Below are 72,089 nucleotides of genomic sequence, written 5' to 3' on the forward strand. Positions count from 1 at the left end.
TCCTGTCTCCAGCTATATTATCTTCATAATCAAGTCTGAACACAGGTTCACTTTCTTAAAAATTCCCATTTTTTTATCTTTCTAAAGATAAGTGATACATCTCTGGGTCTGTGCAGCAGACTTTGAGCATAATAAAAGATCATCCTAGCTCAGAAACAAACAGAAGACAAAATAAACTGGTTTCTTAAATTAGCTTAAAATTTGTTCAGATACACAAGTGACTGGAAGTTATGCATTGGTAGTTCATAGACTGAAGGACATTTATAAGACTAAAGATTCAGAGGTTATCCAAAACAAGGATAGCACATGTACCATATACTCACACTCACACAATTATATAACATACAAAGAAACCCAAATAGCATATAAAACAAAAACATACATAAACACCCAAACCACACGCACAGAGATTCACAAAACATATATACACAGCAAACAAAAACACAGACATACTAATAAACACACATACCACATACAACAAATACACAAAAAGATACAACACATACACTCATAAACATACACACACATACAAACACACACACACACACACACACACACACACAACCACACACCCACGACTGGCCAGAGATAAAGTAAGAGGTTCTTTAGCAATTAATAAGTGAACTCATGCTTTAGTAATTTTGACATGTCAAATAATTCTCAGGAATAACTTGTATCTAAAATTTCTGCTAACACAAGTCAAAAATTTGAAAGTCTTATTTCTACCTTAAATTATGATTTCTAACTGCCAGCGCCTTTCTAAATCTTCCCATAGAAGGACTTTCAAATTGGAGTTACTTTAGCACATTGGTGTATGTGAGCATCCCAAATACACATTTTCAAATCTTAAATGTTAAGATATACAAACTATTTTTTTCCATTTTTAAAAGATTTGAAAATAACATCAATAGTGTTATAATAAATGCTAATGAATTAATTTACTGTGAAATCAGTAGGCGTCTTTGTAACAGATGCATGTTATATTACTTAGCATGTACAGATTTTTATTATGTCTTCTAATGTTGGCCAATGTGAAGGATGTTTCAATATTTGCTGAGTATACACTTCTGATTTACATTTCCCAAAGTAAAATAAAGCAGTGTTATTTTCGTGCAGAGATTCAACCTATGTTATTAAGTACTTTTATATGAAACAGGCACACTGGCTATTCTGTTTTATGTCCTTTCAGTGACTGCAAGGAAATGAACTTGAGAGTACGCCAAGATCTTACCGGTATAATGTTTAAAAAGCCAATACTTTTGAGTAACGGGCATGTGGCCATGAAACTAAACCCAATTAAAGCATTGTCAGTTACAACAAATTCTGGCTTGTTCTGCAGACTCAGATAATACCAAATTTGGAGCCCTCAACAATGTCAAGCAGGTGTTAAACCCTGACAGGATTGACAAAGATTTACTGAGTGCTAAATCATCATCTCTGAAATGCTTGTTTACTCCTTTATTGCTTGAAAGTGTCCATCACTTTGGAAAAATATGCTTTCTGTCATATGGCTTAAAAATGTACATATCTATCATAATTTCATAAATTAAAGCTCGAGGCTTGGGGATGTACTTCAGCTGTAACTAAGACTTAAGCGAAACTAACAGTGTTTATTCAGAGGGAATTTTTTGTTTGTTGTGATTATTAAGTTTAAAATCTCTACAATACAAATGTAAAATCTCTCTACATTGTTTGTGAGTTTATTTGTAAGCAAAAATTTCACAAGAATCTTTATTTTAAAAATAACTTGATGTCCAGTGTTTTAGACATTTTAACTTCATTACATCTTACACATGTAACACAATGTGTTACTACTTTTGTAAAAGTGGCAATGTTTTAAAATGTCATACACACACACACACACACACACATACACACACACACACACACACACACACACACACACACGTGCACACACAAAGTAGGCCATCTTTACATGGCTTGTTCTCAGGTTTCTGGAGAGTCCATGGTATGAAATAAGAAACACATAATGCCAAATTTCTTTGCTTTCATTACAATCCTTAATTTGATAATTTTTATTTATTTAATCTCTCTCTCTCTCTCTCTCTCTCTCTCTCTCTCTCTCTCTCTCTCTCTCCTCCCTTCTTATTATTTTGCAGTATATCCTGTAATTGAAGTTGTATTCAACCATAGTATATCTTAGAGGATCAATATTAATTAATAAAGTCAACATATAGCATGGGTTGTAAAGGTACTTGCTTTTTGTTACTCATGTTTCTAGATCACTTTACTTTTAGCTTCAAAATGTACCTTGTTTCTCATTTATAATGAAAAAAATAGGTCAAGAGAACAAACCTCTGAGACTAAGATATATTTACAAGACTCTTTTCTCTCTCTTTTTTATTTTTCCTACTCTTTGGAAAAGAAGTCAGTCAAATGAATGGCCCTTTGTAGACACCTATATTAAAATACCAATGTCTACATCTAACACATAATCACTTCTAGTGGCCAACATCTCAACAGCATTATTCCTGATGTCGCAGTAGTATGACAAAAACATTTCCTCTTAGTTTTACTGTTACAGTCTTTCAATTTGTGAATTCCAAGATTTCCTTTTGAAATTTTCAAAGTCTCCGATTAGAGACTTTTGTACTTTCTGCTACAAATGTTTAATTTAAAATTTTATGTAAGTATTATCTAACTTCCTGTTTAACATATCAAAATTGACAGTATAAATAATGATTTAAAGTTGAATAATAATTTTTATTAAATTGATATACTTTTAAATTTGTTAATATGTAATATACAAATATTTCAGGATTTTCCAGATATCTTGTTTTCAAATTTATTATTGTTGACATTAGAAATTATATGGGTACATTATGGAAAACATACACAATGCATATACTTGACACATGGTCTAGCTTAGTGAATAGAAGAAATAGTGGAGCCAATTCTTGTTTGTCAGGTCCACCTGGGTCACAGTCAACAAAAGAGCAGGCATGGACATGACACAGGCCCCCTATACATATATAGCATATGCCCAGATTGATTTGCATGTGTTCACCAACAACTGCGGCAGGAGGTGTCTGGACTCTGTTGTCTCCCTTTGAATCCAGTTCCCCTATGTCTGCTCCCTTGTCTAACCTGCCTTGGAGAGGATATGCTTAGCCCTGATTGAGAATTTTTGTGCCAGGGTGGGTTGGTATACAGGGGAGAGGAGAATGGGAGAAGGGGTTGTGAAGGTGAGACTCAGAGGAGAGGAGGGAGCTGCTCTGCTATTAAGCAGTAATGAGAATAAATAAATTAATTAGTGAAAAAGATGGTTGTCTACAGATACAAATGGTCAGTTCGGTTAAAATGTTTCCTGATCATCAATTTATTTTTGTCAATTTTTTTTATGAAATGATGAAAGAAATCAATTTCTATTCATATTATAGACTTGGAAATTAATAATTTAACCCTATGGACTATTAGATTTTGGTGTATAGAATTTATAACTTTATTAATTAAAAAGTAAGTTTAGTTTGATACCATGCCTCATATTCAACAGTATATAGCTTTTCAACCATGCAAAATATAAGGATGCAATATGAATTTTATAAGTTGCTTCACAGATCTATGAGCCAACTTGTCAGACTGATACTAAGGATGGAGATAAAGAAATTTAAGGTGTGGTGATTTCAGGGCAAGATCCCACCCAGCTAAGATTTTTGTTTATGCTTATAAATATAGGCAGATTCCTGAGTTTGAGGTAAGCCAAGGACAGAAGGAGTTTAGGTCCAGGTTGAGGCTTGATAGGAATGGTGATTACAGTGTGAAATACCGCTCAGTTACCTTAATTGTTTGTGATTATGCTTGCTCTCTCTTTAAGAATCAGGTTCTGTGGTCATGGGATGCTGATTCATGGAATAATCAGGAGGACACCTGGGATAATGACTGAACTAATATGTAAATTCAGAGGGATTTTAAAATACCAAGAAAAGGTTTCTCTAGCAGAAGACACATACACAAACACACAGAGCAAGCAAGAGAGAGAGGGGGAAGGGAGGGAGGGAGGGAGGGAAGTGGGAAGGGAGGGAGGGAGGGAGGGAGGGAGGGAGGGAGGGAGGGAGGGAAGGAAGGAGAACTTGAAAGCTGTCTCCAGAAGAACATATACCATCAGCTACACCCAAAATTTGACTTCAAGAAATTTGTTTCACTGCTTCCAAACACTTTTTTCCCAGTATTCCTCTCCAAGCCAAGGCTGGTCCTTAGCAAGAAAACTTATCAAGAGATATGCATGACATATATCGCATGTATTTTTGTGCAAAAAAAAAAAAAAAAGTCGGTTAATTTAAAGTAAACTGATTCACTTAAGAGAGAACTAACACACATGCTTTCAAATAATTTTATTTATTGGCCAAAGAAAGAGATAAATTTTAAATGAAATATTCAAATTAAGTGCTGCCATATAGGAGATATTTCCATGAATGCATTTATGCACACTCTGGATACCTAGAAATATTTTAAGGTTATCAGATCATATATTTTATTGGATATTTTATTTAAATTTCAGATGTCATCCCCTTTCCCCGACCCCCCACCCCCAGAAAACCCCTATCCCATGCCCCCTTTTTCTTTTTACTTTTATACACTTTTTTAAAGATGTTAATCAAAGGCTTTATAAGTTCAGTAATGCTCAATCAGAAGTGTAACCTAATACCCAGCCTAGATATATCAACTATCTTTGACTGGTGGAGACACATGAACAACTGCCTCTATATCCCCCCTCTCTTTCTTTGTATTTCTCTCTCTCATTATATAGCTTCTCCTCGTCTCTCTCCTTCTTCTCCTCCACTCCTTACTCCTTCTCTTCATCTCAGTATCCCTCTCACCTTAGCTCCTCCTACATATCACCCTTCCTGTTAAAATAAAACTTTTCTCTCAAAATAAAATTAGAGTATAATTATGCCAATTTGTACCAGTGAGGTACAAGATAGTCCTAATACCCAGTCCCTCATTTTGTTGACTAACCAGAACCTCTGTCATCTCTCCTAACTAAAACACTTAGTTCTGGACCTGGCTTTTTTCTTGGCTTTAGAATGAATGCCAGATGAAAACCATCCACTCAGATCTTTTCTCTCAAGGTAAATAGCCAGGCTTGGCTATGAGACTATAGGTCTTCAACCCTGTCAGAAATCCAGAATGACTGAGTTAACTAAAATTATGGGAAGCACAAAGCATAGCTTCCAAAACTTAGCCAATTTATAGAGACCACTGAACACCTAGACACTCCCTATACTACAAAATGTTGGAGCATCTGATCCTCAGTCTTCTGGACCAGGATCATCTGATAGACCTAGTGATGCAGAATTATTAAGGGCTGATTACTCTGTCTAGGCAGATATAATCAGTCGACTATACTGCAAGTGTGTCCTTTTCTGGACAGTAATTTGTCTGTAGATGAAAAGAAGCAATTCTTGCCTAGTGGGTGTCGCACCACAACTGGAGTTAACTCCAAAGATGCTCAATTTCTTCTTAGAATCCAAGACAGGAAGCTATCAGGAGCAGACAGGTCTCTAATCAAAATGAACATTAATACAGAAATGTTTGTCACATCAATTCTGTGGAGTCCTGACATTTTGAAAACCAACTATCCATGTAAGGTAATCTGGACTGTTGTCTGTTAACTCCACTCAGCTATTTCTAAATAAAATATAGAAAACACCCTAGCAATAAACTCAAAGCCATGATTTTTCTATAGTCCCGTAACTCACAGGCTAACCATCTCAAATCAGTTGAAAAAGTTAAAGAACGACTGGGGCTAGGCCTTGTATTCCTAAATGTGTTACGCAGACACAATGCCTATGAGAGTATCAATATTCATCTCACTTTTATATCAATAAGAAGCTCATACCAATGAAAACCTTAAATTTGAAATCAAAGTAAATTTTGTACCATGTAATAAATTATAACTTCATCTTGATAATAATTATACAGATTTCTATAACAGGTTATGGCTATGCAATAAATCCTAGCTAATCCTTCCTATTCCCACAAAAGCTGCTACTTTTCCCTAGAAAGACAGCCCAATATTAACCACCTTAGTCCCTATGCCCAGGGAATAGGGGCGCTGACTCTTCATTAACTTCTTCAAGCTGATTATGCACATTGATATATTAGAAGAGGGATGGGGGAAAGAGTAAATTGATAAGCATCTGATGCTGTATCTTCACTACATCCAGTTGGAATTCCAGGACCTCAGAGGTTTGAGCAGGTCTGCATAGCTTGCTTGATGAGTAGATACACCAAGGCTGTGTATTCTGCAATGTACAATTCTCATAACAAATTTTAGTATCAAGATAGTTTTTTTTTTTTTTAGAGGGCTAACATTTTATTAAAGATGTTGGTTCTAACAGCTTTTCTTCCCCCCCCTTTTTTGAATATAATATTTACATTTAGAATTTTATCCCCTTGCCCCTTTCCCCCACCACCCAGGAACCCCTTATCCCATCCCCCCTCCTCTGTTTCTATGAGGCTCTGCCCCCACCTACCCCCCACTCCCACCTCCTCACCCTCAGATTTCCCCCTACTCAGTGTTCAGCCTTCATGTGACCAAAGATCTCCTCTGCCAACTATGCCCAACAATGCCTTCCTCCCCTACATATACAGCTGGAGTCGTGGGTCCCTCTCTATGTGCTCCTAGGCTGGTGGTTTCATCACTGATAAGAGGATATTAGCCCAAAAGTTTGAAACAACAAAGATTCAACTAACAGACCACATGAAGCTCATAAAGAAGGAAGAACAAGTGTGGATGCCTAGGTCTTACTTAGAAGGAGTAACAAAATACCCAAGGGAGCAAATATGGAGACAAAGTGTGGGACAGAAACTGAAGGAGAGGTTGTATGGAGACCATTCCACGTGGGTATTCATCCCATGTGCAGTCACCAAAAATAGACGCTGATATGGATGACAAAAAGTGCATGCTGACAGCAGCCTGATAAGGTTGTCTCCTTAGAGGTCCCCCAGAGTCTGACATACCCAGAGGCAGATACTCACAGCTAACCATTAATCAGATCAAGGGTTCCCAATGGAGCAGTTAGAGAGAAGACTGAAGGAGCAGAAAGTGTTGGTGGCCCCAAGAGGAGAGCAACAATACCAACCAACCAGAGCGCCTCCCCCCCACTCCCCAGGATCTAAACCTGAATCATATATTTTCCCACTGCCATGAGTATTAAGATGCAATGCCAAAAAGATTAGCTCATCAGCTGATGAAACATTTAAACATGAATAGTTCATTTAAAATAGTCAAATCGTTTTTCAACATAGAGGAAAATCATATATCCTAAACTTTTATTTTCTAATTTAGTATAGTTATGTTTTATATACGTAGGATAACAGATATTGTACATCTTTATTGTTATAAAACTAACATAAAATGATGTAAATTTAATTTATTAAAAGTATCTAGACCTAGAGAATTATAAAGAAGTCATGAACATTCATTAGGGTTGTTATTTTAAACAGTTATATTCATGTATTCATGAAGTAATTATACTTTTTTTTTTAATTTTACCATTCCCAGAAATTCTCTGTTTATTCTAGTCTCCATGTTGGGTCACACTGTTTTAAGCCTCTACTTTCTGAGTTTCTAGTGGATGACAAAGCATACACATCAAAGACCTTTGTTTTGGCTATCCTCATCAAATTTCCTATATGTCATTGTTGATGTGACTTCTAAGCTAATAATTATATCAAATCAAGCCCTATTTTGGATTTGATTGTATTAGCATACCATGTCTTCCTAAAATGTGCTTTATTGAAAAAAAATTATTTAGCTACAATTATGTCCTTTTCTCCCCTATGGACACAGGCAAAACATTGTATTTTCAAATGTGTGCTAAGAAAAAACAATAAAAGAAATAAGTCTCTGGGCTAGGAGCATGACTTATTTGGTAGCTGATATTTACCAAAAAGCATTGAGCTCTGCATTCAGGATCTGTATAAAGAGATTGCCATGGTGGCAAACACATACAAACCCAGAATTGGAGAAATGGGTGGAGACAAGCAAAACCATTCAGTTCCTTTGGCTATCTAGTCAGGCTGAGTTAATGAGTTTCAGGTTAAGTAATAGACCGCATCCCTAAAACTAAAGGTGAAAAACATGAACATTTATCCAAACAATAGTAGGTTTTTCCTGTAGAACCTAAAGTTTTCTAGCAGTGGCCTCCTGATCAGATATAGTACCAAGCATTTTGCCTGTGAATGTAACCACAAAGCAATTGGATATCCTTGTAAGTATAATATCCCGTTGTGCAATAGGGTACATCTTGCTTGGCATTTTGTTATTGAAAGTTACAGGATTTATAGCTAAGAAATATTATATTAAAGAATATTCATGACAAGTTTCAGCTCTATGAATGTTAACCAACTTACAGGAAGCTACCAGATCAGATTCACCTTGATACTTCTGTTTCCTGTGACTTGTGTTTGCATCTTCACCCATAGGATCGAAACATCACTTCTCAGTTTGGGGAACTAAAGAACAATTGAAAATAGCCCATATTACCTTGGTGACCTATGCATTCTCTCTGGCCAACAGATCATAGGGATATCAGAATTTATTCTAAGATTATCATTTAATTATCTATTGCTTCTGGGAAAGTATTATGTCAAAATGGAGAGCACCCTTTATTTAAATATTTTAAAATTATAGTTTTAATAAGTTTGGAATATAATAAATTTTATTTTTTCTTTTTCTTATGTTATTAATTTTAGTTGTACCTCCCACTACCATTCTTCAGTCCTACCCTCCTACTACTGATTTTTTGTGTAGACATTTCTACCATCACTGTCCTTTCCCCCTTCAGTTTCACTTCCTAGGTGTTCTACTACCCCTATAGAGAGATAAGGATAAGAAACCACCCAAAAATCTTTTAACACAACATATGCCTATCTATAAGAAATACAGTGACAAAGATGGAACAGAGATAAAAGGAACGGCCAAACAATCATTGGCCCAACTCAAAGTCCCATCTCATGGGCAAGTTATAATCCATGACACTATTAATGATACTCAGTTATACTTATATACAAGAGCCTAGAATAACTGTTCTCTGAGAGGCTCTATTCAGCAGCTAACTGATACAGATGCAAATATACATAGCCAATCATTGGACAAACATCTGGGATTCTTAATGAAAAGTTAATGATGGGAAATGATAGGTACCCCACAGGAAGACCAACAGAGGTAACTAAGCTGGACTCTTGGGAGCTCTCAGAGACTGAGCCACCACTAAACAAAGACCATACATGGGCTGGACCTAAGCTTCCAAACGTATGCAGCAGATACACAGCTTAGTTTCCATGTGGGTCTCCCAAAAACTAGAGTGAGTGCTGTCCCTAAAGGTGTTGCCTGACAGAGAAATCTGTTCTCAAACAGGTGTCCTTGTCTGACTTTAATGGGAGGTGATGCACCTAATCCTGCAGAGATATGATGCTGGGGGGGGAGGAGTGTACCCTCTTCAAGAAAGTGAATGGGAGGAGAAACTCTATGTACTGGTGAAACCAGGAGGAGGGGGAACAGTGACTGGAATTTAAATAAATAAATAAAAGAAAGAAAGAAAGAAAGAAAGAAAGAAAGAAAGAAAGAAAGAAAGAAAGAAAATTAATTAGTATTATTATTTGTGGATAAGTATAGTTATACATCAAATAAATTACTTTCAACTAACTAGTGTTTTGTTTATCCATGGTCATTTGTGTTCTCATAAAAATATTTGGACATTTTTCTTATTCAGACTGTCAGGCTTTTTATGGAAGTTTACTTTAATCTATACATTAGTTTTGTTAAATATACATTCTAGAATGTACTATAAATTCTGCCAATCCAGGACCATAGAAGTTGTTTCTATTAGGCAGTAATAGAATTTGAGGTGAAAAGACAGTCGTCTTTTTTTTTTTTTAAATACGGAACGTTTCATGAATTTGCGTGTCATCCTTGCACAGGGGCCATGCTAATCTTCTCTGTATCGTTCCAATTTTAGTATATGTGCTGCCGAAGCGAGCACAAAGACAGTTCTTAAAAGAGATTCTAATGGAATAAAAAAAGATTATTAGGAAATACTTTTAAAATATGTATTTCAAAAGATTAGAAAATGAAGAAATGCAAAAACTACTAAATGTGTATGACTAAAGAAAATCAAACTCAGAGGATGCAAATTCATTTTTTAAAATGAGTAAGAAAATTTAAGCTGTAATTACAGTCTCAAACAAAAATAAATTCAAAATCAAATAGTTCTTTGTTGAACTATAGAGATTCAATGCAACCCCAGTGGAAATGTCCACAACCTTCTTCAGAGAAACAAAAGAAAACTATAAATTTGATGTGAACTCAGAAGAGACTTCATAGGGCCAAAATAGATCTGAACTCTTAACAATAAATATTGGATATTTATTAATATCTTGCCTAACTATTTTAAAGATTTTTTATATTATAGTATAATTACATAATATCCTCTTTCCATTTCCTGCCTCTACCCCCTTTTCTTACTTTCAAAGTTGTCTTTTTTCATTAATTTTTGTTATACTATAGAAATCAATAACCAACTCAAATATGGTGATGCTGAAACCATTTACAATGGATATATCTACATTAATACTCCTGCAATGAAAGCTCAGGAATCATTGAAGAAGAGACAGTAGAAGATTGTAAGAACCAAAGGAACATGGAATTTTTTGCGAGCTTCTGTCTCCTCCAAATGACAAAAGCATTTTTCCATTAAGTCTTACTAATCTGAAAGTAATAATCTTCTCTTTTTCTCTATGGATGATTATTTCGGTATCAAAAATTGGTGGGATACTTATATTTGTGGTTGGGATTATTTTATTTATTTTAAAATAGTTAAGAGTTGTAAATACTTCATGGTTCATATGAACTTTGATATTCTTACTGTTGTATGCTGTTGATTAAAGTATATTTGGGACATTGATGCTTGACTCACCATTTATGTATTTTAGAAAACTAAATATTATTTATCTCTACCCACAAGGAGAAAAATGGATTTTTCACAATAAAATGGTTGACAATACCTGAAGTGAATTTGAAGTTGCTCTGAACGCCACACCACTGAGGCTGTTCCCTTTAAAGGAAAGTCAAAAGTGCAGAACTTCTATTACCAACATTGTCTCACTTGTTTGATTACAGTGATTTGGCTGAGAAAAGTAGGCCAGATGACTTTTCTTGATACTGTCTAAACAAAATTACAGAGGAATTCACTTTAGTGTCAGTTTATAAAAATGACCTTCTAGGAGATGAAATCAAATGTGCGAAAATGGATATTACCATGACCAGATACCTCGTGTTGTAGCAGGCAGGCACACATTGATACTCTTAGCCTCACAGGTGCAGTAATGCACATACTTAAGTTCTTTCCAGAAGAATGTCAGAGAAACTGGCCGAACTATTTCATTTTTCTCATAGTTAGACTTGATGAGAAGACAATTTTCTAGACCAGTTTTACAGTAGAAGTTATACTGATTATAAGCAAATCGAATTTTTATTAATGCCATAAGCATTCTTTAAATAGTAAATAACAATTGTCTACTGATTGCATTTTTCTTGTCTGTTAAAAACTTTTCCGAATGTACTGAACTATAAACACTGTATAACTCCGAGAACTTCTATGGCAGATATTCTTTGCACAAAATATTACTTGCTATCATTTGACAATTTTTATAAAACATAAATTGTTTTCTACTAAAATACATTCTTAAGGTTGCTATACACAAAAATATAAGAATTAAGAGTGTAACACACTAATATTTGATAGTAGTGATGTTTTGAAAGCAATAATACAGTAAAGTGTTTTACTAAGCACAGAGAAAACTATAGACTTCTGATATACTGTAACATAACAATTTTCAATGATCATTTTCTGGTCTTATGAACAAAGTGATCCCTTATTTTTGGATTAGACATAACATCTAAACATTAGATTTAACATAGTCAACTACATTTTCCTGAATATTGGTGAAAAATTTAGTCAGTTAATTGCTAAGACTTTTTTTTAAAGATTTATTTTTATGAGTATGGGGTAGCTGTCTTCAGACACACCAGAAGAGAGCATTGGATCTCATTACAGATGGTTGTGAGCCACCATGTGGTTGCTGGGAATTGAACTCAGGACCTCTGAAAGAGCAGTCAGTGCTCTTAACCACTGAGCCACCTCTCCAGCCCAATTGCTAAGACTTCTAACAATATTATCTGTTTTCTTCATTTTTGCTTTTGACAATAAAAGTGTTAACATCTTTAGGGGAATTAATCAATATAAAATCTTTATGTATAAGTTTTGTTGAAAAAAATGTAGTCATTATTTTTTCTGTTTATGTAATATCCATGCAGCTATTTTCCTGAGTTGCATCAGTCCCCAAAATAAAAATATGAATTGCAGAACTTGATATCTAATCAGATATGGCAATATAAACTTCAAGTGTATTTTATGGATCCCTACTTTATCAAAGGCATTCTACTCAAATTTTTGATAATTTAAAGAATGCATTTCTTCTATATATCATGTGGCTGTATTACATTTTGGATGAAATGAAATTTCTTTTTAGTCTTTTAAATAATAGCTTGTAATGCAGGCATCACCTCAGAAATCAGCTCTACCATAGCTCACGAAAAACATCCACACAGCATGTGGCAAATGAAAAAGGGATCCGTAGTTATGTTTGAAATGGTTTTATGATGCTTATTGTTTTATGACTTACTTGTGAATGCCACATAAAACAAAATAAGATTAAACAACAATAGAAAAATTACTCCTTTCAAAACCATTATTTATTTGAAAATATGAGGTCTTTTCTTTATTATTTATCTTTCTTTTAATATGTGCAGACAGTCATGTGGCAGCAGGTACCTTACAGTCCTGTGAAACATCACCATTCACTATTGAGCTCTGTCTTAGGTCAGACCTCTCTGAAGATCCCTCTTCTAATGAGTGTCTAACAACTAATCAATAACATTTTTATGATAGAAACAAATTTTATTGTGCTTATTATATTGAAGAATGGACATTAAGTGGAAAATATTCTCTGTTGAATGTTATCATACTACAGATTTAATAGAAGAAGGATGGATGCAAGTTACTATATAGTCTGAATAGTTTTATGTCAAATTGAACAAAGCTAGCTTCTTTTTAAAACTGGAAATATCATTTGAGAAAATGTCCCCACCATGACCAGTAGATTAATCTTTAGCACAACTTCTTTCTTTATGATGGTTGTGGGAAGGTGGTGGGGAGAGGGTCAGCTCACTGTTGTCAGAGCCACCCTGGGCTAATAGTTCTGGATATTATTGGAAAGCAGGCAGGGCAAGTCATGTTGTTCAAGTCATTAGGTATCACCCTTCCATGGCTTCTGCATCAGTCTAGGTCCCTGTTTTGAAATACTGCTTCAACTTGTTTTGGTGATGGATTGTGATGTGGAACTGTATAGGTTCAATAACCCCTTTCTCAAAAGTTTATTTGGTCATGGTATTTTCTCATATCTATAGAAGCTCTAAGACAGAATTTTTTTTTTTAACTAGAATCAGATATGTGACAGATTCAACTCAGTGTTAAGGGGAGTTTTGTAGTAGAGTTTGAACTTTGGACCTGAGGAACCATTAAATGTTTAGAGAATAATGATGTTGTGGGGACTTAGGAGATAATATTGAGAGAATTGTATAAGATTGGAGCCTGCATTATAAAGTTATAGGAAAAAGACAAAGCGTTCCTCAAAGGCAGTATCAGGGTCATTTGTGTGAACTTTTTGTTGAGAATCTGTGGTGTCTGGTCCAAAGATCAAAATAACTTGTGATTAACAAGGGACCAAGAACAGTAAAGTGAATTTTCTGCTTTACTAGGGTAATTGATACTGGTCATATGATGCTGACAAGCCAGCAAGAGCTATAAAGAGAAAAGTGTCATTGAGACAAAAATCTTTGGAAAATACCTTCTCAAGCTCAGCACCCAGAAGCTACAGTTCAGATGGAGCCAAGTCTCCATCTCTGACCAGTGGCCAAACATGATACTGCATAAGAGTCACCCAGGATGTATGGGGTTGAAAGCATGAAGGGGGAGTTAATGAAAGGCAACTGTATATCAGGGGAGAGACAGTAGAATTGTACACATCAGACATAATAAAATATGAAGGATGACATTTTTGAAATAAAGATAAGAAGCCATTTTAAGAAATGGCTAATCAATATTTCTAAATAGTAAGTTAAATTTAAAATAAGGTTTATATCATATTTACTCTTTCACTATAACAGTTCTTTGGAGACTTTTAGTGGAATAATTGTTCTGAGTTTTGGGGCAGATGGAATATTGCTGAGCTGAAAAGTCAATGTTACATTGGAGACCAGACACAGCAAATACAAAATGTTCAAAAAATAAGTCTCTAAAGGAAAATTTGATGATATGTGAGTCTTTCTCAGCATAAAGAAAATGTGTTGTTTCTGTTTTAAATTGGGTCAAATTTAAATCACTTATAGACAGAAAGATGGGAGATATTTACTAATTATTCCACTATTTCGTATAAAAAGCAGAGTATCATAGAATGTGATACAGAAATGAATAGCTTACTTTAATAAGAAAAAATAGACTTCCTTTTATTTCATAGCTTAAGGAGATTTTAATGAATTCACATAATGTAATATACTTTCACCATTTGAGTGCATCAGATGGCTGTAACCGGTTTGTTTCCACTAACTGTATCTACCCATCATACAGGAATATAAAGCTATAAAGAGTAGAGACCTATCCAGGTGGTTATATGATTTGGGGGTTGTGGTGTGGTAACATCCAATGGGGAAAGCATGTGATATAGAAATACACTTATCTTCTGGTGACTACAGAGCAAAATAAGAAAGAAAGTCTAGAACCTACTGACATCTATCAGGACATGGTCTCTGTGATCTAATTTCCACAAACTATGACCAAACTATTAAAGTTCATCACCCCTAATAATACCAAGGAATGAAAAACACTTAAGGCAGTCTTTGGACTAATTTAATATTAGATATATTTCCAGACATGTAGAGACTTAATAGAAGCAACATTTCACTGCCTGTTTATTTATATCAAGTTACCAAAGCTTTTGTCTCCCAGAGTATGAAGTGCTGATGATTTTGCTTGTTTGTGCTTTGTGTCAACTGTACTTCCCTGGGATTTAACTAATTTTGTATGGCTTTATAACAACAACAAGAATAACTGCATAACAATTTTAAACATAGTACATGAAAGAAATCATAATGTTAAAGAAAATGAATCAGGCTACCTTTTTCGATTAAAATTTCTGGATGATTCATTTTAAGAATAATCTCAGTAAGCCCTAGTATCATTCACAAGCTATAATATCAAAGATGTCTTGAATAACGGTTAGTGTCCCTCTGGTGGTCATCTGATTCATAAGTGTTTACAACTGTAGAATGAAGACCTATGAATAAAGTTTCAAAACTTATCTTAATTGTTTCAGTATTGTATATTATTTAAAAATTAACTACAATGTCAATGATAATTCAATTACTCTCACTCATGAAATATCTTGTGAAGTGATTAATTAGATTCAAATTTATATGATTATACATACTACAGGATTTACAATGCCATTTTGAAATATTGTATTTATTGAGATATTTTATTTACTTCCTTGTATGTACCTTGTATATGTGTGGTGTGTGTGTATGTGTGTGTGTGTGTGTGTGTGTGCTTACATTGTGTTCCATTGCTTGCATATGGATATCTGGGACAATGTACAGAAGTTAGTTCTCTCCTTTCATCACAAAGGCCCAAAGGTTTGAACTCAGTATATGAATTGATGGCAAGCCTGGCTACCCAAGGACACATCTCACCAAATGTAAAATCATATTGAAGGCATGTCATTATAAGCCTGGCACAGCATTGCAACATAATTAACAGATCATATCTTAAAATTCTTTTCAGTAAGTACATGGTAAATAAACAGTTGAGATTCACTAGGAAACTTTATTGTTTACCAATTTTCATGGTAGTTTCTTAGAAGTTGAGAACACTTGACAGTGATAGACATCTGCTTTTATTTTTCCTTTACAGAATGAGTTATATCTCAACATATTTTCTAAGACCATGGTCTAGAAACACAGAACAGATATACTGAGTCTCAAACTTATCAGAAGAAAAGAGAAAAACAAGTAAATTCAACAAAATTCATTTATGTGAAGAAAATAACTTAAAAGAATTGGCATAACATAGCAAGACTGGTTTTGTACATGTTGCTACCTAGCTGCTTGCACAAATTATTTAGGGAGACAGAGTACAATAATGAAAGACAGAGCCAGCCTTAAATCTTGAAGTTGGTATTAGCTAAATGACCATTTGACAACTTGTGAGGTCTGATTTTCTAATATAGAAGCTGAGCCTTAGTCATGCAGTTCAGGGTATCATTTTATGTGTTAGATTACACTCTAAAGTTACATAGGCTTACTGTACACAAAGGACAATTTAGACAAACCTGTCATATAACTAACAGAGGGTATTTTTCAGCCACATGTAAAGTTTTTCTTTATACCTAATTAAATAAAATGTCTTATTCTAAAACAAATACTGAAGCAAAATCAAAACCATTGTTGCATTATAAAAACAAATAAAAAATACAAAATGTCTTATTCTAAAACAGTAGAAGCTAGGGATGTGAAAATTCCTTTCAATATATAATTCCCCTGTAGCAAGAAATCGGAATGAAAGCCTCAAATAAGGTATATTGTTTGACAGTGTTTTTTTCAGACACTTATTTCTTTTTAGTCTATGATTGTGAGTGTTTGCCTATGTATATATGTATGCACTCTATGTGTGTTTGGTTCATGTAAAGACCAGAAGACTATGGGGCGTCTCCAAGAACTGTAGCTAGAAACTTCACACGGGTTCTGGAAACACAAACCAGGCACTCTGCAAGTCCTTTTAACTACCAACTCAATCTTTTTATCCTCAAGAAAAATAGTACTTGTAATATAAAATGGCCAGCATTTTTATATAAAAATCATAAATACCAAAGCAAAAGTTGAGTTTTCTGTGTCCTTTCATTAATTTCCTGTGATTCACCTTATAGGAAGCTAATTATAATAAATACACTGTCATAACTAATTTTGATAGCATTATGGAATAATTGTTATGAATGATAATTTCTCAGAAACAGTTAACCCAGTGATTCTCAACCTGTGGGTTGTGATCCATTTAGAGAGTCAAAAGACCCCTTCACAGGGTTTGCATATCAAATATCCTGCATATCAGATATTTTCATTATGATTTATAACTGTAGCTAAATTGCAGTTATGACATAGCAACAAACATAATTTTATGATTGGGAATCAGCACAACATGAAGTTGATAGCATGAAAAAGGTTGAGAGTCCCTGATATAAGCTATGTTAGTAATACTCTGACTTAATAGATTTTTCTAATAATTCAGTAGATTCCTCAGGTAAGAAATGTGATTTCATGGTATAAAAGCTAAACTGTCATTACACACATCTGATTAGAATGCATATATAAACTCACTTATACCGATATCTTAGTGCAAAATTCATGACTATATTTCATATGGTATAATACTAATAAGACATTAAAATACGAGGTAACTGTTAAAAATTAGGTGCTTGGCCAACATGCTTTTCAGCAACCTAGCATCAGCAGTTTTTGACATCACCTGCTGACACCAGGTATGGTGCCTAAAAGGCCGGCCTTTTCTGTCTGTCTGTCTGTCTGTCTGTCTGTCTCTCTCTCTCTCTCTCTCTCTCTCTCTCTCTCTCTCTCTTTCCCCCTCCCTCCCTCCCTCCCTCCCTCCCTCCCTCCCTCCCTCCCTCCTCTCTCTCTCTCTCTCTCCTCTCTCTCTCTCTCTCTCTCTCTCTCTCTCTCTCTCTCTCTCTCTCTCTCTCTCTCTCCCAGTCTCCTTGTCTCTCTTTCTCCCTTTCTGTCTTTCTTTGTGTCTATTTCACCTATTACCCTGATAAACCTCTTGCCTGAGATTTATTGCAGCCTGTGACTTTGCAGAATTTGTTGGTTCTAACCTGCCAAGGTACCTTTTTTGTTTGTTTGTTTGTTTGATTGGTTGGTTGTTTTTTTTTGTTTTGTTTTGTTTTGTTTTGTTTTGTTTTGTTTTATCCTAATAGTGACTGGGAGTTTTTTGTTAATATGTTGAAAAGCTGTAACCACAATTTAAAATAGATATAATTTCTATTGATGTCTCTTTAAATTCTTCTATTTTCAGGGTATAAAATATTATTGCCAAGGGAAGAAAATTCAAACAGGTACTTAGATAGCTCTATGTTCTCTCAAACATACATTAACATCACTGTGTATGGAACAGAGTAAAACTTATTTAGAGAAAACCCTTCATATTCCACATAATGTGAAAAAAATGTATCCCGTGTGAGAAAAAACTAATTATAAACAGAATTCCCCACAGGCCTTATTAGCTGGATTTGAGTCTGAATCTAACTCTTTGCTCTTCTGGCTCTCTATGGAGCTGCCTCAGTGGGGCGTTGCATTTACATAATCAAAGCTTCCTGTGGATCCTTTATAAACTGAAAGTAGCTCAGTGGGAATGAATAAAAGTACAGAACATATGAGCAGAGAAGCCAATAACAGAGAAAACAAAGCTAACCCCTCATACCTGACACAAAGAAACAAACAGACATGAGGTACAGTCTGAATCCACTTGTCTAAGTACATGGTTTTCCCAATAAACGTTTTTGTCTTTGATCCATAGAGGAATTCTACAACTATCACTCTAGTTTTTAATCGGAGAAAATTAACTTTTAAACACATATGCTATTCATCAAATAACGTGGCTAGTTATTAAACTTATTTCATCAATACGTTCTAGCAAAACAATTTTATGTATTTTTGTTTTTCTTTTCTGTGTTTTATTTCGATATAATATGACCAAGCTTAGGATTTCACAAAGTTATCTTAAAGTCTAATGTGAGAAGGTATGAATGTGTCTGCATATATTAAACTATTCAGTATTGTGCGAATATTGACAGTGGTGCCTGAATATGAAGAGGAAAACATTCTTCAATGAGTCTTAGGAAGCAAGGACTAATTTTATTTGGTTAAATTTAGTGAAGCAATGTTAATATTTAATATTCTTTAATATTTTCTCTATCAATGCCTAACAGTAGCTAACAGACCTACATGGAACCTAAAAGTAAGAATGAAAGAAGTGGTCTGTCTAAGAGAATTCTCTCAAGTGCAAATCCACTGTTGTCTTAAGTCCCAGTTGAACCACTTGTCTGGTAAAGGCCTTTGCTTCAGCACAGAAACATTTAATACAATAACGCCATTTTTTTGCTTTGCTTTCATTAAAAAAGGAAAGAAATTTATAATAATAATAAAGAAGATTGATATATACAGGATGGCTAGTGTTTGCAGGGTAAATACACCGAATGAAAGAGTCCCATTAACCTTCAGCATTTCACATTTGCAGCATCAAAGGACACTTCCTCTGAGAGTCTGAGTCATGTTGATTTAGTGCCAGAATAGTTGAGATTGATCTCAGCATATCCTGTGCCTTCATCAAAAGCGGTGGAAATGCTTTTTGAAAAATTCCTCAATGTGTCTAAGATACTGTCAGTCCTCAGCTTTATTTTATTAACCTTTAATGAAATCAATGAATCATAAACTTCTGAAATTATTCTCAAAATGAAACCACTGTGTAACTAAAGCTATTATGGGTCCATGGATTATCTTTATTAGCAAAGAGAAATATAAATTTGTTTCTGTGTATCCCAGCATCTGAATATTTAATAGGCTCAAAGAAAGACAGTTTATCTCTAAGACATCTGGGTATAAGATGTGACCCACTGTTCTATTTCCTTTTTTCCTTTAGGATTTCTCCTTCTCAAGTTTGCAAAGTTTACTTTTTTTAATACAAATAATCCACATTCATTGAAAAGTTTGTTTAAATAAACCTTACTCATAATATAAAAGCAATAATTTGTTTATACTTGCTACTAGTGTCTTAAGATAGGTTTAAAATATTGATAGGATCACCAGTCGATAATTTTTAAGGTTCTTTGTAGTCACTCAACTTCTCCGTGTTTAATTTGTTGTATAGGTGTTGTTTTCAGGAATGGAGCCTCACTTTACATTTGGGGAGAGCAGCCATTATTCCAGACAAGAGTAGCCTGAGTTGTTTGGGGATTTCTATGGGACTTTTTGGCCAACAACTTGATTCAATATCAGTACCAGGAGCTTCGAGAGATATCCACCTGGGGATGTGTCTCCTCATTGTTTAGTCCATATCTATCATCTCTATCTCTATCTCTCTATTCTGTCTCTATCTCTATCATCTCTATCTCTGTCTCTCTCTCTCTCTCTCTCTCTCTCTCTCTCTCTCTCTCTCTCTATTTCTCTAACTCTATTTCTATCTCTATCTCTCTATCGGTTTATCTATCTCAATCTCTCTGTCTATGTCTCTCTGTCTCTATCTATCTATCTATCTATCTATCTATCTATCTATCTATCTATCTATTTCTCTCCCCCAGGAATCTTCTACTACATTAGGTTTCCAAATTACATTTTAAATGGCCCTTTGCCTTTCATTTTGAATGTCCCTCCACATATTTTCCCTCCCCCCTCCTTTTTCCACTCCATGCTCCTTTGATCCTCCCATTTCCTGCCAATATAGAAAGGTAAACACCAAACCGGCTACCCCACTTTGAGCCACAATGATGACATGACTGTGCTAGCACAATAGTGGTCCAACCAATACTTGTCGTGGGAATGACCAACCAATATTTGATCATAGTTGAGGCCTACCATAAGTAGTGACAAAAGTATTTTTCTTGATATTCAGCATATCCACAACTGGACAAAGTGCATAGAGCGAAAGATCTTGGAACCCTCATCTCCAAATAGGATGCCCCTGTTATATCTGTCAGCTCAGGGCTCAGGAGTCTGTGCAGGAGAGGAGGCAGAAAGCATATAAGAGCCAGAAAAAAATGGAGGTCATCAAAGAAACAAGTCTAGATCCAAAGGGACAGATGCACATATGTATTCAGAATGATTGTGGCAGCAAGCACAGACAAAGTGGACACAAGTGCCTGCATCAAATCCATATGCTAACCGTGGTGGATAACCAGATCCAAATAAAATAACTAAGTCTTATGTCAAGGTGTTTGTTTGTTTGTTTTGCCTTATAGGCCTTTTGGGTTTATATATGGCTTCTAGTGTTTTGTTTCTATGAGATTTCTCTGTGTGTGTCTCTGGGTTCATATGTATGTCTAGAGCTTTTTCTTTGCCTTTTTATTTCTAAAGTCTATTTGTTTTTTTCCTATTTCAGGTTGTTTGCTTTTTATTTTATTCTATTTTATTTTATTATTATTCTTTCAGTGCCCATTTGCTTTCTAATGAAAGAAAGGGAGTAGATTTAGATCGTGGGATCTTAGAAGAGTTGAGAGAAGGGAAACCATAATCAGAATATGTTGAATGAAAAGCATATTTTCAATAAAAATAAAATATGGATAGGGAGAATGATAACAAAGTTAGGAATGCCAGTAATAAAATGCATGTCTTCACTAACTTCCTAAGTAAATAAAATGGTGAGAATTCAGCTTGTTTGGAAAGGTCTTTGAGTGTTTTCCTAAGAATGTAGGAATTATTCAAAAACATATGACAGCAAATTACATTTTAATCTTTAAAATAATAATATATGTTTTATAATTTTAATACAACTTTTTAAAAAGCATTTAACAGTGGCAAACGTGATCACTGGATGTGTGTGTTTATGTGTGTGTGTGTGTGTGTGTGTGTGTGTGTGTGTTTCTGTTTGTCTCTGCATGCGTTTCCTTGTGCATTGTTGTCTGACTATCCAGAACCACTCTCCTTTCTAAAGATAAAGGGTTGCATTGTAATGTTGAGCTATTCTGCTTTTTTTCCCCCTCTTTAATTTAAGGTGTTAAAAATGATGCTATATCCTTGGGTTAGAGTAAAAAAAAATTCATTAATTAACAAAAACATTTTATTTCAATGTCATCTTGGATATTAAAAAAAACCCACTGAAGTAGATTTTCAATAAAACATTATCAAGAAAGTTAGCTGGAGTTTTTATTGGGTGAGACACCAATGAAACAAAAGAGGAACGTAGCTTTGGCTTCTGAAAGTGTGTACTGCATTAACACAGTGGGTGACTGAATACAAGGTGCAGTAGTAGAATAACATTAACAACAATAAGTTGTTGTAGCGTCCATGATGAATGAAAGTCTACAGTGCTGGCATAACACAGAATGTTCTCCCACGTGGTACAACCCATTCATCACAAGTATGTGAATAGACATTAGTATGAAATTGAATATGAGCGGCATCTCACATGAAGACGAATGATTTTGCCCATTTTGTTGGATTGACAACTTGCTAAACAGATGGAAATAAAGCAAAGCTTCAAAACAAAAGCTCAGGCTGTTAATGAGTCTTGTTTATAACAGTAACTATTCTTGTAGTTTTGTAAAATAGAACTACATGTACGCTGGACAAACTACGATAAACCATTATTATTTACCCTGTCTTAAAAAAAATCGGAGAATGAAGCTAAAAAACCATAAACAATAAAATAAAGATGAAGTTCATGCTGATTTTATTCTGTGTTACATTTGGCAAAGCAGCCACCACACAACATTGATCTTACCCATGAAAGTTTAAGAAGAATAAAATAATTAACTGTCTAAAAGTGAATTACAGATTCACTTTTAGTATTTACCCTTCTGAAATTGTTTTATAGGAAAGTTTTGTTTTTTTTGCTTTTGGGCCTTTTCTTTTTTCTTTTTTGTTTGTTTGTTTGTTTTCAGGTCAAAGAATGGTAGACATCATCTCTTTAATTATAGATGGCCTTCTTTCCTGGACTAGAAATGACTTGGACATCAAAAGCTTCTATAGTACAAAGATCAGCTTTTCTGTTTGCTTCTTCCTGTACATTTTGAAAGAAGAGGCTGTGTATTTCTGAAATAGAATGAAATAAAGCTATGTCAAGACAACCCAATCCTGCCAAGCTGTCAACGTGTCCTGAAGATGACCTCGTGAACTAGCACTTTTAATGTTTTCAGAACTTACAAGGGAAAGGGACGGGCATTGTTGTTGCTTTTGCTTTGCAACTAAGTTTCTAATTTGAAATAATATCTAGTATAACCAACAGGTCACATATTTCTGGACAGTTCTGCTTTAATATTATTTGTACAGATATAATAATTTTAGTACATTTATGCTTTAAGTAGGAAAATAATATTTCTAATAAAACATTGAGAAAATAATGTTCCAAAATATGAAGTCATTAGAAAATATAGGACAAATTTTAGTTTAAAGTGTGGTACCTTTACAACGTCTTTCGTAGGTAAATTTTTTCTAAGTATTTTCTAAGTATTTGTTCTATCAGTATTTTCTAAGTATTAGTTACTACTTTAATGTTTTTGATTTTTGTTAGTCTGTGGGTAATGGAAAAGTATTATAACCCTAAGTAGTATAACTTCATTTAGTTTCTATATTTTTCAACCTCTACACTCCCAAGTGAAATACTCTTACCTCTTTTTACCAATTCCTCACTTCACACCATTTTGTTTTTCTTTCCCCTCTCTAGACCTTCTTCACCCATGGTTATTTTTACATTCTTGGTTTCTAGTGTTATTGTGGGTTATAGACTCACATGTGAAGATTTGAAATTAAGCACAAACATTGTACTGAAGAAAAGAAGAAGAAAAAACACTTAGGAAAGTGGTTGCAAATACAGTTCTGAAATCCTACAATCAAAAACAAATTCTTAAGAGTATTCAGGGTTTCTACTTGAAAGAGATACACTCTTTAATCAATAGGCATCAGGCCCATAAAGGATTTTTGATAGAAGGGTGACTGAAGTCTGTGACTATTTTGATCCAAGTAATCCTCATTTTCACTACACCTGGAGACTTTTTGTGTCTAAACATTAAATCAGCTTCATGTGGACAACTCTGCTACTTCAGTTTTAGAGACAATATGATTGATGAAGACAAAATCAGGATCTCTAGAGAAATCACACATTTATTGCTTTTATTGTCTCTACAATTTACTCTATTATAGTCATTATATTCATCTTTTGATGATTAATAAATAATTAGATATTTTCATACAGGTGTACCAGAATGCCAATGAATACATAGTTTACTGAATTATTAATTTAAAATGATAGCTTTAACTTGATGTAATAATAGTCGTTTTGAAATTCAGTGAGTCTGAATTTGTTTATAATTAGGATTTCAGAAGAAAGAAATGAATGTTTAACATTTAGATAAAATTTTATCAAGCTGTATTCATTGTAAAAGCTTGAATTGTCTTAGTTATGACTAAATGATAGTACCAGGAACAAGGACATGTGATTTGTTTAGTTTCTTTACACTGACACACACACACACACACACACACACACACACGCAAACGATACTAGTTGATTAACATCCTGTGATTTTCTATGATCCAAAAGCTACTTTAGTTGAACAGAATAAATATTGCCATTATAACAGCAATTTATTTATTTCATTTTGCTGTGTTACTTTTTAAATGAGTGATCTCATAGATCGCAATGCCTGAACTCACAAATTTAAAAACATAAATTCATATGCTATGCAGGAAGTACTTGATTTACATGCAGTGTAGTCACACATGCACAGGTAACTTTCCATAGTTAAATTATGAAAACAGAATGCCAAGGGCTGCAACTCTGATGAAACATATGGGGACGTTTCCTTGGAGTTATTTTTTTTTCTTCAAACCAAAGCTCTTTTTCTGCCAACTTTTAAATGAATTGTGAACATTTCACAAAATTAACATTTTAAAAAGTTGTCTTATTAATATATTTAAATGTAGTCTTTAGCTTTTATGGTTCTTCAAATGAAATATATCATCTATGTATAAATTATGCTTTGTGAAACTCTGTAAAAGATTTAAAACACATATATTACACCATAAGTATGGTTGTTCTTTTTCAAAAATTTATTTTCATTATAAAATTTCAAATTCATTTATCCAGCTTAAAGTTAAAAAATTTGTCCACACTCATCATTGGCAGTGCTCATTAACCTAAAACAATGCGAGAAAATTAGATTTAATCTGAGCAAAAAATTCTAGTAAAATTGTAATATTTATCAGTGTTCACACATATATTCATCACACAAAATTATATTGAATTTGAATATATTGAATTTCTTTATGTATTTGATATATAAATTCCACCAAAATACTTTGATTCCAGGTAAATTTTGAACTAAAAATAGAAATCTAACTAAAGAAAAAAGGAATGAGGGAAAAGAGGAAAAGAAGAAGGAAGGAAGGAGGGAGGAAAAAAGAGAGAAAATAGATCTCATACTTTTTATGTATTAGAATTTTTCATAAATTTATAATTGATGATGAAACAAAATTTGCATAATGTAAGATTTTACAACAATGTACAATATTCCACTAATAAGTACTAATTTAACATAGTTCTATGTGTGAATTTACCATTGCATATAGTATATTTTATGTTAAAAACAATGTAGAAACAAGATTGTGTAAGATGCCTATCTTTCTGCAGAATTGTGACTAGAAGAATTTAGTACCATTTTCTACAATTATTTCTAAGATGTTTTGGAAGTGTAAGGTTTTTATTTCCAGAAAGATGACAATAAGTTATCTCTTGGAATATTTGTGTAATTTTGTTCACAGATAGGAGCCTTGTATGTGTGTGTATGTGTGTTTGTATATGTGTATGTGTGTTTGTGTGTGTGAGTATGAGTGTATCTGTGAGGGGGAAGTGAGAGAGAGAGAGAGAGAGAGAGAGAGAGAGAGAGAGACAAAGGCAGAGAGAGATCCAGAGAGATTTGGGTTTTCTAAATTTGGGTTTCCCTGTTACACAGTCCTCTGCCTATTTTTCTGACATCATATACTCATCATATCACTACATGAAAGATTAATTAATTACTATCTTTGTTTCACTGCAACAATCTCTTATCTATTCTGTTGGTATTCAAAGCAATGCCACGACAAATTTGGAAAACTTGAAAGTAGAATTTTATATGCAACCTTTAAAGGTTATCCTTTTTATTGACTTAATTTATGTTTTTAACTTATTCACTTTAGGTCTTTCTCACTGTACCACTCTTGGTCACCTTCTCCCACAATCCTTCCTCCATCTTTACCCCCTCTTCTCATATTAGCAGGTAGATCCCCTGCTTGCAATCTCCCCACCCTGACACTTCAAGTCTCTGCAGGGCTAGGCATATCCATTTCCACCTAGGCCAGACAAGGCAGTGCAGCTAGAAGAACATATGACAGTCTTTGGTATAGTCCTAACTCCAGCTCTTTGGAACCCAAATGTAGACCAAGCTGCATATCTCCTACAATTGTGGGAGTCCTAGGTCCAGGCAACATATGTTCTTTAGTTGGTGGTTCTGTCTCAAAAAGCCCCAAGAGTTCATGTTAGTTAAGCCTTTGGTCTTCCTGTGAAGTTGCTATCCTCTTTGGGGCCACAGTCCTTCCTGTATTCTTCCATAACATTTTGTAAGTTCCATCGTTTGGCTGTGGGTGTCTGTGTCTGTCTGAGTCAGCTGCTTGATAGAGGCTCTCAGAGGACAGCTATGCTAGGCTCCTGTTTGCAAGCATAACAGAGTATCATTAATAGTGTCTGGAATTGGTATTTTCCCATGGGATGGGTCTCAATTTGCCTGGGTTATTGTCTGGCTGTTCCCTAAGTTTCTGTTCTATCCCCCATCCTTGCATTTCTTGTACAGATTAAATTTGGGTTGAAAGTTTTATGAGTGTGTTGGTGTCTCTATTGCTCCACTGCGGTTCCTACCAGGCTACGGGAGGTAGCCTCTTCAGGTTATATATATATATATATATATATATATATATAACCTGAAGATCTCTCGATAGATAGATAGATAGATAGATAGATAGATAGATAGATAGATAAAATCAGGAGGGAGGGTGGGTATGCTATATATGCAGTGGAGGATGGCCTTGACAGTCATTGGTGGGAGAGGAGATCCTTGGTCCTGTGAAGGTGGGATGCCCCAGTGTGGGGAAATTCGAAGGCGGGTAGTTGGGAGCCGGTGGATGGGTGGTGGCACACCCTTATAGCAGCAGCAGGAGGGGAGACTGGATAGGAAGTTCCTGGGGGATGAGGAAAGGGGATAACATCTGAAATGGAAATAAGTAGAATATCCAATAAAAATACATATAAAAAGAAATATTATGATAAAGATAACTAGATAATATATACATATATATATGCATGCATGCATACATACATACATACATATATACACACAAACATTTATTCTCTGTTTTGTGTGTGTGTGTGTGTGTGTGTGTGTGTGTGTGGTGTGTGTCTGTGTTTGCCCTGTAAGATTTTCTGAATCTTAATGTAAAATGCACCCTTGGTTATATAGGTTTCACCTCAGGGGAAAAAATAGCCTATCTATTGATGGAACATTTTTAGAAATTTCTTTTTGTAGATTTTGACCTCATAGATTGCTGTGGCTGAGTTAATTAGATTTATTAGATTGTGTATTAAACCCAGGCCTCATTCATATTTCTGCATATATTGTTGGTAAAAGTATCAATTTACTTTGTTTCTTAAGAGATAATTAAAAAGTGAAAGGTGTTTTACATGGACACAGTGTCTTGGTGACACAAGGGATGTTTGTAATATTGTTTAGTGAAGTTAATGAAGGCAAAGATCATTATGGAAGGGAAATTGTTGAATGCACCAATTATCTAGTATGAAGTGGTTAATTTCTTCTTTAAGTCAACACCTTCACATGATTCAGTAGGTAGTTCTGTGCACACCAGACATCAGAAAGCTTCTCCCCTGTGCCCAGAGGCATATAGAATAGGCACCAAACATTCCTGTGATTAATGTAATTAATAAAATCCAATGTTTTTGCACTACATTTCTCAAATTTCTGTTCTTACACATTAAATCATGGCAGGCGGAACTGAACAATAACCTCCGGCACTGTCATGTTCTTTAGAGCGTAATTGTCTGATCTCTTAGTGTTCTTTTTAGCATTAGTGCCTGTATAAGTTATCATCAGTTACTGTTAAGTAGCTAAATTGACACTGTAATAGTAGTTATGGATCAGGATATTACTTCACGAACATTCTTTTTAAGGTCTCGAACACTTCACACTTCTCAGTTCTCTTTCCCTCTTTATCTTTGTTCCCATAAGAGAGCATTACCACCTGTTTTGAGAAAACTAAAGCACTGAAAGATTCATTTTTCTCCTCATGTCTAAATCAATAAGCTAGTATTTCAATCCTTCCTTACGTTTTCTTTCCTTATGTTCAAGTGAAAGAATTGCTTCATTTCCTATGGCTTACAGTATCTCTGCTTGTTCTTTAAAAATATGTGCACATTTTGAGATCATCTGCCACATGAAGCACATATGTCTCCAAAAGGACTGATCAATATAAGCCAACAAATTTCTTTATACTCTTTTATTCATTTCTTAATTCACAACTACAAATTAATCTTTTTTATTAAATTATTCACTCACTTTATATACCAATTCAACTTCCCCTCCCTCTTTTTCTCCAAGTCTGTCCCTCTCACCTTGTCTTCCTGCATACTCTGGGATCTTGAAAGGTAGTCTGGTTCCTGGTTGAACTAAGGCTTGAAACCCTGGAAATGCTGAAAGGAAGGACAGTAGGTACTGCACCTATTTCCTGCCACTAAACACAGACCCCCATAGAATTTGGCCATCAGTCACTTGACAGCAACACCCCAAGCCCCTCCACATGTAAATGATGTGATCTGTAGTGTGCAGGCTCAAGACAGATCTTCATTTTAATGAGGTACCTAGATGCCTGGAGGGCTTAACCAATAAGCTTTCCTTCCCAGACACTCGTTCCTGTGAAAGGCATTTAACCTTAGGCCCACCCTGAGAAGTGAGGTATGGTTTTACTCATCCACTTTTTGCCAAGATAGTAAGTATCTTAAAACCATGGACTATCCCTTCATCAGGATCTGCCGTGGAGAGCCATGGAGAAGGACTTCTCCTATAGAGCCAGCATCTAATCTCTCTTAGATCTCTCTGTCTCTCAGCCATGGCTGCCACCAGGCCGAAGCTAACCTCCAATAAGCCAAGGACTCTAACCCCTAGCCCTACACCCCTTGGCAGGAGAAACTCAGCTGGAGATCCCCCCTTCTCCCCACTCCCTTATCCCCTATTCTGGACTAGATTCAGTTTGGGGGGGCACCCACTAGACTCTTAGCTCTTCCTCAACTCTCAGTAGTGTCTGGATGTCCAAGAGCCTGAGAACTCAACACCCTGGTGCTGAGCACAATGCCTACCCCAGCAACAGTACTGGATAAGTGTAGTCAACTCCCTAAGCCCTGCTTCACCATCAACTGTGTCCTGGGACATAACAGTCTCAGGACTCCAGAACCCTACACTATTCCCTTTCCCTTTTTCCTAGAGAAGTAGAGGCTTCCCATGGATATAAACCTGCCTCAGCATATAAAGTTACAGTAGGACTAGATTCATCTTCTCTTATTAAGCCTAGACAGAGCCAGTCCAGTTAGCAAAAAGGGGTCCAAAACTAGGCAACAGAGTCAGAGTCAGCCCGTGTTCCAGTTAGGGTGTGCATATGAAGAAAAAGCTGCCCATCTGTTACATAAGTGTAAGATGCCTAGGTCTGTCCCATGCATGCTTTTTTGTTGGTGGTTTAGTCTCTCTTAGTGTCTATGTGTCCAAGTTAATTGATGCTATAGGTTTTCTTGTGCTGTCCTTGACCCTTCTGGCTCTTTTGATTCTTCCTCCTGCTCTTCCACAAGATTCCCCAAGCTGCCTAATGTTTGCCTGTGGGTCTCTGCATCTGTTTCCATAAACTGCAGAGTGAAGACTCTCAGAAAGCTATGCTAGGTGAGAATCTGCAAGTATAGGAGAATATCATTGTGTTAGGAGTAGGCTTTCAGGACAAGTCTCAAGTTGGACCAGTCCTTGGTGTTTCCATCCATCTATTACAGTCATTCTTAATGTGTAGAAATTTACAATAAAATTAGTGTTCATTCTGAATTTGTGTGTGTGTGTGTGTGTGTGTGTGTGTTTGTGTGTGATTGAGTGCATGAGTGTAAATGAACCTGTCTGTGTGGAGGTGGATGTCTTTACTTATGCATGATCTACTTTGTTTTATGAAACAAGGTCTCTTCAAGTCCAGAGCTCCATCTACCATAATTTATACATAAATTCGATCACATTATCATTAATTACTTATCAAGTGCTGACAGATTCATATTGTGTTTTGTGTGTGTGTTTGATATTATTATATTGGCAATGAATTGGTCATTCCTGAGACAATTTTCAATTTGGGGGTTTTGATATTAGACTATCTCCCCAAATCTGAGATCTCTCTGGATGTTGTTTTTCAATGCATTTATAAATCTTTGTATCTTTGCCAACTCAAACTTTTAAAGACAGTTTATTCAATACATATATATGCAATAATACTTTTCTAATGCTTTCTAATTTAGAGAAATCTTTGACAACCACAGATACATAATAAATTTTTGCTGGCAACACATTACCTTTAAAATTTGATCTTATTCCTTCTGCTAGGCCTGCTCTAGGGACACCTTATTCTGAGCTTCAATACATTTCAACTATGGTTAGAGATGATAAATATATTTACACATATTATTATCATGTTCTTTTTGTGGTAAATCATATATATATATATATATATATATCACATATATAAATCATATATATATATCTTTGATCTTTGATTGTTGACATTTTAATAGTTAGATATTAATGCTATTTTACACGTGCACACACTCACACATATATATTCATTTAATAAATCTTATGAGTTATATATTCATGGGTTAACACTCTTGAAGCTTGAATTAAGACTTCTAATTTATAGAATTACATGATGATATTTTGTCATATTAAACACACATTTTTAATTATAATTTTTATGGTATTTTATGAAAAGAAAATATAATTAATTATTTGAGCTATCAAAACAAAATTAAATGAATGTGAAATATTAAAGAAATTGGATGAAAATTTGAAAACACACCTCAATTATTGAATACAATTCAATAGCACAGATATAATTCAACAAGGATAAGATAACTTTGGTCAATAAAGAAGGTATATGAAAACTCCACATATATTCTCTTCCCCAGTGAAAATAACAATAAAATGTCTGAAAATGTAAAATATAAGAGACATGAACTACTACTTTATTTATAGCTGTACAAATTAGAAATGGAAAATATGTCCATCTTATGTTAAATTGATAAAATAATGATACATCCACATAATGTAATATCATGCAATTATCTAATAAATAAGTAAACAAATATTGAAGCTAGACAAATATCATCTTAAGTGAGATAACTTAGAACCTAAAAGACAAATTTGGCATGCATTTTTATGTATGTGAATGTTGGCTTTTAATCCTTCAATAGGCATGCTACAATCCATTTAACCATAAAACTTAAGTATAGAGGAGGGACAAAATAGTGGAAAAATATTCCAACAAGAAAAAAAATAGTATGTATGGTTATGAAAATATAAAGAGATTGCCTGGGGCAGTATTGGAAAGAGAATATGGAGGATTAACTAAAAACAGTGAAAAAAAGTGGATAAGAGAAGGAATATGTGGAGGAACGTTAACTAGAAGGGCCATTTAAAGTTTAATGCAGAACTTACTACAGTAAAAGCTTTTGTAAATCTATACATATATGGAAGACATCAAAATGGATTTACCAAATTATGGTGGCAACATAGCCCCAACAAGATATCTCTTTCTCTCTTTCTCTGAAGAAAAAAGAAAAGAAAAGAAAAGAAAAAGAAAATGACAAAATGTCCAGTGAAAAAAATGAGTTATATCCAATTGAGATGTTGGCCACCAAACAACTCAGGTAAATGATAAGTCTATTGGTTGCTGTTCATAAACTGAATGCAATGCTCTGTTGCTGAAAACAACATGTATTTGTCTCACTTAACAGAATGAAGTCAAGCAGGTGACTAACTATAGCCTTCATCCTAGTGTTCATGAATAAGGTAAACACAACCAAGCCACAAGCCCTTCAAATTAAGGTGATGACCTTTCTGCAGGATGTGTTGGCTCAATAGTGGCAGAAACATTGTAAGAGTAATCAACCACCACTTGATTAGATTGGAATGGAACCCATATCTGACCCTGCTCAGATGGCCAAGAACCTGAAAGTAGACAGGTTATGACGTAGAAGAATACCAGATAATATTGTTTTGCTACAGGAATATAGAAACAAAATAATTTCTGATAATCCTCTTGTATACACATTGTTCAATGCCTTGTTCAGCCATTATTAGAGAAGCTTCCACCTGCAGTAGATGGGAACATACAAATACCCACAATTTCCCAATGTGTAGACTGAGAAATCTTGGAATACTCAGTCCTAAGATGTCTTCATCAGACATCTGCCTCAGGATTCAGGGGACATCGCAGAAGCAGAAGTGGTAAGAATGTAAGAGCCAGTGGTGGTGGAAGACACCAAGGAAGCAATACTTTTAGGACACAAATAAGACTGATGCACACAGGAACCAGAGAGACCATTGCAACATACCTAAGGCCTGCATAGGTCTGAATCTTATGGGATCCATACAATGAGTTAGGGGAAATGACCCTGATCCTTAAATAAGAGGCTTTGTCCAATTAACAAATGCTCTCAAAGAAAAAAATTCTCCAAAGATATCTTAATGTGTATACAAACCACAGTTAAGAACAGGCAGCATTCCCACCCATATGGCCAATAAATAATAAACATAATAGCATATCTAGAGATGTTTGTCTCATATCCTTTGTGCATTTTTCTCTTTATTTCAAAATTTCTTTCCTATATATTATCATTTGTGATTTATGCTTTGATGAGGTTTTTTTGGTGTGTGTCTGTATGTATACATTTGAATCAATGTGTTTCTTAAGGTTTTTTTTGTTTGTTTTTTAGTTTCATTTTCTTTTTAAAATTATGGTCCCCTCTAAATTTATATGTTTGTCATCTAAGAAAGAAGGATCACATGAAGTTGAGTGGGTGGTAGGATGGGGACAGTCAGGGAGAAGATGAGGAAAGAAAAACCATGATCAGAATATATTTACAAAAAATATACAATAAAATTAATAAAACCCAAGGGTCAAAGCAGCAGTAATGTCATAGAATAGTTACTTGCTAGGAAAGAAACTTATCATATATTCTAGTTTATGACAGTCTGAAGCATTCTATATAGCAAAATTTATATCTGAGGAATCTATAATACTAGAGAAAAATAATAGTCCACCTTCAAAATGTGCTTGTATAAAGGACTACCTCTTGGAGCATTGGCAACATTTTAAAGGCAGCATATATGAAATAAACTAACTCATAATCCCCTATCAATCATCAATCGCTAATAGCTCCTCAGCTAAGGGAAGTATTTTGTGATGATTTCTCCCATCTTTACTTGAGTTTGGGCTGCTTGAGCTTCTACAGGTCTGGGACAAATGATATTAACCATCATCTTGAAAAAAGTAACTTTCTGTTGAAGAAAAAAGGATGTACTAATTGTAGGTATAAATATAAACCATAGGGGCCAGTTTATTACTATTGTTATTAGTATGTTCATTTATCAGTATAAGAGTATTAGCTTCTTCCCTAGGATCTAGTTAGCATGGAATTATGAACAAGGTAATAGTATCATGCATGCGTCCCATCATGTGGGGCATATTACAACAAGATAATTGTTGACGACTCCCATGATTTTCAAGTCACTATTCCACTATTGGAAATGTATTGCGAGGCCAGTAGTGAAGCTCACAGGATGCACAACTAGATAAGACTGCTGATTAATGATTACTACAGTAGAATATAGCAAAACTTTCCAACACTGAGAAACATAATCAATAGGAATGAATTTTCCAAATTAGTGCAAACTTGAGATTTGCATGTCTGAAGTCTGAGGTGTGAACTATCTTAAACAAGTCATTCTTACCAACAAGTTATGGAGAATGACCAAGAGTAATGGTGATAGCCATTAGTATTTGGTGAGGGTATATCATACCCTACTCATGAACACTTTAAAGAAGCAACCCAAACCTGACAGTAGGCTTTTATATGATAGATTATGGTATCTGTGAGTGATATTTGCCTCTGTTTAGGGTAACTCCACCTAAGTGTATTTTCATATGTATGTATTTTAGAAATAGTCTACACTATTAGGTTTCTAAATGATTTATTCTTTGACGATAGTTATATGTATTTATATGTTCTCCTCAACCTAATATTTTGAAATACATTAATTATATATAATAGAAAATATTTGGCAATGTAATATTCTTACTCATAATGTTAATTCAAATATCTAACAGCTAAATACATATTATATGCACAGAATTTGCAAAGCAGTCATTCTTTTATATGTAGATTACTATTAAAGCACATTATTAAATACATGTGACTTTTACATTTAAAATATTTATTGTATAAAAATTTTCTCATTCCACAGATATGTAATTTTTCAGCTTCATTCCATGTTCTTTCTTGCATAGTAGTATTTTATTGCTTCTTTACATTTTATTCAAATACTCTCCTTGTTTATGATTATTTTATGGCCTAGCATAATGAATTTATACATCTATTAGGAATAAAACACAGCTACATTTTTCTTCCCTATAATAATATATAAATACAACCTCGTATGTATATACTTATGAATAATGAGGCATGACTCTTTTCTTTCTTGAAATGTTTAATTTAGTTTTTGAGATTATAATTACATTATCTTTCCCACTTTTATCATGCCTCCAAACCTACTTTCCCTATGCACTTTCTCACTCTCTTTGAAGTTCATGGTTTCTTTTTTCACTAAGTGGTATTGCATATATATAACATATTCTAAATATATATCCAATATCTAAATCTATACTCTATCTAAATATAACCTATTCTTTCAATCCATGTTACAGAAATTGTCAATGTATTAGTGAATTATCAATATATTCATGTCACTTCTACAATAAAATCTCAGCACACACAGAAATCCAAGTAAATCCCAAGCAATGTAGTTTCAATTCTAATACATTGTATTGTCTCTTTTTCTGCAAATTAATGTATGAAATACCCACTAAATTTACTTTATTCTGGCATGCAAATTAAACAGATAAAGCAATGTCTGAAAAACAATCATTCAAATGTCACATTTTTAAGGGTAGACCCATAATAAAATATGAACTTTGGAAATCATGAGAAAATACAGGCAAGTAAACACAGTTATCATTTAGATACTCTGTGTCAAAATATTTAAACTGCTCATGCTGAGCATATAACCCTTAGTTTGGATGTATTTAAAGGCACTAGATATTGTACATAATGTAGAATGCTGTGTAGTGATGGATATGTAACCTTGTGGATGCCAAGAAATGCTTGCTGACAGGAGCCTGATTTATCTGTCTCCTGAGAGGCTCTGCCAGCCCTGACAAATGTATACAGAAGCGGATGCTCGCAGCCAACCATTGGACTGAGCACAGGGTCCCCAGTGGAGGAGTTAGGGAAAGGACTGAAGGAGCTGAAGAGGTTTGCAAACCCATAGAAAGAACAATAATATCAAGCAACCAGATCCCCTAGAGTTTCCAGGAACTAAACCATCAACCAAAGAGCACATGTGGAGCTACCCATGGCTCCAGCTTCATACGTAGCAGAGGATGGCCTTATTGACCATCAATGAGAGGAGAGGCAGGAGTGAGTCGGTGGGTGAACATCTTCATAGAAGCAAGGAGAGGGGGATTGGGTAGGGAGTTTCTGGGGGGCAGGGGGGACTGGGAAAGGGGATAACATTTGAAATGCAAATAAAGAAAATATCCAATAAAAGATAAAATAATGAAAATGACTTTAATGTCTCGGGACAGATGATTTGTGAATTAAGATGTAGTAATAAAATTGAGTTCAATATTCTCCATCCTTCTAAAGCACTGATAAGGCATCTTGTTGCTAAAATAAGTAATCCAAAAAGCAATGAGTAATTACTAAATAGTTTCATGCTTATAACTCTTAAATAATCAAGTACAAATCATGTGTAGAATGACTGTAGGAGAACAGTAAAAAGATACTCAGCACAATGAGACATGGGAAATTCTTCTAATAGTGGCTAAAGATTAAAATTTTAGCTGATGTAAATCATGCAACCAGCTCTGTCTTCATGTTTATTAATATATACAAATGATAACTCAAGCATATCTTTACCTGAAAAGTAAATGTAACTACTGTTGGGGGCCGACTTTTAGCAGAAAGCGGCTATCAGCTTTGCAGCCATCTTGAGCCATATACCCTGACATGAGACTTGGATTACAATAGCCTACAACAGCTGAGCACACTCTGATAATCTTGGTTTAGATACCTTGGGTGTGTGAGATTAAAGGTGTGTGAGATTAAAGGTGTGTGACTTAAGAGTGTGACCTAGAGATCAGATTTAGAGACCATCCCAGGACGAGAACAATGTGGAGGACACGCATGAGGATCCAGATGCTGAGTCTACTGCTGTTGGAAACTCAGGGATTAACCATCCAACTGTGGGCAATAGCCAGAACTTGGCCAGTCCCCATGCCCATCCATAGCAATTCCCCGGTTCTGCCCACCTTTTTCTCCACCTCCTGTGAACAAGATATGCCTTGCACTATTCTCACTCAGGAGGCCCCTGCAAATTATTCAGCCACCAATTATACCTTGGCAGGCACCTTATGTTTTACCTTTAATAAGAATGTCTCTCCATGCATTTTCCTAGTACCCCAGTATTTAGTGAATTGGCTAGATCCCATGGATTTAGGAGGAGTGAGCACCGGAGTATTACATGCAGCTCTATCACAAGTGAGCTCCGGTTTTAGCCAGGGGTCGGGAGAAACGAGTACTAATTCTAGCTCCCCCCTTAATATTACCACTTTACTTATGTCTCAGTACCTAATTATACCCTCTGATAGTAATTCCACCAAAGGCAATTCCACTAAATGTAAGGTCCTGCATAATTGTCCACCTTACCAAGACTTTCCCCCTGATTTTTCCCCCTGCCAAAGCTCCGATCATCGGGACACCCAGTTTTCTTCTGGGTTTGAATTTAGTCCTCCTTTATTTAGAGCCAAGTATACCAATAACTCCAGGATTGCAACCAGGCCAGGTAACATCTGGCCCTGGTATCAATGGCTACTTTCTAACAATAAGTCAGCCTTTACTTCTCTCACCCCATTTTCTAGATTGAGAACGGTCAATTTTTCAGTAGTCAACATTAGTGCCACAAGGCACCCCAATGTGAGTTTAACAGGTATTAAGATTAATAGACAATTATGGAACCATTCTTACACGGAGGCTCCCGTTTGTGTAAAGCCCCCCTTCTTCTTTATTTTCACCAATACATCAGGGGTGGTGCTAAGATGCAATGCCTCTGGGTCTGCTTGTTTAATATCTGAGTGCTGGAATGGGACTAGTACCACAGCGTTGGGGGTGCGGTTACCAACCTTTGTACCCATCCCAGTTGAAGCTGATCCTGAACAGTTTCCTATACTTACCCTGTTGCGCCATAAGCTTGACTTTGGTATCACAGCAGCGAGATCGTGGCTGCCATTGTGGTGTCTGCCGCTGCGGCCACTACTGCTGTGGTTGCTCTGGCCTCTCAGGAACAGACAGCAGAGACAGTCAATTCCATTGTGGTGCAAACAGCTGCTGCACTGACTACCCAGAGAGAAATTAATGCCCATCTTACCTCTGGAATACTGCTGGCCAACCAGTGAATTGATATAGTTCAAAACCAAATGGAAGAATTATTTAAGGTTATTCAAGCCTCCTGTGTCTATTCCATGAAAGGTCTCTGTGTTACCCCACTACTAGCTAACTTTTCTCAGTCTGTCAATCAATCCAGGGTGCTGTCAGAATATCTGCGAGGCAACTGGTCATTATGAGCAGAAGAATTGATGGCCAGATTATTTACTCAGATCGCCCAGCTGAACAGGACCAGACTGGAGCCTCTCTCTCTGGGCGACATCACCTCCTGGATAACTAATGCTTTTTCTTTTTTCAAAGAATAGGCGGGTGTCTTTATTTGGGGAGCCGTGGTGTTGCCGGTTGCATCTTTTGCATGTGGCTTCTATTCAAACTAAGAAGAGACCATGCCAGGCACAAAACCATAGTCTACCAAGCCTTGGCCACCATGGACGAAGGTGAACCTCCTCATGTTTGGCTTGCAACCCTAAAGTAATTATGAGCAGGTTTCAGCAGATATGAGCCCTTGATGAGTGTACTACTGGCAGTTTGAGGTGTCGAGTGGGGCGCTCAACACTCAAAAGGGAATGTTCCATGAGTGTGGATAAATTTCCCAAAAGTATGCCTGATTACACAAAGGTTTGATGCCAAAACCTCCTCTCTACATGGACAGCTGTGAGCTGGCCCGGGCGCCCTAGGGCGGAGGTTCCCTTTCCCCATCAAAAGGCATGGAGATGGGTATGAGAAGTATTACTCATTGCACAAAGACAAGAGAAGAAACCCATTACAATATCTCATTTTGCACAGGGGATCAGGCCTCTGCTTTCCCTCACTGTACAATTACACTCATAGGCAACTATCATGTACCCGTTCTGTGACTTAGGGATTGCATTAAAACAAAAAAGGGGGAGATGTAGGCCACCGCGCTGACTCGGCTGGTCAAGATGGATATGTAGGCCGCTGACTCTATCCGGTTTGGTCAAGATGGTGCCGGCTTTCCGTATGATCTACTGGTAAACAAGTGCACTGCGCATGAGATCACCTTTGGGCCAACTCAGTTATGGTGCCAACCCCTCCCGAGTGGGATATGCTAATGAGGTGCTGCAATCCTGACCAATCGCCCCCTCCCGAGTGGGGTATGCTAATGAAGCACCGCAATTCTGACCAATCGGGCACCTCCACGTGCTTTCTCTGCCCAGGGCTGGGGGTATATAAGCAGCTCGCCCTGGGCACTCCGGGTCCCCTGCATAATGAAGAAGTGCTTCTACAATAAAGGCTGTTGAGAAGGATCCGGTTGTTCACCTCTTCCTTGCTGGTCAAGTGGGGCGCGACAGTGAAGAAAATTTATATAGCCATAAAAAGTAATCCACCTTCTTCTTCTTCGGGAAAACACCAAATGGCGGATGATGCCGGTACAGCTGGAGGACCCTGCGGGCCCGGGGGCCCAGGATTAGGAGGCCAGGGTGGCTTCCGCGGAGCATTCAGCAGCCAGCGATCTTAGGGGCCAGGGTCGTGGTCGAGGCCGTGGAGCTCATGGAGGAAAAGCTGAAGACAAGGAGTGGATCCCCATCACCAAGCTGGGCCGCCTGGTTAAGGACATGAAGATCAAGTCCTTGGAGGAGATCTACTTGTTCTCCTGCCCATTAAGGAGTCTGAGATTATTGACTTTTCCTGGGTGCATCCCTAAAGGATGAGGTTCTGAAGATCATGCCAGTGCAGAATCATACTTAGGCTGGCCAGTTCACCAGGTTCAAGGCTTTTGTGGCTATTGGGGCTACAATGGTCACGTTGGTCTTGGTGTTAAGTGCTCCAAGGAAGTTGCCACTGCCATCAGAGGGGCCATCATCTTAGCCAAGCTCTTCATTGTCCCTGTGCGAAGAGGCTACTGGGGGAACAAGATTGGCAACCCCCCCCCACTGTTCCATGAAAGGTGACAGGCTGCTGTGGCCCTGTGCTGGTGCATCTCATTCCTGTACCCAGAAGCACTGGCATTGTCTCTGCTCCTGTGCCCAAGAAGCTACCGATGATGGCCGGCATAGACGATTGTTACACTTCAGCCAGAGGCTGCACTGCCACCCTGGGCAACTTTGCCAAGGCCACCTTTGATGCCATCTCCAAGACCTACAGCTACCTGACCCCCGACCTCTGGAATGAGACTGTGTTCACCAAGTCTCCTTATCAGGAATTCACTGATCATCTTGTGAAGACCCACACCAGAGTCTCTGTTCAGAGGACCCAGGCTCCAGCTGTGGCTACAATAAAAGGGTTTTTATACAAGAAAAATAAATGGATTAAGTCTGTTAAAAAAATAAAAAGTAATCCATAGAGTGTTACAATTTTAAAATGTTACATGGTTATATCATTAAAAATTTATTGGACAATGAAAGTCCAGCACAATTTTTACAGACCTTGAAAGAAAAATATGCAACTTCATATGGAAAAACCCCCAGGATAGCTAAAATAATCCTGTATAATAAAAGAACATGTAGATGTATAACCATTGCTGACTTCAAGTTCTACTACAAAGCTATAGTAATAAAATTCATTAAGTATTAGCAGAGAAGCAGACAAGCTGACAACAATTCCATAGAATATTCTTATTAAAAATGGGATTAATAAGATGTATGAGATAGTCTTTGGTCACAAACAGGCTGAAAGTAAAAAATAATTGTTTCAAGTCATCGAATTTTTCCAGTATATAGATACATTTGCATTATGGTATTATGGTTATTCCTTTCTCAGGAGCAAGTTGAAACATTATTTCCATTTATTGAACAGTGAAGACAACTTGTGGCTATGCTTTGACCAAATAATATGTAACAAATTGATTTTCTGTGAAAATTGACTGCAGGCTTCTGGAAAACTCATATGTGCTCCTTCAAAGAATTTTGTTAAGTCTCTATTTTTAAATAAGTGATTATTAAATAGCTAAGTCTCTAAAAATAAATTTTAGCTATAAATTTTTCAGTTAGCCAAATTGATGAGCAAAATAAAATATAGTACAATTTGGCCTTATAATTTGACCTCTGCAATTCTCACACAAATATATAATTGCTTTAGATTTAGGATTTTTTGTGAAATGTTTGGAAATTAAAAGAAAAAAAGCTGCCATTCTTCCATGTCTAAATTCCAAACATTTATTTTAAAAATAATTTATTTTAAAATTTAAATAAATTTAAAATTTATTTTAAAAATAAGAAAACATTTTGAGGAGAAAGCAAAGACTACACGTAACCAAATTGAATTCAGCTTTTCTCTTTACAAAAATATTTATTAGAGAATTAACACAAATATTTATGCTGAGTAAAAAAAATTGAAAATTTCAGAGAAACCAAAACTAAACTTGTATTAGATTGCATTTATAAGAAAAAACAAACAAACAGACAAACAACAAAAGAAAAATCACCAAAGCATGTTTGACTGGTTATTAAAATAGTCATTATAGTCAAATTGGTGTCTGCGAAAACTATGAAACTATTTTCCCTACAAAGATCAGGCAAGCTGAAATTTCACTTAATTTCTAGGAAGCTTAAGATCATTTAGCTATTGTCAAAAATCCTTGAGCTTAAGTATACCTAATTAAATTTATGCTAATAGAACTTAATTCTGCTAATTGCACTCATGCTGCCCCTGATGCATTAACTACTGCCATCTGGCCTCTCAGTCTCCAGATCCTATCATTTCTGCTGTATCAGAGTACCCACCCTAGTGCATTTTCATGTTAGTCAGGCTTGCCACACAAAGTTCGACACCTACCCATACAAAATGAGCCTCTCAGTGTTTCATCAATTAAAGCTCTGTTGGGAGAGATTTTTAGAAGCTGCTGTCCAGGGTCTACAAACTATAATGACTTCAATATTACAGGAATTTTGCGTCCTTACATATGTTCTATAACTACGCAAGGAAATTGCATTGTTTTGCATTTTTAAGTAATGTCATGCTTGTCAAAGGCCAGATTTGACATCACAGGGTAAACCAAGGCAGGCAATAAAATCATATAGCAATGACTATTGGGGTCATGCTAATAGTCGATGGGGACACCTCTGACAGTGATAGATGATTTACAGTGTCATCAGTGCTGACAGAACAAAGTGTAATTGTTAGTTCTTTTAAGATGTCCGACCGCAGTTCAGAACAGACCACTCCAGACCACACAGTTTCAAGGGGGAGGAGGTTTATTCAGGAGATAGGGCAAAGGTGGGGAGAAGAAGGTGGAAGGATAAGAGAGAAGTAGAAGCCGGCCATGACCACGTGGAGAGAGACAAAGGGGGGCAGGCAGAGAGGCAAGAGGGTAAGACAAAGAGGATAAGAGATTAAGAGTAAGAGTAAGAGAGTGAGGAGGGGGCAAGCAGCCCCTTTTATAGTGGATCAGGTCTACCTGGCAGTTGCCAGGTAACTGTAAAGGTGGAGTTTAGACAGAATACTAACAGTAATTATCTGGGGCTAGCAGGAATGCACAATGAGAAACTATGAATTCTTAACTTTTAAGTGTACATATTTGTAGAAAGACAGACAGACAGATATACATATGGTGGATAGGGCAGAACACCACCAGCCACACCTTATTTACTCTCTCAGCATATTTTGTACCTTCTTAGACAAAAATTCTCTATAAAATTACCTCATAGATAAAATGTTACACAAAGGGGGTGTGGCAGAAGAATGGAGATAGTAAGTTCAAAGCAGTATTTTATTTTATAAGTTCATTATAAGTTCAAAGCCACAGTTCCATATTGCCTTGATTTTTCATATTGCATACCTGTGGTTTATCCTTGGACATGACCTAGAATTAATGTTTTTCCTTGATCAAAAATTTGTCTCAAGTCTAATTCTCTCTTAGTGCAAATTATGAAAGTTCATTGTATTTCTTATTATGCAGCCTTTACTTACTATTCTATGAGGAGGGGGTATATTCTATTCTTGATTCTAACTTACTATATCTTTCTGGAAAAAACAACTAAAATCAACTCCTTAAACTTTCTTCTTAAAATCATCTCAATGGAATTAGAAATTCTATGAAGTATTTAATTCATCTAAACAACATTAATACATGAAAGTTTATCTTCATGTTGATCTGCAGGAGATTTGCCTAATAGAGTGTATCTGTGTCTAGGAATCATCAGGTTATGTAATAATGGCAAAAAAGGCATATCAACAACAAGAAGCAGTCTTGGGACACAGTCTCTGGGGCTGTGCCTCTCCAGAGTACAGCTATAACTGCCATGTAAACAGTGGGCGATCTCCAGGAAAATCACTTGCTTGCCATATACTTTCCTAGGTGGCGTCTGTCACATGTTTGAGTCTCATTTGTATGTATAACCCTCCTTAATGAAGTCATTAGTTTACAGCTCAAATACCAAGTTCTCCTTTTGCAGTATATTAGAACAAAAGAAATCTTTCTTAAGTTTCCTTTGGTGTACCTCTCTACGTTCTCTGGTTGTAAATTTTTCAATGCCAAGTTTGATATTTTCCTCCTGGCTAAGGACATGCATGCACTTTTGTGTCAGCATAGTGATGTCTTTGATTTTAATTAGGGACTTGATAGCAATGAAGGTTAGATGGTTCATTTAACATCATTGACCCAAATTGTTAAAGAAACTGTTTTGCATGTACCTATTCCTAGATAGGGTTTGTAAGCAAAGAAATTTTAGAGTATCTGGAAGTTCAAGATTTTTAAAGTCATCTAAGATTACTTTCAAAGCTCTGTTAGATTTTTTTTTATATTCTTATAACTGTGTGCAGAATGATACAAATAGTTATATAGAAAATGCTTCAAATTATAGCTCATTCAGTATTGTAGCCACTCTAGTAGGTTAACCAAATTTTTCTCAGGTCATCTCTGTTATCAAAACTGAGAGTCGCAAATAGAGCTTCTGGTTCAACTCACATTCTTATTTTACCATTGTTAATCACTACATCATCTCTGTATTTTTCTCAAGTACTGTGAAAAGAAAACAAGAAGTTCCACACTCTTTATAATCACTGTGGTTGCCATGGTAACTAAGTATCTCTCACTTTTACCTACAATTCATCTTATGTTACTGAGGATGCTAATATGAGTTCTTGTGAGACCTGCTGTTCTATACAGCAATTCCCAGTTTGAACGTGGATTTCTCTTAAAGGTTAGAAAAATGAAAACCTAGAATTCTGTTACATTTTTATTTTTAGAAATATATTTAAGGTCAGGTCTATATCAATTAGAATAGGAACTGAATAAAAACATCAGTTTCATACAACTATAAATAAAAGGGTAAAATTGAAATGATGTTACAATATAGAGTAACTACGAAGATTAGTAGAGATTTGCAATAACTAAAAAGTTATCATACCTAGAAAATCTGAACGAAGGAGAAATAATGAGGTTGATAGGATATATGGAAGGTGACCAAATAAAGAAAGCAACATGAAAAGGAAATCTGACACCTTGCCATAAACACATGAGTTTTATGAAAGAATAACTAGTGAAATAATAACATGACCCAAAAAAGAAAACAAGGAGAGTAGAGTCCACTGCTGCAACTAAGCAAAGAAATCAGTTTGTGAGGCAGAAAGCAAATAAATAAATAAATAAATAAATAAATAAATAAATAAATAAATACAGGTGGCTGTATCTTTTAAAACTTTTTTTTTGTAGAAGTGTGGCCATGGTTCTTCCTCCCAGTCCCAGCCCCATGATCCCAAAAATACAACTCAGTCTCAAAATGTATTTAAAAATACCTTGGCCATGCACCTAGACTTTTCTCTAATTACATATAACTTAAGTCATCTCATTTATTCTAATCTATACTCTGCCATTTTGCTAATAACTTGTGCTCAGGTGCTATGTGTGCCTTGCCTCACATATTCTAGGGCAAATCTCTGTGCCTGGCTGTATCCCAGAATCCTTTTGGCCTCCTGGATGTTCCGCCTTCTATTCTACCCTTTCCTATAGGCTATAGTCTTTTAGTTGACAGGTTATGCATCCATACAATACACAAGGTAGTCTCTTTACAATCTTTGTTTGAGATTATTCTATTATTTATATTACCAAGTATCTTATTGTCATTTATCAAAATTCAATGTGTACTTCTGTGGGTTAATATTTAACTCTCCTATACTACTCTGTCTTCTGATTTTTTTGACAGTAACTTGATACTTTCTGACTATTGTTCTTTGGCATAATGAGGTATTCATTTATTATTCACTCAATGTTCAGGATTACTTCATGTTTCTATGATTTTTGGAGTTTACATGTTAGTTTTTCAAATTAAATTTTCTCTTTCTCTGAAGAGTATTATTGTAGCTTTTCTGTGGATTTCAGTAAATTTGTAGATAACTTTCAGTAGTGTATCCATGTATGTGACAGTAGTTTTAAAATGTATATCTTATGATATATATTCTCTACTCCAGCATCACTCTTAATTGATTTACAGTTCCCATCATTCAAATATTTTCCCATCATGTTGGTTCAAAAATAAACATAAATATGAACTAAAAAATATTAGAGAAGAACAGAGAAATCAGGTCAAATGGCATTCAGAATTGCATTTCAACGGTCACCAAAATAAAAATGATTATTGACAAATGAGACCCCATAAAATTAGAAAACATCCACAAGAAAGGGATGTTGTTCAGTTGACTCTCTTGAACATGAAAATGTCTTAATTATCTAGAAAAATACTGGGACATCTACCAGTAAGTAGTATTTACTAGGGGATTTACAGTTTTATGTATTACTTATTTCAGTGTTACAATCATTTGGAGGGCCCCATAAAGATTACTATGTGGCATCCAAAATCTTATAAATGGAAATAAATAGTTAATTACATAGGATTAATTTAGAAAAAGCAATTTCATATACATATCTGCATATATTTATGTATATGTGTAAATACATTTACATGCATATGTATATATACATGTATATATATGTTAGTATTAATAATAGTTAATTACTTCATTTTAAAATATTGCACACTACATAGAAAGTTTGCTAACAACTATTTTCAGAGAACAATGAAGCAACCTTGGAGTATATCACTGAGCATTTAAAAATATATCTCTTTATGCTTTGCTAAAGTGTGGGTATGCAAGTATTTTGAAATTGTACTTAGGAGGCTGGGCTTAGTTATTTGTATCCACTCATTGGGAGTCAAACATACACACTCAGCAGTCTCCCCATTGCTGCTCCTTATACAGTCCTTAGAACCGAGCCCTTTTATAAAATGCTGTAGGCAAACTCTCTACCAATGGGCCATACTCCCAGCCACATCACTTACTGATCACAAGATGTGGTGAACAATACTGTTTTGAAATACAGTGAAAAGTGAGAACAAAATAGTCTTTGAAATAATAAGAGAGGGCAATAGAAAAAGCAGTATATAGAATTTAAATTAATCGAAAGCTCTTGGCTCTGATTATGCTATACATGTATTATTTTTAAAAAGGTAAACAGTATAGTCAGAGAATCATACCAAAGGTGGCAGGAAACACGTTTATGAAGAACAAAGGGTGTTTGGAAAGGGAGTGGGAAGAGATTCTTCTGTGGGGAGTTGTCTGCTGGGCTAGAAGATAACATCTGTCTAATATTCGGAAAAGTCAAACAGCCTGGCAGAGAATAGCAAAATGAATGTGTTTGCTAATGAGTACTAATTAACCTGTTTGGCTGGAAAATTTAGCTCAACTCAGTGGATCTACCACATGCTGCCATCTGACTAAATTTTAACACTGATTTGGGCTAATCCTGATTTATTTTTAACAAAGATTGAATCCATACGCATCTATTTAATGATATTTTATAGAGAGATATACAGATGTTTTAAAAACCAGCTATAGCTCCACAACATTTAAGAAATCATGTTTTCTTTACTATAAATTATTAAATATTTAAAAAAATAATTCGTTATATGTATGTGTACATATTCACGTATAGGTTTGTGCACCTGTGTGTGTCTATGAAGGTCAGAAGAAGAGTCTCATCCTCGGGAGGCGGCTTTACAGGCAATTGTGAGGTGGGTGCTGGGCACTGAGCTCAGATCTTCTGCAGAAGCCGGAAGTGCTCTTACCTCTGGAAATATTTCTCTTGCATCTGTTGTAGAATTTTTATTAAGAGATTTAAGTTACTTTTGACTTATAAAACATGTATATGATCCAGCCAATAATGCAACTTGAATAACTGGAAAATGTTGATATCACTCCAAAAAACTGAGTGAGCAGTTTCCATATTTTGGGTCATTCTATGAATGACATTCTTGTCGTATGTGGTGGTGAGTTTTAGCTATGCTGCTTTCTTTCCCTGCTGATTGCATGTGTGCACCCACCCAGAAACTATCTTGGATCAGCGAAAGCATGCAAACATTAGCTTAAGGCTACCTCAAAGCCTGGGAACTCCTAAACCTTCCCTGCTACCCCAGTGGCCATTTACACGAAGTCTCACACAGCTTAGGCTGGTTGGCTTTATTTCCTGGCTCTCCTGCATCCCATCCTTCCAAACCAAGTCATGGAGAATCTTCCCATTCCTCTCTGTGTGCAGGCCCTCACTTAACCTAAGTGTTCTGCCCAGCTGTTGGCCTTTGGTATCTCAATTGATCAAAAACCAATTGGAGACAAGGACTTTTATCATTTGTGCATGTAGATTCCCGATTTAATCAAAACATTGGAACCAATTTCTAACAGTTGTACATATACACACTTGAATTTCTGCTTTATTAATTATTAAGAATTTTCAGAATGAAAAGCTTCATAATCCATTATATGACGTGTTTACATTAGATGTAAGCTAAAAATCTCCTACAAATAAGCACTACTAATAGTTCTTATCTTTCCCAATATTTCTCAATATTTTAAAAAATATTTTTGATTGCATTAAAGCATTAAGAAACTGATTTAAAACATTTAACTTGATTTTGTAAGCATAGTATATTTAGATATTAATATTATATATAATTAATATATAATATAATTGTCTAAGTCAATATTCTGTTGCATTAGAGAGAAATTATTATGGAGGAAAACATTTTACTCGAGGCTTGCTTACAGTACTAGAACTTAAACTTTTCTTTAATGTGTTTGTTTTCCTTGTAAGAATGCTTTTTATCTTTTTATTGACCTAGTATTATTTTACAATCATAAGAATACTGCCGGTACATAATTATTCTGTTCTTTAGGACACAATCTGATCCCATTCTCTGTCTTTGGTTGCAAATATTATATTTCCTTTGTCAATCTATAATAGTTGAAACTATGACACTGTTGAGTTTTTGTTTTTGTTTTTTTTTTTTTTTGTTGTTGTTGTTGTTGTTATTTAAAACAGGGTTTCTCTGTGTAGCCCTGGCTGTCCTGGAACTCTGTAGATCAGACTGGCCTTGAACTCAGAATCTGCCTGCCTCTGCCTCCCAAGTGCTGGGATTAAAGGTGTTGTTGAGAATTTTACATCACAACCTTTGTTTGAATTTTGCTAAAATATTTATGAATAATTTTTCATTTTGTAGCCACCACACGGTGAGGTTGTCACTACCCATGTCCGACCCGCGGAATAAGGCAATGGCAACCGTGTTCTTCTTCAAGTGGTTTATTCAGCTATCCCTGTACAACGCGCTTCCTCTCTCTCCTTCTCTTCTCTTCTCTTCTCTTGTCCCCTTCCCCAGCTCCCGCAGCCCCTTATAAGCATTGCCTTGATCCTATCAGCAACTGCCACGAAGTCACTGGTGATTGGCCATTCTCAATGATGCGAGGTGGGGTGATCAGGTAACCACACCTCTCAGTGCACACAACTCCATATATGGAGTTGTCTTTTCTCTCAAGCAATGCCTATGCCAAGTGCCACCTTGTAATGGAGAAAGTGGAGCCGCTTCCCACATGAGGTAAAAAATATATTTTCAGATCTTATTACTTGTTTTATTTTGAGATTTCTGATTCTTTATATGTCATGTTCATCACAGCAACAATTAACAAAAAAGAGTTAGTTCAGGGGAATTAACTATGCATGGGTGTTAGAGAAATGCTGATCTGCGCTATGATGATGATCATAAGAATAGAGGACAGGCAGGTTTTAGGCCTTTAAAAATCGAACTACATTGAGTAGGTGACAGAATTGAGAATCATAAAACTTTTACTTTTGCAAAGCATGTTCCTTGTGAAATTGGGCAAGCTGACATTTACACAGTGCTAAAGAACACTGAAGATGATTAATTTCATTATTTTACAATTTTATATCGAAATTTCCTTCCTAACTTTAAGTTACTTTGGGAAAGTTTATGCAGTTCATTTTATTTGTTTGAATTATGTATGGCTGTTAGCTTTACAAGGAAATGTTACTTTAAAAAAATGAAAATTCTTGTTATTAGTTCTTCTTTGAAAGTCTGGTAGCCTTCTGTACTAAAACTGTCTGGCCCTAGCTATTTCTGGTTGAGAATTTTTTAAATAACTGCTTCTATTTCCTTAGGTGTTATAGGACAGTTTAGATAGTTAACTGATCTTGATTGAACTTTGGTATATGGTATCTGTCTAGAAAATCATCCATTTCATCTAGATTTTCCAGTCAGATCTGATGAGATTTTTTGAATTCCCTCAGTTTCTGTTGTTACATCTCCCTTTTCATTTCTGATTTTGTTAATTTTGATACTGCCTCTGGGCCCTTTACTTAGTTTGACTAACGGTTTATCTATCTCGTTGATTTCTCAAAGAACCAGTTTTCGGTTGTTATGTCTCCCTTTTCATTTCTGATTTTACAAATTTGCATACTATCTCTGTGCCCTTTAGTTAGTTTGGCTAAGGGCTTATTTATCGTGTTGATTTTCTCAAAGAACCAGTTCTTGGCTTTGTTTATTGTTTGTTCCATTCTTCTTGTTTCTAATTGGTCAGTTTCAGTCTCAAGTTTGGCTATTTCCTGCCATCTACTACTCTTGCTCTATTTGCTTCTGGTGAGTAGGTGAGAGTGGTCAGAGGTAAGGTGTGAGGTATACGCTCTCAGAGACAAAGGAGATGGGGATGGCGAGAAGAACTCTTGAAGGGGGAGACTTGTTAGTGGGGGCAATATTTGGAATGTAAATAAATGAAACAATAAAAATCATGGGCTCTGTTTAAAAGTCAAATATACTATTGGTCATATCTGCTTTTTTTCTAGCATAAAGTGTTGTTATTAAAACCAAATGTGATCAGATTTTTTTCTCATATAAGTGATAAATATCTCTTTGATTTCTTGATGTTTAAGTGACTTATTTTCTTTAACGTACTGAAGTATTGTTTTTCTGAAAGAACAAACTCATGTGTGCGGTGTCTTTGTTCTACTGCTATCCATCAATTTTCTGGAGTAGATTAGTTTCATCTGATGGCAAGTGTAAATAGTCAAACACTGTCCTCCTCACTTTGTGCACGAACAGTACTATCAGGTACAGAAGCAGCTTATGCATCTGCGACCTCACAGTAGTGCAGTCCCACACATGATGGTCAGAAATCAATGAACTATAACAGCAAAATATAGCAGCATAAGGTGATTGTCATGTCACATTCCTAAAAGCCTCAGTGTCCAGACCCTGCAGTGCTCATAAGTAGCAAAGGTTGAAGACTTTGGCGCTTGAGAATTTGAGACTGTGCTCCTAGGAGTTTGAAGCTTTTCTTAATTTTTTCAGCCCCCATGGCTTGAGATCTCCTGTATTTGATGCTTTACAATCATCCAACTTCTACCACTGTGGCTTTCTGTTTTTTCTCACCTCTCACACCACTCATCTCATCTCAGCCATGGCTGATGGAGTTGCCTCAGGCCCTTTCCCTGAATTCCTCTTTTTCCTCACTCTATTTTGTCTCACTGCTCAAGCCTCACTACAGCCTCTAGGAGTCACCCCCTCCCCACACACACACATACACACTCTCTCTACCTGCTAAAGTGTCCTCTTCATGCTATAAGATCAGAACATTCTGCTCATAATAAAAATCATGAATATATAAGAAAACCTTACATAAAAAAAGCCCTATGTATGAAACCAGGGCCAGAGTGAAAAATATACAGTGAAAAAAATACATCAGTTGCATTGCCCAAAAGGCTTTAGTTGTTTGGAGATGAAACAGTGAAAGATCATGTGTATGTGTTCTTATTACAGAGTAGCTTCCAGTTCTACCTCATACAGAACATGTAGAATGACCATTAAAAATATTATATAAAGAAAACTTACAAGTCTTGCACTGTACCAAACAGGATCTAACAGCTGAATTACTTGATCTTGATATGAGAGAAAATATGACAAAGACAGTAGTATCACCTAGAGTTCACCAAGGCTTTCCTGGATGTGGGGTTTTATAAGCAGATATCTAAACATAATCTTGCTGAAGGATGAATTAGTAGTTAGCAGCAGCTACACATAGGTTCTGAAGAGTCTCTGAGAAGAGATAATATGTTCAAAGTATCTGGGCTGCCATGAGGTTGGCCTGACCACCAGGCATATGAGGAGATGCTTGTCCAGTTGTGCCCCTCTGAAAGCTGTCAAGTATAAGGGCAGGTTCAAAAAGCTTCCAGTATGAGGGACTAACAGTGCTATTCTTGACAGTTTTGTTTGGTCATTAAAAGAAAGCAAATGTTTTATGAGTCTTTAAATAAAGAATACATATGTCTATGTGCTAAATAGTCTCAAAATATTTAAGACAGCTTGAAAGAATTGAGTTTATCATGTCTTATTATTTCAATATTTTTTAACATTTAGGGAAATCCTTTCATTCATATTAAATAATAATCAAACCTGCTTTTTAACCTTATACACAGACTTGGTCACCACTTCTAAAGCAGGCAATTCTTTTTTGTGGTATGAATTCAGCTAACCTCCCTTAAAGCAGGGAAGAGGGTCCAGCAAACTCATACTCACAATTGTATAAGCTACTGAAGAGAAAGTTGGGAAGGAAAGATGAGTGAAAAGGTATTCCAACACAAAGAGCATCAACTGGGAGCTGGACCACAATTCCCAAATATTTGAAGCAAGAGAAAAGTTCAGAAGCATGCCATGCTGTGCATATCTTCTGGCTGCCTTGCCAGCTCAGATAGAAAAGTTACTGCGTCCGGGGGATGCCCACTGGGGTCTCCAAGCTCTTCCATCCCAGGACAAAGAGCTGTATCAGGCACTGAGAAGTTAACAGAAATAGACTATGTATGAATAAAAGGCACCCCTAAGATTGGAAATCTGTTAGTGAGCTAGCAAATGATGTATAGACAAGTGTTGTAGTGAGAGTGTCATAAGTAACATAGCCTCTGCCTGACGTGTGTGTGTGTGTGTGTGTGTGTGTGTGTGTGTGTGTCTTACAGTTTTCTCATGCATACTCTGTGTGGGAAAGTCTTTTCCAGTCATATGTCACATGACTTCCTTTGTCCATTAGCCCTACACCTCCATACTTTTTCTAATTATATTACCTACTGTCATGTTGTAATACTCAGCCCATTTCTATTTCTCCCTGTCTTTTGTAACCTGTTTTTAAAGATATTCAAATCATGACTTTAGTTGCCCTCTATATGCCTGCTTTTTTTTTCTTTTTTATAATGCTTCCTTTTGTCCTGTATTTTGGTTGTGTTGTCCTAGCTTTAAGATTGTTTTTAGCTATTTGCAATGTTAGCTTAGGATTATCTGTCTGATATACACTTTTGGTTGTTGTTGTTATAGTATCTAGAAAGCTATTGCATGTCCTCCAGAGCATATTCTGTTTGAAATTAACTATGAGATTTGAATTAGTAATATTCTCTTGTTATTTTCACATGTTTCTGTGCAACTTGAAAACTAGGTCAGCCTAAGTCCCACAGAAGTTTGGTGCCCTTAAGTATTACAGCTTACTTGTCCTGTTTGCCTGCCTTCCTCTATGTGTTTTCCTGATTTGTTATACTCTTCCACTTGGGTTTTCAGTCTTCTCCTTTTGCAATTTCAGGTTTCACTTAATTAATTATTTAAATGTATAGCATTCTAAGAAGCACTTGCTTTTAAACTGTATTCAATCCTGATTTCTGGTGGAATTAAGACATAAAAGAATTAAGCTTTGCAGCCTTCACAAGACCATGAGAGGTACATGTAACATCCTGTAGATAGGTAGGTCTTTACCAGCACCCCAGAAAGGAAGGCAAAACAAAACTTAAAACATCCATTTCTTTTCTTTTCAACTAGAAGCCTTTTACATACATATTGGTTGTTTCCAATTTCCAACATGTAAAAGAACATTTTGTCTGTCTGTGATTGCTCTTTCAGAAGTTTGAACTCAAGTTACAGTGAACTAAGAAACTATGTTTCTGCCACTATTGCAATCTTTTGAAATACTTATTCTTATAAAATGGGGAATAAAAAAATACAACAGTACTGAAAAAATGTTGTCTTAGATTCTAATTTATATTGATAATAAAATTATTCACAGTGTTCAGATGGTTGTATTCCAGTGTTTTTGTTTTGCACAATGAATTTTTTACTTTGTGACAACTCAGCCATCACACTACTACCTGAATGATTTGTGTTAGAAACTGAGGAATATTATAAATATTTAGCATAGACAACTTCTAAGATTCACCTGGGTATTTGGAGAACCAGGCAACTTTGAAGTGATTGTTTTTACAGCCCTTCACCATTTAAAGGCTTTCCTTGATCTGTAATAGGATTTAACGATTTGTTATCATTCTGAAACTATATATTAATAACTAATGCAGCAAATAAACTCAGCTATTGCTTCTACTTTATTTTTTATACTACTATATTTCTTAAAGACACTGTGTCTTTCCTGCTAATCAGGGGATAGTTTCTCGATAAAGGAAACAACCATTTATGTGCACAGCTAGAAACTTAATAGGTGGTTCAAAAACAATAAATCTTAATTGCTTCAATTTTATATATGTTAAATGTTAAATTTTACCAGCCAGAGATTGAATTCACACTGAAGTTGTTATATTAGCTTGTGTCTGAATTCCTATTTTACAAAAAGCACTTACACTTCCAAACCATTTTTATTATATTATTCCGAGTCTTACTTGGTACCTGATAGAGAACAATCAAGAACATTTGATGCTGGTTGACATGTTTACATGTTATAATATTTATTTCCTGAGTAAACAACAGGTACTTAATATGCTTCATAGTCTTTTTTCTCTTTTTAAAAAAACCCTAGAGGAAGGCATAATTAGGCCACAGGTGAGGGATAATTTTTATAAATAATGCTTTCCTTTTAAATCGTTGCTTGGATGTAGCTAGGAGTTGAGAAAAACAAACATCAGTGTTATGCAAGACATCTTGCACTCCACTGCTCTTGTTTACTTCCTTAAAATGCTTTTGTGTATTTATGCTGATTTAACTGAAGAATAATAACTTTGTACTGAAAACTGTCTCATTTGAAAAATCTGAGACAAACGATTCTGCTCTAAACATTACAAAATATGGAAAGAAAATTGTACATTTTGTATAGTGAAAGTATATCATTACTTGAGAAACCTGGATGTTCATCTCTCTGTTGTTAATGGATGCTGCACTTACTTATTCTGGTTTACATCTGTCATTAGTTAGGTCAAGGTTACATTAATATTAATGGGTATCATTGAGATAATGGAGGGACTGTTCATGTCACCTAATGAGAACAAATGCTTTGGTCAATTTAAGGATGCTTTAATTTCTGTCAGATAGGAGTTATTTTTCTAAATTGGTGTTTGAAAGGATAGCATTTAATATAGAAAAATGTAGGGCTACATAGGTCACAGAAGAAAAAGAAGAAGAAGAAGGAGGAGGAGGAGGAGGAGGAGGAGGAGGAGGAGGAGGAGGAGGAGGAGGAGGAGAAGGAGAAGGAGAAGGAGAAGGAGAAGGAGAAGGAGAAGGAGAAGGAGAAGGAGAAGGAGAAGGAGAAGGAGAAGGAGAAGGAGAAGGAGAAGAAGAAGAAGGAGAAGAAAAGGAGGAGGAGGAGGAGGAGGAGGAGGAAGAAGGAGAAGAAGAGTAGTTTTCTAAGGTTGGAGGAATTTCCAGAGAAATTTTTGTTATACAGGAACTTGACTGAATATTTCTTAATAATTTCTCAGAACAAATTATTGTATCAGGGTGCACTCAAGATGTAAGATACACTCTTTAGGGTGGGAAACATGACAAATATCAGAGACAGGTTAAAGCATGATAAACTTAAATTTTGTACTGCAAAGAAACAAACTTGTTCTGACCTTATAACGAAATGGCTACCATCCTTAAGCTGGAGTCAGGCTGGTCCAAATTAAAAATCTTCATTCTTTCATAAAAGCAATGGGAAACCTGAAATGCTAAATATGTATTGCTGGAAACAAAAACATAACAAATAAAATCTACAGTAAGTATCAGTCTCCACCACCCAAACAAAAAGGACCTTAACAAACCAGCAAGTTTGGCAATATTTATTTTTTCATGGTCCATTTTTCTACTTTCTGGCTTAATAATAGCTTTAGAAGAGGCAACCAACATTGTCTGCAATGGTTCAAATGAAAGCATTGCTTTCTGATCTATCTGATGAATCTCTAAAATACTGACTTATAATGATTGACTTGACCTTGTTTAAGTAAAGCATGCTCAGTCTTAATGTACTACCCTGGTATAGTTGCAAAACAAAACAAAATAAAACCAAAACAAGAACAACAACAACAAAACCAAACAAACAAAAATTACAAAAAAGCAACAAGAAAGCCATCATAGGCAAAAGTTTCAATAAATGTTATAATTAAATGGGTTACCATCTCTAAAAACATAGACAAAGAAGAAAAGCCTAGAAGGAAAGGCTGGTAAATGCAATGTTTTGATGGCATAAAAATTTTGAGGAGATCTAACATAATTTGGGGTAATTTAAAATGTCTGGTTGAGGTTCAGGAATTTAGACTCTGGGCTTCTTCAAAATTATTCAGTGAAAAAAGAAAGCATCTTCATTAAATATTGTTGATCTAACTGGATATCTATATACAGAAGAATGTAAATAAATCCATACCTATTACCCTGCACAAAACTCAAGTCCAGGTTGATCAAAGTTCTCAACATAAAACCAGATATACTATATCTAATAGAAGAGAAAGTGGGGAACAGCATTGAACACATTTGCAGAGAAGACTATTTTCTGAACAGAATACCAACAACCCAGTCACTAAGATAAACAATTAATAAATGTTATATCATGAAACTGAAAAACTAAAAGAACAAAACATCAGCTTACAGAATGGAAAGGATCTTCATCAACACTACATCTGACAGAGGGCTGATATCCAAAACATAAAACTCAAGGAACCAGGCATCAACACACCAAACAACACAGGTAAAAACAAAAACAAAAATGGGGTATAAATAATAGTAGTGAATTCTCAACAGAAGAATCTTAATTGGCCAAAAAGCACTAAATGAAATGTTTAAAGTCCGTAGTCTCTAAGGGAATGAAAATAAAAACAACTCTGCGATTTCATTTTATACCCATCAGAATGGCTAAGATCAAAAACTTAAGAAACAGTACATGCTGGCTATGATATGGAGCAAGAAAAATACTGCTCCACATTGCTGGTGGAAATGCAAACTTGTACAACCCCTTTAGAAATCAATTTGGAGTTTTCTCAGAAAACTGGGAATAGATAACACCTCAAGATCCAGCTATATCGCTCCTAGACATATGCCCAAATGATGCTGCACCATATCACAATGATACCTACTCAACTATGTTTAAAGTCATTTTATTTATAATAGAGAGAAATTACAAACAATAAAGATGTTCCTCAAGTGAAGAATGAATAAAGAAAATGTGGCACATTTACCCAATGGAATATTACTCAGCTATTAAAAACACTGACATCATAAAATTTGCAGGTCAATAGAAGGAACTAGAATGTATCCTGAGTGAGGTAACCTAGAATCAGAAAGACCCATAATATATGTACTCAATTTAAAAGCAGATATTAGCCATAAAATATAGGATAATCATGCAACAACACAAAGAGCCAAAGAAGCTAGCTAACAAGGAGGGCCCAAGTGGGGACTTCTCAACCTGAGGATGGGAAATAGACATTAGGGGTAAATAGAGGAGAGAACTTCATTGGGCAAGGTGTGGAGAAGGAAGCAGGAGGGATGGAGTTTGGGAGCTTTGGGAGAGAAAGTCCTGTGATTGAAGATTGGAATCTATGGGGGAGCATCTCTGGGACTAGCTAGAAACTTAGTTTAATGAAAATTCTCAGGAAACAATGAGAGTGACCCTAGCAAAGACTCCTACCGATAGTGGCTATGGAACCTGAAATGGCCACCTCCAGTAACCAGAGTTCCAACGAAAAGGTGTCTAATGGACTTCTAGGACACCAATCCAGTGCAAATCCTGCACCTAAGATAAAGGGACAATTATGAACATGTGGCACCTAATAGTAAATTAATCATAGTAAATTAAGTTCTTAAAGAAAATCCAGAAAAGTACAGCCCTCACACACATATAGAGTTTATGTTATTTCAAAAACATGCAAAACTTATTCAGATAATCAGTCAACTACTATAGCTTTATTAAGTTTCTTAGGGTTATGACTGTGTCACATCTCACAAACAATATTTCACAGCATTTCTCTCTCCTCCCACTTGTACATTCTTTCCACCCTGACTTTTGTTATGTTCCTTAATTCTCAGTACTCTTGGTGTTAACGTGGGTGATCTTGGCCTAGATGAAGAGATGATATCCCATCTTAATCTCTCACTATGCAGCTAATGTCAATAATATTTTTGTTGGAGGAAAAATTATTATTTTAGGATTTATTAAAGGGATATTTGGAGAAGTAGAGGCATAAAGAGAATGTTGATATAATTATATTTTGATTTACATGTATGAAATTCTCAAATATAAGAGGTTTTGAAGCATATAGAGCCAGTGTTTCTAATTCTGAAGCTGATATAATTTGAACAAGAAAATAAATAACTTAGTATTAGATTATACTTCTATGAGTAAAATAAATATGAATAAATTTTATTCATATTCTATGAATAAAATAAGGATTCACAAACATACAAAATCAATGAAAGGATGGAAAGATAGAAAAGATAAACAGGCATTCTTTGCATCAGAATTCCAAAGGATTAGTATACCTTTCACATCAATAGGAGGAAGGGCATTTCTTTTTCTGATGTGAGCAATGTCCATAATGATGTACCATCAAAGAGCGCAGCATAGAAAAAGGAATAATGAGGGAATACTGCAGTGGTGAGTTACAGTAAACAGTACCTCAGACAAATGATCTACTACAAAGCCTGCGTTTATGTCCTAGTCATACTGATCCCATAACCTGGAGATAATGTATTCTGAAAAGGTCGCTTTTCTTCTTCAGCATTTCTGCCTTCTAGAAAGGAAAACATGGTATAATCAAGAGAAAATTTACAAAACTCTAGCTGAAGAACATTATACAATACTCCTCAAGTTTATGAAGACATGTACGTTAGTCAAAAGAAAAGCATATGTTCATATATGCTTGCATGTAAGTGAAAAATACATGCATGTGATCATTTACAATGACTAAAAATTCTTAAATAACCCTTTGTTGTACATGTGGTGACATTTTTGTATTTATGAGCTTTTACAATTTTAGCATTTTATGTAAAATATGAAGAATAACAAAAATTCCTCAGAATTTATACTTTATTGGTTTTACACTAATTCATTTATATCCATTTCAGTCTATTTTTTAAAGACTCTTGCCAAAATAGTGTGAAATTTGAAATTCTATGTGTTTCAGTTTTCTATTTAGTTTCTTCCTTACAAAATCTAGGGATTAAAATATCTAATTTGTTTAATTATATCATTATTAAATAAACATAAGGACTATGGGTTACTGGGATGGTTGTGAAAGCCTACTTTATTTTTCTTGTTTTGAAAAAGGGACTCACTGTGTAGCCCTGGATGGCTACAAATTCATCTGTCTTTCTCCGGCGAGTTGGGATTAAAACCATACACCAGCACACTTAAAGTGTCTAACATATAATGTCACTAAATTTTGTCATTCTGAATACAAAATTAGAGAGAAGAGAGGGAGAGGGGGGAGAGAAAAAAGGAAAAATATATAGAGAGGAAGAAAGACAAAAAAGAAAAGCCAGAGAAGGAAGTTATGGAGGAAGAAATGGTCCTCTGCATATGTTCAACATCATGCAGGTCCTCTCATGACACTCAAACATTATGAAGATATTTTAGTTGATCACTTGTATTGAAATAAAAGAAAATAATATATTAGTCTTCAGGAGATTTCCATGATCTATTTGATAGTAGTGGTTTTTTGCACTTGAAGTTAAGGGATTGCGTTAAATGACTAAATTGTGGTCAAACATTCTATTTAAAAAAATGGCAAATGAATCACAAAGTTACTATTTCTAAAATACACATAGTTTTCAAGAAAAGTTCTGAGGAACTGAGAATGATTTCTTAAGCTTTCCTCCATCTACCTCTTGAGTTAATCAAGCTGCTGTCTCTGATTCTAAATTAAAGAGCTCTATGACTTTCAACTCATCAAGGCCTTCATAATCGTTCAAGAAACTAAATGAATGTCAAGGACTTTTACAATCTTGATTGATTCATCAGAGACTAGTAATAGCTATCAAAAATATTTCCCCCATTCACTTTTAGCAGGAATGGGGCTGAGATAAGGATATAAAGTGAATAAATAAATACGTTAATGGAAAAAAAGACAGAAAACCTGAAAAATTCCATTATTTTAATGCAGTCTATTTATGATTAATTGCATCTACAGTATTTGAACAAATTAACATTCCTCAGTTATCACTAAAGGAGAAACTTAATAATAGGAAAAAGTATCTCTTAATGTTAAAATTGAAATTCTAATATAATTTGAAGAACTGTATTCAATGTTAGAGGTGGAATGAATGAGAGCCCATATGGATGTATAGAGTAAAAAAGATCAAGTAGTTTTATTTTATGTAATACCTAGCAATTTCACAAGGATTCCGCAAGGTTCCCTAATATCTTCTCAGGAAAAACTGCAAACATCTTCCATCTTCTGTTGTCTCTACTATGATAAACTACTATTATACTATTTAAAATTATAAGCTTATATAACTTTTGAAGCAATGCATTTAAAGTCATATGCAATGGATTTGAAGTCCTGTGATCAATATGTCTGGTTTTATGCAAATACCATGCTGGATTTTTTTTTTTTAAATTATTTTTCCTATATCAGAACAACAGGTTTTCCCTCCTCCTCTGCCCCCCGCCCCCAACCTTCTTTCCCATCTCGCCTATTCACCCTCCTCCAATCTATTTCTGTTCTGATTCACTTCAGAAAAGTCAGGCCTCCTATGGTATTAATCAGCTACAGCACAAGTTGCAGTAAGACTAGATACTTGTATTTTCGTTTTTCTACTTACAGATAGCCAGTTAGACCAGCACCATTTATTTAAGATGCTTTTTTTTCTATTGTATATATTTGGCTTCTTTGTCAAAGATCAAGTGCCCATTAGTGTGTTATTTCTGGGTAATCAATTCTATTTCAGTGATCAACGTGTCTGTCCCTATACCAATACCTTGCTGTTTTTATCACTATTGCTCTGTAGTAAAGCTTGAGGTCAGGGATGGTGATTCTCCAAGCCGTTCTTTCATTGTTAAGTATTGTTTTTGCTATTTTGGGTTTTTTGTCTTTCCAGATGAATTTGAGAATTGCTCTTTCGATGTCTTTGAAGAATTGTGTTGGGAATTTGATGGGTATTACAATGAATATGTAGATTGCCTTTGGTAGGATGGTCATTTTTACTGTGTTAATTCTGCCAATCTATGAGCATGGGAGATCTCTCTATTTTCTGAGAGTATCTTCGATTTTCTTCTTGAGAGACTTGAAATTATTGTCGTACAGATCTTCTACTTGTTTGGTTAGAGTTACTCCAAGATATTTTATATTATTTGTGGCTATTGTGAAGGGAGTTGTTTTCCTAGTTTTTTCTCAGCCTGTTTATCATTTGTATAAAGGAAAGCTACTGATTTCTGCGTTAATTTTATATTCGGCCACTTTGCTGAAGTTGTTGGAAAAGTTCTCTAGTAGAGTTTTTGGAGTTGCTTATGTATACGATCATCTGCAAATAGTGATTCCTTTATTTCGTCTTTGCCAATTTGTATCCCCTTGATCTCTTTTTGATGTCTTATTGTTCTAGCTAGCACTTTGAGGACTATATTGAATAGATATGGGGAGACTGGGCATTCTTGTCTTGCCCCCGATGTTAGTAGGATTGCTTCAAGTATCTCTCCATTTAATGTGATATTGGCTGTTGGTTTGCTTTTATTATGTTTAGGTATAGGCCTTGAACCTTATCTCTCCAATACTTTTTGCATGAAGGGGTGTTGTATTTTGTCAAATGCTTTTTCAGCATCTAACAAGATGATCATGTGATTTTTTATTTTGAGGAAGAGGAAGTTTTTCTGTAAGAAATGGCACCCACCATGCTGAGTTTTCCACAGCAAAGCCCATAAATCCATGTATGAGATGCACAACTATACTTATCAGGTTTAAGTAAAAAATAAAGACATTGAAAATAATTGATATACAGGGGATGGGGAAATAATTCTGGATGGAATTGGTGGTGAATATGATTAGAATATATTCTAAAATACTTTTAAGGAACTAAGATAGTTACAAAAAATTACTGAGAGGCTAATGTTTCCTTGTAGGCAATGGAGGAGCAATAGATGTGAGAGAGAGGCAAGGTGAGGGAGAAAGTGCGAACACGGGAGGGAGCTGAAGGCTATAGTCAAAATGTACTGTGTGAAGGAAGAATAGGGAAATAGATAAAACAGTACTAAATTAATAAATATTTATTGCATGCCATCTATGTTCTGTGCATGTTTGTTCTTTTTTAAATTTTAATTTGTTTAACATTGATTTTTGATTGAAATATTCAATTTAATAAATATTCAATTCAATGAAATTAATTTTATTGCCAGCTACAACATGATGTATATTATAAATATTACATACAATATAACATATATTCAGTACAATACAGTTACGTATCAGCTGAAAATTTAGTAAGACTATTCAAGCTCCTTCCTTGGACTTATTTGAAATCCACAATGGGTTGTAATTAACTCTAGTCATGAGTCTGTGTAAGTAAACATTATTGTCTGTTTAAACTTTAATGTACAGAAGGATACAAATCTCATCTTCCATTCAAACTGACAATTCTTCACATGTAGTAACTATTGTTCTGTAATTTTCTATGATAGCAACTTGTTTTGAAGTTTCTACATGCAGTGTTTTCTCTCAGTGGCTATATTTCATTTGGTATAACTCCTCCTAGACTCTTCTCTGTTGTTGTGAGATGTCTATCTTTCCATATGGTTCATCTTATCATGTACACTATTACATTTCATTATCCATTCATCCACTGGTGGACATGGAGGTTAAAATTCATGTCTTAGTTATTTCCATGTTTTTGCTGAGATGCTTTTGTATAATTTTTATCCTTAGTATATTCAAAATATACACTATTTAATTTGGAGTGTCCTAGCTTGTCATTTTTCTAAGAGTTGTCCCACATATTTTTTACCTACTTATGTTATAGTCTCTCTACAATTCACTATCTTTTCTGATACATATATTATTTATCTAAGTATGCAGCACAAAATATAGAGTAGAGCAAGGTTAACTCTCCCAGTTACCTTCACCCAATAAACTCAAATAAAACTGGAATGCAATTTCTGCAGTCTATTTATAACAGTGTTTCATATTCAGAATCTTGACTATTAATTTTCTTAGGGCTATTGTGTCAAGAAGAGTCAATATATATGTTTACTTAAACATTAAGTGTATACTCCAAGATTTCTGCTACCAAAACCCAAGTTTGCCACATTATGAACAACAACAACCCAAAAAAGCTTTCAGGAAACCAAATTAAAATTGCAAATGTGTTTTCTGACAATCACGTGGTTCAAAGACCTCTGTTAATTTCTTAGTTAGGGAACAACTCAGGGTTCACATGTTCACAAAGGCTAAAGAATTCAATTGCATAGCTCAATGTATAAATTGTTTAAATATGACCAAGATTGGCATTGGCTGAACATAAGAACATGAAGGTTGAATTAGACTGTAGTGAAAATAACCTGATGTAAAAGCAGTACCTTTTTTCACATAGTTTTACATATACAGATGAAATTTCATTTTAAGATAATTCTACCTAAGTAATATTAATGACAATAAGGAGGTTGCTTTTTTACCATGGCATGCTTGCAATTCCTTGCTTCTGTTTAACAAGATACAGGCAACAACACTTGGAATGAAATGATATGTCATATGCAGTACTTAAACATTTAAAGTGTATTTCTTCATATAATATATTTTAGTTGCATAATTTACATTAGTATTTTAATTAGAAGGAAAACCTTTTATTATCTAAATGTTTTACATTTCATAATACCCTGAATTAAGGTTTTAGAGATAATACAAATTACTGAGTATACAAAAACACTAAAATCAAATTGGTCAATATGTTAAAATTGTTTTCATTCATCTTCTCAGTTCAAAAATATATATAATGAGTTACTTGGGAGTATCTTTCCTGAGCAAGGTTTGTATAAAATATTCATAAACTTTGTGGCAAACAATGTCTGCTCTAAAACAGTGAGAGATATACTATTTCTAATAATATATATCAATACCTTAAATATTTGTCTCAGTTATACATAACTTCTACTTTATTGCTCCTAAAACAACACTTTTTCATTGCTATCCCATTTTTCATTAATCAAAATATTTATATAAATTCACAATGGAACAACGAAGTTCTTTTATTAACCAATCAAGTAAAATATTTGAGAAACAGCTTCCAAAGTATTTAACACTCAAAAGTTACAAAATGGAACCATACTAACATTGTAAATTATCACAATACTGACATCATGTTTGTTTTCCGTATTACATTTGCTTTGGAGTAAATATCTTCACTATATATCTTCAAATTTTGGCACATAAGTTCAATTTGCTGACTTTATTAGTCACAAACTTAAAATTACCTTCATATATATATATGTATATACATATATATACATATACATGTATATACATATATATACATATACATGTACATATACATATAAATTTTAAATTACATTTATTATTTATCCAGAATTTAAATCTTTATTAGTCGAAGTCATAACTCTTACTTTTTTCTCATTCTCTTCTTTTCCAAATTTTAAAATAAAAAAATATTTTTTGTATTTAAAATAGTTCAAGCTTATATATATATATATATATATATATATATATATATATATGTGTGTTTTCCACATATTTTTTGCAGATATGTATAAATTGTAATATGACTTATGTTTACACATATGTAGACACTTATAGTTTTTACTTCTTTACTAGATAGATTTTTTTATCTGCATTTAGTATAAGAAATTATTTTTAATTTTCTATATATTGTAGTCTAGTATAATTCTTACCCCAATCTTCCCAGGTCCTTACCACCTGTGTACCTATCCACCTTTACCATCTTTCTCAAAATCAAACAATTACATCAACCAAAACTGAAAACTAGTGATAATCAAAGCAAGCAAAGAACGATTCATACGAGTATAATTACTACAAAACAAACCAAAAGAGCCCCCCATGGTAAAAACAAAAACAACAGCAAAAAAAAAAAAAAAAAAAAAAAACCCAAAACCACTCAAAAGAAGGAAAAAAAAAAAAAAAGAAAAGAAAACATGAGACAGTGTCTGCTCTGCCTGTAGTTGATATATCTAATGATGCTTCATTGGGAAAAAAAAAAAAAAAAAAAAACTATTATGTTTTTCCCTTTTCCAGCCAGCATTCATTGTAAATAACTTTTTTATTTTAATTTTTTTATTGGTTATTTTATTTATTTACTTTTTTTTTTTTTGAGACAGGGTTTCTCTCTAGAGCCCTGGCTGTCCTGGAACTCACTCTGTAGACCAGGCTGGCCTCGAACTCAGAAATCCGCCTGCCTCTGCCTCCCAAGTGCTGGGATTACAGGTGTGCACCACCGCCGCCCGGCTATTTACTTTTCAAATATTATCCTCCTTCCCAGTTTCTCCTCTACAAGCCTCCTATTGCCCTCCTCCCTCCCCCGACTCAGTGGCTTAGCTTTCCCCTATCCTGGGTCATCAAGTCTCCACAGGACCAAGGGTCTCTCCTCCTAGTGATACCAGATAAGGCAGTCCTCTGCTCATGGGTACCCATTGTGTACTCTTTGGTTGGTAGTTTAGTCCTTAGAAGCTTTGGCTGGGGGCGGGGGTCTGGTTGGTTGATATTGTTGTTCTTCTTATGAAGTTTCAAACCCTTTCAGCTCCTACAGACCTTGCCCCAACTTCTTCATTGGGGTCCCCAAGCTCAGTCCAGTATTTGGCTGTGTAGATCCTTATATGTATTGGTCCAGCTCTGGTGAAGCTTCTCAGAGGATAGCTATACTGGGCTCCTGTCAGTAAGCATTTCTTGGAATTATCAATCGTGTCTGGGTTTGGTGTCTTTATATGGAATGGATCCCTAAGTGGGGTAGTCTGTGGATAGCCTTTTCTTTAGTTTCTGCTTTATTCTTTGTCCCTGCATTTCTTTTTGACAGGAGGAATTGTAGATTAATATTTTTGAGGTGGGTGGGTGGCCCCATCCTGTAACTGAGGGCCATGGCTATCCACTGGATATGGTCTCTATGAGTTCTATCTCCCCCTTTGTTGGGTATTTCAGCTAACATCCCTATTGGGTCCTGGGAACCTCCTGTGCCCCTGACATTTGGGACGTTCTAGTGGCTACCATCAGTTGCTCCCTCCCCCACTGCTACACACCTACTTTCAAATTCCCGATCCTCTCTATTTCTTCCCCATCTCCTCCCATATCTGAACTGCTTCCCCTTTTCCTCCCTCTCTTTTCTCCCTCCCAGATTCCCCTCTCTCTACTTCAAGAGATTACTCTCTTCCCTCTACTGAGTCTGGTTGGTATTATAGCATCCACACTTATTGTGATCTTCTTTCTTCTTGGGTTTCATATGTTCTCTGAGTTGTATCATGTGTATTCCAAGCTTCTTTTTGGATAATATCCACTTATCAGTGAATATATACCATGTGTATTCTTTTGTGACTGGGTTACTTTACTCAGGATGATGATTTAATGAAATTCACAGACAAGAGGTTAGAACTTGGAATATCTTCCTGAGTGATGTAAATAACTTCTTAGTTAGCGGTTAGACTTTGTGGCAACTCCCCTGCTGGGACTCATCTGTTCTGAACCTCTTCAGGCCTTGTGTGTGGGTTCACAACCTCTGGGCGTTCATTTCTGTATCTGGAAGAGGCTGTTTCCTTCGGGTCATCAACCTCTTCTAGCTCTATAAGTTTTCTAGCTCTCCTTCCATGTAGATCCCTGAACACTGAAGGGACAGGCTTGATAAAGAAAACCCATTCATGTCTGAGTTTTTCTGTCTATTACTTTCTGCACATTGTAAATCTGTGGTCAATTTACTAGAAGTCAATTTATTGCTAATTAAAAGAAAATATCTTCAAGTTGTCATAGTTACTTTTTAAATAATATGATGTTCTTAATTTTATTTAGACAAATAAAGAGTCCAAAATTCAGAGGCTAAAGTTAACTTTTCCAAGCTCATATACATTTTAAACCCTTCTTTCTATCAGTAATATAACTTCATTTGGCATGGGTGGAAGACACCAGATAAAAATATGGGGAAATAAAATTACAGAGTATGTAATTTAAAGTTGTCTTGAAAATGTCAGATACAGCCAGGAGGTGGTGGCACACCCCTTTAATCCCAGCACTTGGGAGGCAGAGGCAGGCAGATTTCTGAGTTCTAGGCCAGCCTGGTCTACAGAGTGAGTTCCAGGACAGCCAGGGCTACACAGAGAAACCCTGCCTCGAAAAACAAAACAAAACAAAACAAAACAAAACAAAACAAAACAAAACAAAACAAAACAAAACATGTCACATACAACATTCTCCTAAAAGTTCCAAAATTATTATTTATTTATTCATTTACATCTTGAACATTCTCTTCTACCAGTATCCCCTTACTGAATTCCTTCCCCTATGATCCCCTCATCTTTTCCTCTGAGGGGTGGGACACCCCCCTACACTAGATATCCCCTACCCTGGAGCCTCAAGTTTCTGCAGATTAAGCACATTCTTTCTCACTGAGGCCAGACAAGGCAGCCCTGTTGGGAACAGATTCCACAGTCTGGCTATTGCTTTAGAGAAAGCATCTGCTGTAGTTGATGATGGACCCACATAGAGATTGAGCTGCATGTCTGCTACATATATACCCAGGGCCTTGGTCCAGCCCACATATGCTGTTTGGTTACAAAGAGCTGCACACTTCTATTGATGATCATTTCTTTTGTTTTTAATATTATAGTTTAATTACATAAAAAAATAGAACAAAATAAAACCTGATTTTCACTATAAATGGAACTTCTATAAGAGCTATTTTCCACTTAAAGAAAATTTTATTTTTTTTCAATTTACATACAAATTCACTGCTTTACATAAGTTTTTATCACTAAACTTAAGTAGGAATAAAATTTTTTATAATACATCATATTAGATTTCAGGTCTTCATTATTTAAATGGTGATTGATTTTATTTTATTGGGCTATGCCCATTTTAATATATGTTCTCATCAGGAAGTCATTAAAACACATCATACACACCCCAGATATATAATTATTCAATGATCAATTCAATTGTTTAAATTTTTCTATACACATTTAGTTCTTTGATATTTTCTTTCTTCTCCAGTATATATTCTGAAAACTCTGTTACATACCGATCTTAAAAATCTCTGACCTAGAAACAAATTTAAGGTATCAAAGAATAAATTCTCTTGTGTACACATCATTCCTAAGATTAAAGGCTATCAGCGAAAAATATATTTCATTTATAAAGCCCTCTAGCTCTCTCTCTGTGTGGTATTCTCAAAGACTTCAATGTCTTTAAATGGCTAGAAGAAAAAGAAACTAGCAGATTCTTTATACAGACCTGTGAATTTGCATAAGAACCAAATCAGGTGCCTTTGTGGCATTGGAGTATAAATCAAGTTCACTTTCAGCAAGATGTCTTCTTTGATCTGCTGTCACCTTTTATGTGGAAGATTGCACTGTAAGTAAGTAAGTAGGTCAGCTCTAGGGCACACATGGGAACTCTTCTTAGCTGTGCCTCACATGGATAAAAAGTTTTCCATTCTCAATTTATATCCCCAAGTTTGGAAGTTATTTCTAACAAAATAACGAGGAAATAAAAACCAGGAGCACATATCATTTTGTGACTTGCTGTAATCACCATACATTGTCATAAATTATTACTTAAGGTGAATAATTAAGATGATTTCTTCAACTTAGTTGTGGTGGCATATGGCTGTAGTAGCAACACTCTGGAGGCTGAGACAGGAAGGTCTCTGAGTTCAAGACCAGGCTGGTCTAAAGGGTGAGTCTAGTGAGCAGGTCTACACAGAGAAACCCTGTCTGAAAAACAAAGCAAACCAACAAAAACAAAAATTTAAGAAACAAAAAAAATATTTCTTCTCTTTTGTGGTTGGCTTATATTATCAATGCTGAGGGTACATAATTTTTGAAAAGTAATACAAACCACAATTGCAAAAATACAAAATCCAGCTGGAGAGATGGCTCAGAGGTTACGAGCACCTACTGCTCTTCCAGAGGTCCTCAATTCAATTCCCAGAAACCACATGGTGGCTCACAACCATCTGTAATGGGATCTGATGCCCTCTTCTGGTGTGTCTGAGGAGAACAATGGTGTACTCATGTATATAATAAATAAATCTTTTTAAAAAAAATACAAGATACAAAAGAAACCTGAGTGATAACACTATTATACTTTATGTTAAAATTAATAAATCTGGATATATTCTGCTTAGATTCTCACAACTCAAGGTGGCGCAGAATAAATGTAGTGTTTTTGTTCCAGTTTTCATATGAGGATTTTTTTTCAGACTTAGATTAATTCTTATTATTCTCAAGAGTATGAAGAACACAAATCAAGAACAGCATCTAATTTTAACAGAGAGAGACACATACTAGAGAGAGCTTACCAAAGCATGAATCACTCAAAAAATAAAAATAAAATACATCTGAAAATGTTATTAACTAAAGTCACAATAACTTTGAAAAATGAATTGCATCAAATATAAAAGAAATATTTTCTCTGCTTCCTTGCATATATTTCATGAGTGTAACATCGGTAGTAGTCAGTAGAGTTATATATAATAACATTCACACAAATTTAGTACTCCTGACATTTTGTTAAAATTGGGTGATAATAATTTTTTATTTTGCCCCCACTATCAACAATGATAGATATGATATAACTTCCACTCATGAATTATCTGGATCTTATTTTTTATATCCACAAATATACCATGTATTACTTTAACATAGTGAGTTTTAAGACTAATATTTTAAGAGTAAAATCTCTTCATATAATTAATTTCAGTCACTTACTTGATTTAGGAAACACTTAGTTCTAGTTCCTATAACTCTAAATGCAAAGTTAGACATTCTTTCCTCTCCTTTAGTAGTAAATGCAATTGCCTTATGTAATATGAAACTAATGGGAAGATACACATATATCTAATGATTTTAAAGGCAGGCTTATTTTATAATGTTATTTTTTAAAATATGTCATATGTAAGCACATCATTTCTATCTTGGGGTTTATTTTTTCCTGTGAAGAGATACCAAGACAATGACAAGTCTGTTAAAGAAAATCATTTAGTCAAGGCTGGCTTACAGTTCATAGGTTTAGTCCATTATCTTCAATGCAGGAAGCAATGTGGCATGCAGGCAAACAATTAGCTGGAGGAGCTTAGAGTTCTACATCTTGATTGGTAGGTGACTTGCAGATGGTAACACAGTGGTCAGACTTGAGTTTCTGAGTCTTCAGAGCTTATCCTCTAATGACACACTTTCTCTATTAATGCCACATTTTCTCCAACAGTGTCACATCTTCTATACATATAGTGCCTCTTGCTATGGGCCTATGAGATTATTTTCAGTCAAACTACCACAATTTTATGCCCTCTCTCTCCACTCCAATTATGTCAACATTTCCACTAAGTGTCTAGTTTATAGTCTCATCTATAATTATGTTACACACATGTATGTATATGCATACACCCTACTGATCCAATTTAGTGTTGCTGTAATGTATATGTGTGTACACTGACCTCTTGAGATTACATCACATTAAAGACTGAGTCTTACTTCCTCAGCAGAATTTGGTTATTTATAGTTATTTTGGCTGAGTTTTCTAGCCCCAACAGGCATATCTACAAGGCCATCTCTGCTCTTAAGACTCAGGGGAACACAGCTGAGGTTGGGAGGAAAGATTGCAAGTGCCAGAAATTCAGAATTCTTGCCTTTCTCTAGATAGTGTCTTCTAGACATGACAGAGTGCTACATCCATGTGACTTCAACAATACAATCATATTAAATCATGTTTATATGAACTTCATATTCTTAACACCAGTCTCAACAACAGCGTGGGTAGGGATAATTTCACAAGGCCCCCACTATTAAATAAAGAAGTCCAGGCTCATTTTGAACTCATAATTTTTGCACTTTTCTATCTGCACTTTCGCTCCCTAAAATAAATGTATTAGTCAAAATAATCTTAACTCCAATTTAAATGCATTTAGCTTTGTGATTTTTCATCCATTTAATCTAACAATGAGGTAGGAAACAAAACTACTCACCTATGGTATCCTACACTAAAGTGGGTATTTCACAAAATCTATATATCAAAGAAAACTCTGCATGACAGAATAAAACATAAGAATATGGAAACTGGCCTCTACATGATTTACTTTCCACCCACTGCCTTTCTTTCTCAATTTCTTGTATCAAATACTGACTGCATTAGCAACAAAGTTTTCAGTCCTTCAACAGAACTATGCAATTTAAATGCTAAGTCTCTCATTTGCGAGATGATTGGCACCTCTTAGGTGCAAAGCATATATTTATTAACTTTTAAAATTAGAAAAATCTGCTTGAGCCAATTAGTTGCTGAGAAAGACATGAAATTTTCTTGGTCCTGACTCATACTTCTATACTTATTTTAGAAGTGTGCTTCTCATCTATATTTAAGAGGGCAACTGCTCTATAGGAATCTTTTACTTTTATTTTTTCCCTAAGTATGATGAAAAATTGCTTGGAGGATAAGTTTGAGCCTCACCCCCTTCCTTTCACAAATAATGTAAGTAATATGTCCATTTTTGCACAAGTTTTGTAGTTATATATCCCCACTAAAATAACTGGTACCTAACATATTAAACTCAGAGAAAAAATGTTTCATAGCTTGGGAAATGATGAAAGAAATACCTAAGAATCTTTTAGATTAGGGGAGAAACAATTTTAATTACATAACACAATGAGTTTTTAACATATAAAGGTGAAAACAATGATGTCTAAAATATTGCATATGATTTAGGATAAAACTAATTTGAGTTAGGATAAACAGCATGAAAAAAATCAAGGAAAGGCCCAAAATGGGAATTTTGCTGTTTTGGAATTCTTTAAAAACAACAGCAACTAAGCATAGTACATTTTACCAACAATCAAAATATGGCTACTGAGGACATGTGATGAGCTGACCAGAGTAAACAGAGCATGCAATAAAATCCTTTCTTATTTCTTTTTCTTTCTTTCTTTTTTTTTTGTGTTGTTTGTGTTTGATGTATACACATATCATGCTCCATCTTCCAACATGTTAGATCTATTGTTTATCAGTGAATGTACTGGGATATGAAATCCTGAGCCTCCAAGGACTGCCCTGTATCTGCTTCTCATTTTGTGAAGGAAAGTTAGACTACAGAGTTTTGCTATATTGCTTTCTATAGGTTCTGAAGATCCAGCACAGATTGTCAGAATAGAAAAAGATGTACTTGACCTACTGAGCCAAGTTTCAAGCATACCAGGGTTTTCTTTAACCTTAATCCATGTATAGAGGTAAATTTTTAATGACTTTATTTAAACTAGAATCTGCAAGTTTATTTTATACTCAGATCATCTATAACCAATGACTTCCTCTATAGACCTTTAAATTGCATTATTTTACATTACTATTTATTAATGTAACCTGAAAATTTAGCTAAAGCAAATATTATTGATACAATAATTAGCAGATTTTATGATACCTGGTACTATTTTCAATAATATCAAATGTAAACATGTACATCAGACGAAAGCAATTTATAAAATCAATTCAATTCCCATTTAAAAAAAAATCCCAACACAATTTCCTTAAAGACCTTGAAATATTTTTAGTTTTATGTAGGAACAGAAAGACACTCATAAATAGATAGATAATAGATAAATAGATAGATAGATAGATAGATAGATAGATAGATAGATATTGAATTATAGAAGTCTTAGAGGTATCATAATCTCTGA

The 72,089-nt window shown here is 35.1% G+C and overlaps 1 non-coding gene and 1 pseudogene across 1 annotated transcript; one reads left to right on the top strand and one right to left on the bottom strand.

Moving 5' to 3' along the window:
- Positions 1 to 9,903: 9,903 nt before the first annotated feature.
- On the bottom strand, positions 9,904 to 10,010 carry LOC117706480 (U6 spliceosomal RNA). Its single transcript, XR_004606565.1, has one exon. It is a non-coding gene; the product is annotated as a U6 spliceosomal RNA (small nuclear RNA).
- Positions 10,011 to 39,111: 29,101 nt separating this feature from the next.
- LOC117705149 (small ribosomal subunit protein uS5 pseudogene) lies at positions 39,112 to 40,062 on the top strand (annotated as a pseudogene).
- The last annotated feature ends 32,027 nt before the right edge of the window (positions 40,063 to 72,089 follow it).

This window comes from Arvicanthis niloticus, chromosome 3 (genome assembly GCF_011762505.2).
Source record: "Arvicanthis niloticus isolate mArvNil1 chromosome 3, mArvNil1.pat.X, whole genome shotgun sequence".
NCBI classification, from domain to species: Eukaryota; Metazoa; Chordata; class Mammalia; order Rodentia; family Muridae; genus Arvicanthis; species Arvicanthis niloticus.